General features: G+C 34.2%; 1 long non-coding RNA gene across 2 annotated transcripts; it reads left to right on the top strand.

The window, feature by feature from the left end:
* Positions 1–29,315: 29,315 nt before the first annotated feature.
* LOC144313055 (uncharacterized) lies at positions 29,316–65,918 on the top strand. Of its 2 annotated transcripts, none has more exons than XR_013378754.1 (3): positions 29,316–29,403; positions 54,116–54,411; positions 64,519–65,918. It is a non-coding gene; the product is annotated as an uncharacterized LOC144313055 (long non-coding RNA). The 2 variants fall into 2 exon arrangements; XR_013378753.1 differs by having other exon boundaries at positions 29,339–29,408.
* Positions 65,919–72,089: the final 6,171 nt, after the last annotated feature.

The following is a 72,089-nucleotide window of genomic DNA, read 5'->3' as shown; positions in this document are numbered from 1 at the left end:
ATAGTGTTATTCAAATCCTCTTTTTCTTTTTAATCTGTCTGGATATTCTCTCCATTATTAAAAGTGGGATATTGAAGTCACACTATTATTGCATTACTATTTTTTCCATCAGTTTGGTTAATGTTTGCTTTGTATATTTAGAAGGACTGGTGTTTTATGCATATATATTTGTAACAATATGAATTTTAAATTCATAAATATTATAATAAAATCAAGTATAACTTTAAAGAGAAACATAAGTACTTTATTATTATTGTTTAATTCTCTTGATTCTTAATTTATTTGAAAACCTTTAAAATACATATATATATATTTGCATTGCAAAATTATAGCTAAGACTTGTGAATTTTTTTAAATTTTATTTATTTATTTATTTATTCATCAGGGACACACACACACACAGAGAGAGAGAGAGAGAGGCACAGACACAGGCAGAGGGAGAAGCATGAAGGGAGCCCGACGTGGGACTCCATCCCGGGTCTCCAGGATCATGCCCTGGGCTGAAGGCGGTGCTAAACTGCTGGAGCCACCTGGGCTGCCCAAGACTTGTGAATTTTGATAGAACTGATTAACCTGTTGTATAATGGAATATAGTGTTTCACCTAATTATTTGATTTTCTTGATTCTTACGAGGTAAAAAAAAAAGTTAATCATTTATAAGCTTACCATTTTTCTGTATATGTTTTATAAAAAATAAAAAGTAATATTCAGTCATAGCTTAAATGATTACAGTTAGAAAGAAAAATATTTCAAGACCTTTATTATGTTGTTCATTTTAGCCATTTAAAAAACAATCTATTTTTTCAAAGTTATCCTTATAGGAAATTATAATGGTTATTGACAAATTAAAACAAATGATCAGTGATTACTCTTGATTGTACGTATTATTGAGAGAAAAGAATTATAGAAAATTAATAAAAGATAAAAGAAAAATTATGTCTTTTAATTTGTAATACATTTATTTGTAAAGGGGTATAGTATGATGCTGCCTAGCTGTGAAAATAAACATCACAGGTCAATTTTAAGCTTACAAAGTGAACAAGAAAAATACCTGGATAATTATTTCAGACAATATAATTGTGGATTTCATGACATAGGATTGAAAGTACCAGCCACTCTCCATTGGAGAGAAAAAATTTTGGGTGACTTATAGTCTATTGCTAGATGAACTAGGGGGAATTTAAATAGAGTAACTCGATGATTTATTCCACAGACCACATTTTTAAATATTGATGATGCCTTTAGTAAAGCCAGAAAGATTTTGGTTCTTTAAATATTAGAAATGAGCATTATTTTACTTTGCATGCTAAAATCATTTAAATCTTACTTTTAATTGTATATTCCCAATGGAAGGTAATTCTTTTTTATTGTAGTTACTTTAATGAAATCATATTTTATGAAGAACAAAATTTTCCAAACTAAAAAGTATAATTAATTAAATTAAAGGCACATTTGAGTTGTGAGTGTGGCTATTTAGACTATGAAGTTATAATAAGGGCACAATAATCCACTTGGTGGAAATTTAGTCTAATTGAGGCCAATTATTTTATTTACTTGTAATTCACATAATGTATGTGTGTGAATAGAAGCAGGTGCTAACCAAGTAACTAGGAAGAAACAAAGAGCCTTGGGTAAGTGATATTTCAAATTCAGCAGTAAAATCCCAGGAAAATAACATGTTTTTATACATAAAAGATGCTGGAAAAAATGTTTATATGCATGATTCTGGTTTGGTAAATTGCATTCTAAACTTTTTTTTATAATAATTCAGCAATAAGCATCCTTATGCCACAGACAGCTATCATTTTTAAGTAAACAAACTATTCTTTTAAAATATTTGTTTTTATTAATTGATATATGCACAGTAAGGAAATCACATTAAAGGATGCCATAATGAAAATTAACAGTCCCATACCATTCCTTCACTTCTAAGTCTCCTTTTCAGGTTATTTATTTAAAATTGTTTATATTTTGGTTATTTCCTTTACAAAATAATATTTTATTTTCTGAATGTATTAATTTCATAAAACTTATTTTGCCCTTAATATGAAATATAAACGTTTAACTTGCTCAAGTCATCTCCTTCATCTCTGTTTATGAAGACAGTTTTATTGTTTCAGATTTTCTAACAATTATTCTTCAGATCAATAATATACTTAAACTTTCTTTTCTACCAATTTTCTTCACAATCTACTTTGCATTAGTTTCACTTTTTTCTTCACAGTTCTTGGTGTTTCATTTTATCCTTTAAACCTAACATCTTCTCTTGGCCTAAAAATGGATTTTTAGGGCAGCCTCAGTGGCTCAATGGTTTAGCGCCGCCTTCAGCCCAGGGCGTGATCCTGGAGACCCAGGATCGAGTCTCTCGTCGGGCTCCTTGTATGGAGCCTGCTTCTCCCTCTGCCTGTGACTCTGCCTCTCTTTCTCTGTCTCTCATGAATAAATAAAATCTTAAAGAAAATTAAAGTCAATAAACAATATTTATATTATTATGGTTGCAAGCATATTGAGTAATGAAGTACCAATTAGCTACCCATCCCTAAGAATTCAGTCATAATCCAAATACTGCTTGAGGGACAAAGTTAAGCTAAAAGGATTTTCTCATTGGTAAAAAGTCAGTTTAAATAATGTTCAGAAAATAATGTTTTTCTTCAATTTCTGTTATTTTGGGGATTTCTACTGACCATTTAAAAAATTGCATGTTTTATTCTCATTATTTTTCAGTTTCAGTTATGGTTATCATTGTGTTCTACTACCACTTTCTCCTCAAAAGTCCCTGTAGTGGTATGCATTAGAATTGCATTACCTGCTCTGTGGGGTTTTCTATCTCTTTTTCTTATCTTTTTTATTGTAAGATTCTTTTAATGTATATGTTAGATATTTTTTTCTTCCCTTAAACTCACAATGAAAGATTTTCCTAAGCTGTGAATTTAACATGTAACATTTCTGCAGCCTACACTATGTGTAATACCTGTATAGTTTTATACACACACACGTATTAGATAGTATGCGTTCCCCTAGTGATTGGCACATAGGCTTCTACAGATGTTGATTCTGCTGGATGAGAGGATGCATGGAATAATTTTCTTTTGAACTGGTCTTAGCAGTTGGCCTAACTTTTGACAACACAAACATCAAACTGACAAAGCCTTTATTTTATGATATCAACATTTAGGCTACTAATCTCATCTAGAATTTTTAAATGTTATTATTTCCTTAATGACTCATATTATTGAACATCTTTTCATGTGTTTGCCACCTGTACAATCATTTTGGTGAAAGTCTCTTCATATCTTTTGTTTAATTTCTAATTGTGCTGCTTGTTATTTATTTGTCTGTCTTTAAATATTTGGCAGAAGTCTCTAATGAAACCACATACAACTGAAGATTTGCTTTTTAGGAGTTTGCTAATTATGAATTCAATTCCTTTATTGGTGATCAATTTCATAGTGGATATTACATGGTGGTTTTTAAGGAATTGAACAATTTAATGTAATACATCATATTTATGTGTGTAGAGTTGTTCATAGTTTACATGTATTAACCTTGAGGTCTTCAAAATTTATAGTGATATCCCTTTCTCCAACTCTGATATTCATATAATGTCTTTTTACTTTGTCAGTCTTGTTAGAGGTTTGGCAATTTTATGAATCTTTTCAAAGAATCAGCTCTTTGTTTCATATTTTTTCTATCATTTTTCTGTTTTTAATTTGATTGGTTACTATTTTTATCTTTATGATTTCTTTTATTCTGCTTGCTTCAGATTTACTTTGCTCTTCAATTTCCTCTTTTCTGAACTATGCCATTATTGCTATTAATTTTTCTTTTGACATTCTTCTAACAGTATTCCACAAGATTTGATATGTTGTATTTCATTTTTATGCAGTTAAATTCACTTCTTAATGTTTTTCTTATGACTTCCATTTTGAGGAGCACCTGGGTGGCTGAGCGTCTGTCTTCGGCTCGGGGTGTCATCCAGTGGTCTTGGGTTCGAGTCCCACATTGGGCTCCTGGCATGGAGCCTCCTTCTCCCTCTACCTGTATCTCAGCCTCTCTCTCTGTGTGTCTCTCATGAATAAATAAATAAAATCTTTAAAAAATAGATAATCATTTTAATGTTTTGCTTTGGGGAAAATGCCAGATGCTTCCATCAGTAGGTTGGTGGGAAGTATACTAATTAGATGAGTAGTACAGTTAGTTGTCACATTAAAAAATATATTTAATAAGTTCTTCTGTCTTATCCATACTTCTTCATTTGTCCCTAATCCACTTGATTATGAGCACAAAGCCTTTCCTGAGATAACACAGGTAAATGGGATCCTGCTTATTTTACCCTTGAGGATCAGGCTGTCATACTTCTTTGTCTATTAATCACTATTACATAACTTCCAATTCTTGAAACCTTATTCTTTTTTTAAAATAATTCTATGCTTTTATCTATAAGTGCTTCTTAGGAAAAAAAAAAAACTAGTTCTAGTATGACTCCTTTCTTTTATTTTTTTTTATTTTTATTCATTTTTTTTTTTGGTATGACTCCTTTAAAGACAAACACCAATATTTTACTTCTAGAAGGTAGGCAACGAAATCACTTTTTTTAGGACTCCCCAATATAAATATATATTGTTCATACAATTCTGCTTATTTTTAAAAAGATTTTATTTATTTATTCATGAGAGACAGTGAGAGAGGGAGAGAGAGAGAGAGGCAGAGACACAGGCAGAAAGAGAAGCAGGCTCCATGCAGGGAGCACAACGTGGGACTTGATCCCAGGACTCCAGGATCATTCCCTGGGCCAAAGGCAGACACTCAACCACTGAGCCACTCAGACATCCCAATTCTGCTTATCTTTTATTAAAAATTATATTCCATTTAAAAGGCACAGAAAGATCCCTAAATAGGAATTCATTATTGAATAAATGCTGCATACATAATTTCTATACATTCTTATTTTTGTTGTAACATATACTACTTTAACAGAACTACAATGAGATGGATGATTTCAAGAAATCTACTTAGAAAAATATATAATTTTAATAATCTGATATTTTGGGTTTTTGAAATAATTTTCTGCCTTAGATTAATAACTCCATTTATGGGAACAAAAATAGGATTAAAAAGTGAAAACTATATAGCATTAGAATGAAAAATCAGATTTTAATGAAACTAAATTATTAAAATATCCTTTATCAATTGAAATGTGGAGAAAACTTGTTTATCATTACAATAATTTCCATGTATATAATATATGAAGTGCCGTATTTAGGTGTATGAATAAAAATTTGAATAAAAATTATAGTTACTAATAAGTTCATGAATTTATTTTCCAGTTTCCTGCACATTGTTCTTGATTTTCATGTTCTTCATACCTGTCCTTCTTATTTATTTTATGTAGGTTTGTACATATAGGTTTATTTTATGATATTTAATGAAATTCTCAAATGTTACCTCTTTTGTACTACTTTCAAGGTAATACATTTTTTTTTTAATTTTTACTTATTAATGATAGTCACAGAGAGAGAGAGAGAGGCGCAGAGACACTGGCAGAGGGAGAAGCAGGCTCCATGCACCGGGAGCCGACGTGGGATTCGATCCCGGGTCTCCAGGATCGCACCCTGGACCAAAGGCAGGCGCCAAACCGCTGCGCCACCCAGGGATCCCGGTAATACATTTTTTAAAAAAGAAAACCATAGCTGGGGGCATCACAATGCCAGATTTCAGGTTGTACTACAAAGCTGTGGTCATCAAGACAGTGTGGTACTGGCACAAATCCATTGGCAGGAAAGAAAAAAGCTATAAAGAACAATAACTTTATGGAGAAATCAAATGAAGTAGTCTGAGTAACATTTTGCAAGAAAATAGATTTGCTTAGTGTGGAATTTCCATCTTTATATCTGTCTCTGTCTTTGTCTTGGTAGCGAAGGAGTAGAGGGAAAGGAAGAGGATGTGGACTGGGAATAAATAGGATTTCTGTTTCCAATAACATGTCTCTAGAAAAGAATGTGGACTAGAATTTGGTTGGTTTGACTGGAAAACCACAATCCAAGTTGTATAAAGTTCTTTTTGAATTATATTGGATGATTTGAGTCTGAAAAAGCTGTAAACATGGCAAGAATCGAGCTTTTCATATTTTGTCAACTCCTTAAATGGGTAACAATCTAGGGACTCTGGAAAAAAAAGAAGCTGGCTAAGTACTCTTACTATTTTTATTGTGATCATTGTGGCCACCTCACTTACATTGCTTTGGTTCTCATTAAGTAAAAATTAATCTTAGTGTATTTTGGCAAGAATGGAGGTGGGTGAAAATAAGTGTCTACTTCTGTGTATCCAAAAAACATCACTTAGTTCTCTTTATCTAGTCAATTGATTTCAGCTCCATTCTCCCCTTTCTTTTATTTTATTATCATCTTGCTTTCTCCTCCAAGAGTTTCAGACCTTGTTACTAATAACTGGCATAACTTTGTGCATACTTTATATTCAAAAGTTATTTTTTATAACCAAAAGATAGTTTGACTGATTTTAAAATTATTGCATCACATTTTCTTCCTCTCAGCATATTTTAGATGCTGATCAAACTGTCTTCTTGCATTGAATACTACTGTGAGGAAGTCGAATCCAACTTGCTATTTCCTAGTAGGAAACATGATTTTTTACCCTTGCCGACTCCTAGGATTCTTTCTTTGTATTTGAATTCTAACATCTTTAACAGAAAATGCTTTGATTTAAAATGTTAGGTATGAATGTTAGGTATCATTATTTCTCAGAAATCTATGAGCCCCTTCAGTCTGCACATTCAATTTGTCTTTTTTTTTTTCAGAAAAGTTTCTTAAACTTGTACTTTTGACTCTACATTTTTAATGTTTTATTTGCTTAATTCTTCCTAAAATACTAATAATTCTTGTTAGATAACCTCATTTTAAGTCTACCATTCCTTCTATCATATTTACATTCTTCTGTTTCTGATCATCATTCTTATAACTACTTATGACTATCTAGCTTTTTCCACTTATAATGGGCATTCATTCTCTTCAGTGAATTTTTATTTTTATTTTTGACCTGTTATAACATTTTCACCTCACTTCCATATTCTTTGAGCATCATATGAAATCTTCTCAGCATTTTTTATTCTCACTGTTTAAATTTCATGTTTTATTTATAAAGATATCCACCTATTCTATGAGAATATAGGAATCATTTCCATTTTCTGTTGTTTTTCTGTGGCCGTGCTTCATTAGAAATCTCCACTTACTAATTTAAAGGGAAAAAAGGGTTTTATGCAAAGAAGCCATGTCACTTTCCTTATGATGATGACACATTTTTTAATTATTTTGTGGATTGTCAGAGATTTTGGCAATTGTAACTAGAACTGTGGATTTTATTCAGAAATGTTTCTAAACTCTTCTTCATCAAATTATTTGCCTGGCAGAAAACCTTCTTTAGTAGTCAGCATGCATTTAGTCAATGTGATTCATCACACAACAAAACCCCTTACTTGACTCAGTCCATTCCAATAAAGGGAAACCATTCAGTATTTAAGAACAGAGAAATTCATAGCTGACTATTGGTTACAAGAGTGCTGAATGGCTAAAGGTGTTGAGGGAAGAAGAGAGTTGTTTCCTTTTTTTTTTTTTAAAGATTTCATTTATTTATTCGTGAGAGACACAGAGAGAGAGAGAGAGAGAGGCAGATACACAGGCAGAGGGAGAAGCAGGCTTCCTAGAAGGAACCCCACGTGGGACTCCATCCGGATCCTGGGATCATGCCCTGAGCTGAAGGCAGAAGCCCAACCACTGAGCTATAGAGGCGACCCGGAGAGTTGTTTCTTTATAGATCAAGAAATTGTCACTGCCTTTTGGCTGTAAGTCATGTGACCACTTTGGCCCTAGAGCTGCTGACAGTGAGGTGCAAGCACTCTCTCTGCTTCTGCTACTGTTAGAAACATGTTTTGCTGTTAAGCAAAACCTGGGAGCCCATTTTCCCATTACTGCTAAACTATTCTCAGTTACTGACATCCATTGTTGTCTGAAATCACCTTTTAAAAAAATCAGCTTTATGAAATATAGGTTACATATTATAAAATTCACCCATTTCAAGCATATACTCAGAGAATTTCAGTATAGTTGCAGAACTCGCCTAACTTTCTCTGCCCCCACTGTGCTCAGCATAGCCCTCTCTTAGGAGAGGAATTCCATACCAAAAACACCATGGGTAGAACACCTTCTTATGGCCTTAGAGTATTGCTATTATCACAGCCTGAGGTGCTTGCAGAAGCCAAAAGAGGCAGCAAAATAATATCCTTTTCCTTCTTACTTCCTTCCAAATTCTATCCGGTACTTCTCATTGACAGAAAGTAAGAGAAATCCAGCTAGCAATATTGTCTAAAAAATAGAATTTGCTGGCTTTTGGCCCAGAGGTACAAAAGAATGCACACAGAGGAAAGGGTAGTTTTGAGAACCCATAGACAATAGTCTGCACACCCCTCAACTGCTGAAGTCATGGGTCTCTTAGCAACTGAAGTTTATAATACGTATTGTTGACTGTAATCACAATGTCGTGCACTAGATCTTCAAGACTTATTTATCTATTAGTTGTAAATTTGTGCTCTCAAATAACAGCTCCCTAATCCCCCAGCCCCTAGTCTCTGGTAACTAGCATGCTACTCTGTTTTTACAAGTTGTTTTTTTTTTTAATCCTATATATAAGTGATATCATATATTATTTAGTCTTTGTCTGATTTATTTCACTTAGCATAATACTCTCAAGGTCCTTTTACATTGTCATGAATAGCAGAATTTCCTTTTTATGGCTGAGTAATATTCCATCCTATACATATGCTACATCTTCTTTAGCCATTCATCCATTGACAGACACCTCAAGGTTTCCACAATTTGCATAGTATAAATAATGTCACGATAAACATGAGAGTACAGATATCTCTTTGATATTGTTTTAAAGATTTTATTTGTTTGTTTGTTTGTTGGAAAGAGAGAGAGAGCACAAGGGAGAGTCAGAGGGAGAAGAAGCAGCAGAGTCCCGATTGAGCATGGAGCTCAATGTTGGATTCAATTTCAGGACCCTGAGATTATGACCCAAATCAGACAACCAACTGAGCCATCCAGGCAGTCTGCTTTTGATATTCTATTTTCAATAGGGAAAGATTAATCTCTTCAATAAATTCTGTTGAGAAAACTGGATAACTGGATAGAAAAAAATCAAATTGGGCTCTTAACCTCCAACACTCAAAAATTCACTTGAAATTGATTACTTATTTAACATATGACCTGATATTATAAAACCCCTAGAGAAAAACATAAGGAAGAAGCTCCTTGACGTTTGGTCTTGGCAATTATTTCTTGGATTTAACTCCAAAGGCACAAGCAACAGAGCAAAAATCAACTGGAATCACATCAAACTAAAAAGCTTTTACATAGCCAAAAAATCCACAAAATAAAAGGCAACCTATGGAATAGGAGAAAATATTTCCAAACTATTTATGGGATAAGTGGCTAATATCCAAAGTATAGAAAGAACTTATACAACTCAATTCAAAACTACAAAGAATCTAATCTTAAAAATGGACAAAGGAGCTAAACAGAAATTCTCCAGAGAAGATATTCAAATAACCAACCAACTCATGAAAAGTTGCTCAAGATTTGATTTGAAACAAATCTTCAATGTATCCTCCTTGGTTAATTCTATTCTTTTTGATGTAATTGTAAATGGGATCTTTCTCTAATTTCTCTTTTTTTTATAGTTTTTGTTAGTGTGTGGAAGCATGGCTTATCTTTGAATATTCATTTTGTATCCTGCAACTTTACTGAGGATAAAAAAACTTTATTTACTTCTAACAGTTTTTGGTAAAGTTTTACAGATTTTATATGTACAATATCATGTCATCTGCAAACAAAGACATTTTTACTTCTTCCTTTCTGATTTGGATGCCTTTTATTTATTGTTCTAGCCTAATTTCTTTGGCTAGGACTTCCAGTAGTATGTTAAATGAAATTGGCAAGAGTGGGCATCCTTGTCTTGTTCCTGATCACAGAGGTATACCTTTCAGCTTCTCACCATTGAGAGTGATGTGGGCTGTGAGCTTGTAATATATGACCTTTACTATGTTGAGGTATTATCCTTCCATACCCATTTTGTTGAGAGTTTTTATCATAAATGGATGTTGAAGTTTGTCAAATGCTTTTCAGCTACATCTACTGAGATGATATGATTTCATCCTTCTTTTGTTAATGTGGTGTAACAAATTCATTGATTTACAGATGTCAATCTATCCTTGTGTCCACTTGCATAAATTCCACTTGTTCATGATATATGATCCTCTTAATGTAATGTTGAATATGGTTTGATAATATTTTATGGAGGATTTTGGTGCATGTTCATTAGGGATATAGACCTATAATATTATTTTCTTATAGTGTCCTTCTCTTGCTTTGGTATCAGATAATTCTGGCCTTGGTAAATGAGTGTGGAAGCTTTTGCTTCAAATCTATGTTTTGGAAGTGTTTGAGAAGGATTGGTATTCTTCTTATAATGTTTGATTGAATTCACCAATGAAGTCATCTGGTCCTATGAACAAGGTAGGGAATCTGAAAGAAATTAAAAACTCATTATTTCCTAATTAGAGAGTCTAACTGAAAGAGGCTCCTGGGTGGGTCAGTGGTTGAGCATCTGCCTTTGGCTCAGGTTGTGATCCTGGGGTCCTGGGACTGAGTCTTGTGTTGAGATCCTCTCAGGGAGCCTGCTTCTCATTCTACCTGTGTCACTGCCTCTCTCTCTCTCTGGTCTCTCATGAATAAATTAATAGAATCTAAAAAAAAGAAAAGAGAAAAGAAAAGTCTAACTCAAGAATCTGATGGTTGGAAGAAGAGGTCTTGATTTCTGTGGTAGTAAATTATTCTAGTTTGAATGGCAGCTCCTCACATGCCACTAGATTCAAATTAAGCATGCCTTTAGGACATCAGGTGACCACAGCTGCCCATCATCAATTTGACATTATCAGGTCACTGAGCCATAAAGTCAAGTAGTAGCAGCATAAGTTGACTGTATAATAAAAATGGTGCATTCAGAATTAGATCATACAACGATGAAAGGTATGTGCCCATTACATGTAAAATCATGCAGATTTCCCAGTCACCTACAAGTATGAACTGTTGCTTTTTCACCAACTGCTTTGTCTTGAGTCATTCAAGAATTGTGGCTGCCTGGCTGGCTCAGTTGGAAGATTATGAGACTCTTGATCTTAGAGTCATGAGTTTGAACCCCATATTGGGTATAGAGATCACTTAAAAAAAATAAAACTTAAAAAAAAATGTGGTTGGATACTATCTTTAGGGCATATTTTTGGCAGACAGTACTCATACCTCCAAGAAGTAATGGCAATTTTTTTCTCCCAGTATTGTGGGACACATTTGTAACATGAGAGCTAGAATTACTGAAAGAATAAGATGTCTTAGTGTTACAAATGTGGTCTGTTTCTATATACCACTGCAGGAGCTCTCTGTTTTCCTTTCTCTTATTTCAGTCACTGAAGGGACTTGCTGAACATAAAGAATCTTGCCTCAGTCCACATAATATAACTTTTGCCTTCACCATGTGGCTTCTCTGTAGACACTAAGGCATGAGGTAAGATATGACTAAGATAACCCGACCAACCAATTCTAGTATTTATTAGTATTTCCTGTTTTTAGCACCAAAAGTCCCTCAGGAACCCCTCAGTCCCAGGAAAACCAGTACAGATAATCACTCTAAGTACAATCTGGCTGCCTTACATTTACAAAGTGGAGAAGAATTAATGGAGATGCATTATGGAGTAAATCTTTAAAAAAAAAATATGGAATGGTTGCTGATGGATCAGTGCATTCTTTTTCAGCTCCCTGGTCTTGAGACAGACTCTAATCCACTTCTCAGTTATCTGGGAACATACCATTAAAAGTCCATAGGGTATAAATAATAATATCTCTTGTTTTGGCCTTCCCTTCAGTTCTATTTTTCTCCTACGTGAATCACCATTGTTTCCTGAAATCACCTGCCCAATGATGTATTCACATGCATCCTTAAGTTGTGCTTTCTTAGGGAGTAATTATAAGATACATGTTATATTAATAAAACATATTTTTACTGGGATTTGAAGTATAAAAGAGTCTGAAGTAATACTGAAAGGCATAGTGAATGTCAGACACAAATTTATATTATTCATATACAAATTTTTTTTCTTAAACTTTCCTCTAAAGTTAAAAGAAAGTAGATTGATGAAGAAAAAAAAAAACCTAAGAGTTTGGGACATTATCTTTTTTTAATATAAAAAGCTACGTAATTTGAATTAAGATTGAATCCTTCTTTGAGAGATCAGAGAATTAGCTCACCTAAATTTCCTCCCACATTTCCATCCATTATCTTATAATTTTCATCATTTCTTTTAAATTTTTCTGCTACAACTTTAATTTTCACAGTTGTTCAATTTAAATTATATTTAAAAATAGATTTAAAAGTCCTTTCACCATATAAAGCCAAATAGAGATTGCTTCAGGATCTACATTACTTTATCCACACCTATTTGAAAATTATTCCCATACTTATAAGAAATTGCCAGAATACTTCTGATTTTTTCCATTACTTCATTGATACCAAATTTAATGTCAAAGTCTTCACGTTTCTTAGTTTTCCTTGGTAGAGCATGTTTGACCTCTCACGATAATTCAACACATCCATCAGTCTCTGATAAAGCTGCTCTAGTCACAGGTTATTTTGTCACATTCATCTCCTTAGTTCATTGGATTTAATTGTCTAATTTGTTTCTTGTTTTGCTTTGTTTTTAATATCTGTGAGTGCAAGGGCACCTGGGTGGCTCAGTCCCTTAGGTGCCCAACTCTTGATTTCAACTCAGATCATGATTTCAGGGTGGTAAGATGGAGACCCGCCATGGGCTCTGTGCTCAGTGAGGAGTCAGCTTGGGATTTTCTCTCTCCCTCTCCCTTGGCCCAACCTCTCTCTTTCTTTCTAAAGTAAATATATCTTTAAAAAATATTTGTGAAAGCAGTTTGCAGGTGTTTCTGCATGAGTTTCTGCATGTTTGTGAATGTTTGAGTGTTGCCTTTACTCAGTTAAAAAAAAAAGTAGAAAATTTATATTTCACACTTTGTCTCAGAACTTTTCAGAGATGATCCATTTGTCTTCTATGAAGAAATCTCATTTAGTCCTTTGTTTCCTTCTCTGAAAGTATTTTGTTTGGCTGGATTTTGTCTTCAAGAAAAACCAATGAGTGTTAGATTTTGTTTTTTGACTTTTCAGGTTTGACAATGTATGTATTCTGTTTTTATAGTTGACAACATCTTGGTTAAAATGGGGTCATATTTTATTTATCTGAGAAATGTGCTGGTGGCTCATTTATCTTCTGGAACTGATTGGCACTCACAAGAGATCTGGGCCCAGCTTGAATTTTACCAACAAAAGTGTTTTTTTTTTTTTTTTCCCTAACTGGTTGCCTACATTCTTTTTTTATCCTGATGTTCTGCAACTTAAAATGGATATGTTTCAGTGTCAATTATCTGTATCACTTCCCAGTGTGCCCTTGTAGGCTTTAAATTTAAATTCCTTCTTTTATGAATTTCCCTTCAGTAAAACGTTATCTTAAAATCGTTTCCTTCTCACGGTTAAGGTATCTAGAAATACCAATTATCTTTAAATGGGATGATTTTTTTCTCCTGTTCTCATTATCTGTTATCCTAGTCCTAATTTCTTTAAACTACTCCATTTTAGAAATTTCTATTTTCTTTTTTGTCAGTGAGTCTATTTTCAGCTACATCAATTCATTTCCTTGTATGTCTAATCATTTTTCAGTTCTGTGTAAGTTCTGCTTTGTGCTCTACCGGCTTTAATAATTTTTCTTTTCAACTTTGAGTTCCTGTTTATTGAGTGCATTTTATCAACAAATCTCTATGAGGAAATTTTTTCTGTATGCTGAATAAGATTTTCTTTAAAATTTGGTTCTTTTCTGTCTTTTTCATGCTAGTTTTTAAAAGAAAAATGAAGAACTATTTTTCTATTGTTATGTGGCAATTTCTATTCTCCTTGGACATACTTGTTGAGAGATCTGCCCATATGTTCCATTTGCTATCATATTACCACTGATTTTCCTTAACTTCCGTTTCTGCATTAGCTGAGACTTATTTTTGCTCTGCTTCTGATTCATTTTGAGGCTTACTTGGAGAAGCTAGGCATTCCATCATTTATGGTAGTGTGAATTCTAGCATTGTGAGTGAATTCACTTCATGGCTTGCTCAATCTCCTGTATTGTGAATGCATGGAGCCCGCAAGCTCATGCCTCTATAAGATGAATCTTTCTAGTGGCCGAGCCAAACTCTCCTGCTCTCTGATCACCTAGGCCACATCCATTTGCACTCCACCTTACCCACTCAAGTGACCAATGTTAAAGATATCCATGGGTATAGCAAACTTTTAAATCAACTACAGAAGAAGCAGGGAATTTTGGCACTCTCTTCATGCCTCTATTCCTATACAATGTCCTTTCTGCTCAAAGGAGCTGTTTAGATTAGAAATTATCTCACTGTCCCCCTTCCCTTACTCTCAGCTCAGAAAAAAATCATGATAGTGTACCGTGGTAATTCTATGCTGAAGGTTAAATTTGTTAGTATTCTCTAATCGCCTGTACTTCCCTAGACCTGAGAAATAATGTATGTTAAGCTTAGCTTCTTAAGTTTTATCTTGAATATTTGAGTAACTGAACATTAACTGACTAAAAAATGATAAATTAGAAATATTTTAATGTAGCAAGTTTATAAATGTTGAAATAAAGTTCACTAGACCCAAATACTCTGAGTTGAAAACTCATAAAAGAATATCTAATTTAGGGATCCCTGGGTGGCACAGCGGTTTAGCGCCTGCCTTTGGCCCAGGGCACGATCCTGGAGATCCAGATCGAATCCCACGTCGGGCTCCCGGTACATGGAGCCTGCTTCTCCCTCCGCCTATGTCTCTGCCTCTCTCTCTCTCTGTGTGACTATCATAAATAAATTAAAAAAAAAAGAATATCTAATTTATTATGTATGATATAGAGAGAAACATTGATAATAATATGAGGTACAAAGAGTCACTTGAGTACCAGTCAAAGGGCACTTTTTGTACTAGAACTCACTATAAAATTGAGGGATTGGTCCCACATTCACCTTGAATTTCAGATATTCTTGAGGCCATAATGAAATATGCCATTGTTTTCCAAAAATAACTATGCATCAGGTAGGGTATATCTGAAATCTATATTCATCTTAAAATATACTGGAAAAAGTGTGATAAATTATTATGTATGTTGATCTTACAAGAATGCTTTGAATTTGACTTCCTATATTTTGATTGCCTCTTTTTTCTTTACTATCACAACGTATGACAATTTTCTTTCTCATGAGTACTTTTATTTTATTCATTTATTTTTATTTTTATTTTTATTTTTTTATTGGAGTTCCATTTTTCAACATATAGCATAACACCCAGTGCTCATCCTGCCAAGTGCCCCCGTCAGTGCCCATCACCCAGTCACACCAACCTTAAACTGTTTCTTTGTAAATCTATCAGGGTAGTTTCAAAGGTAGTTTTGGGGATGGAAATAATTTATTATTACAATTTTAAAATTGTACCATTTACTATTACTATACTTACTATTACTATTTCCATCCCCCAAATAAAGGTATATAGGGCACTCCCGGGATTTTTGGAGAGTCATGATCTCCTGATCTGAAAGGAAAAAGGAGAAGCACTGAAAAACGACAGAACTCTCAATGTCTTTTATGTTATCTGGGAAATGCACAGTTATCATAAAAATCCAATGCAGAGGGCAGCCCGGGTGGCTCAGCGGTTTAGCGCTTCCCTTTGGGCCAGGGTGTTATCCTGGAGGCAAGGGATTGAGTCCCACATCGAGCTCCCTGCATGGAGCCCACTTCTCCCTCTGCCTGTGTCTCTGCCTCTGTCTCTGTGTGTGTCTCTCATAAATAAATAAATAAATAAATAAATAAATAAATAAATAAATTCAATGCAGAGTCATTTTAAAGGATTAAAATTTATAAGCAGCCCAATCTTTTAACATGCTACCTGAGGAAAAAAACTTAATTTTATTACAATATCTAGTATAACACATTTAAATTAACATTCATATCAAACTCTCGATAATTTGGCATTATAATTCTCTCAGAAGCAAAATTCTCATAAACTTCTTAAAGCAAGTCTTTCACAGCTTAAACACAAATAAACAAAAAAATGAAATCTTAGGTTAAGATTCAATATGGCTTTTCTAAGTTTTGAAAACTTATCAGTTGAATAAGAGTAATGAGGAAAACCTAGAGGAGTCACTGCTAAAGGGTGTGAAATTTCTTTTTAGGGTGATGAAAATATTCCAAAATTAGGTAGTGATGTTTGCAGAACTCTATGAATATACTAAACATTGAATGCTTTACTACTACTATTGACATTGTATACTTTGAAGTGGTGAAATTCACAGTATGTAAATCATATCTCAATAAAGCTATTATTTAAAAGAAAAACAAAAAAATGAACAACTTTACAGCAGGCAGCCTTTTCCTGGGTGCTGGCATTATTCATAAACTTAGAGTATCTACTTCCTGAAATATGACCTCTCTAATCAAACATAAGAGTATATTTCTCTTTTTGAGTATAATTATAATAAAAATTGGGGCACCTGAGTGGCTCAGTGGTTGAGCATCTGCCTTTGGCTCAGATTATGATCCTGGGGTCCTGGAATCAAGTCCTGCATCAGGTTCCCTGCAGGGAGCCTGCTTCTCCCTCTGCCTATGTCTCCATCTCTCTGTTTCTCTCATGAATAAATAAATAAAATATTTTTTTAAAATTATAATAAAAATTCATAAGTTATTCAAAGCAATTTAATTTATAGCAACACATTAATTTTACTGATCTATAACTAATCTTAAAATTAAGTCTATAACATTGATTTTTCATATAGATTTATTAATTCTGTTTCTTCATCCATGAAATGGGGACATGTATCTTAGGATGATCAAATATATACAAAGCAATTAGAATTTTCCTAGTGCTTAGAAGGTGCTTTGTGAATACTTATTATTATTACTGGACAGTGTATATTCATTTTTTAAGATGTTTTTATTCTTTGCCAAATAAATCTCATATTTTCCAATAAGCATCTTTTCATTTTTTTTTATTCACAAACTATCAACTCTTCTAAGAACATAAAACCTTTAAACAGCAATTTTCAACTCAATTAGTTTATGTTTAATTACAAAACTTCAAAATGTATATATTTTTTTCAGAAATCATAGGTCTTTTCAGGAAATAGAAGGATCAAGTTTGAAAGGAAACAAAATAATTTACAGTTAAAAGAGTACAATTCAGGGATGTCTGGGTAGCTCAGTTGTTTGAACAGACAATTCTTGATTTCAGCCCAGGTCATGATCTTGAGATCCTGAGATCGAGCTCCATGTGAGGGTCCACACTGAACATGGAACCTGCTTAGGAATCTCTTTTCTTTCTCTCTCTGCTCCTTGCCCCTTACCCTACCCCAGCCACATGCCCACTCCATACTTTCTCTAAAAAGAAGAGGAAAAAAACTGGAAAAAAAGAAGAAAGGATATAATTCAATTGGCATAGACTTTTCTTAAAGGTAGATCCCCCCCCAAAAAAAAAGGTAGATTTCCTCATTTTTATAATTTATTGAATTCTAATCTCCAGTTAACCATTGCCCCATCTACAATCTCAATATTAATCCATTTCCCTATGTTCAACTCAGTAATTTATTATACATTTTCAAGATAAAATTTGGTGCTTACCCAATTGTAACTGGGAGTGAATGAATATGGCAACCCCAGCCAAAGAAAGGAGTGATTACCAAGGCCTCAATCCCTTTAGAAATTTAGTTTTGGGCCACAAGAGGGCCAGCTTCATGAAGCATCCTGTACTTGGAAGGACTTCATGCTTGATTTAGTTCCCTGCTGTGAAGGTCTTGAAATTCTTAGTAAATTTTGAGCAAGGAATAGTACACTGTGTTGTGTACTGTTATGTCTAGGTTCTATGTCATGAAGACAAATATGCCGTGGTAATAGTTAAGATGGGGAGGAAATTAGTATTGATAGTTGAGGAAGGAGATGATTAATATAAAAAGTACTCTAAAGCCATTTGCAGCAATGGTGGATGTACTTCTCCCCACTAAATCTAAGTTTGCCCTCAAAAACACAGACCCACAAGAACTATGGAGGAGATGCTTTCCAAACACAGTTGGAGAACAGGATTGATGTGAAGCAAGGGATGGCTGTGAAGGGTCCTGCTTATATTTCCATTTAAGGTAAACTTCTGTGGGAAAGATTGCTGATTGACAGCCTCTAGCTGCTCCAAGTTGGCCAATATCTTCATGACAGATATGCTTCCCCAATGACTAACCACTTTGATATTCTAGAATCAAGATATTCCTTCTCCCTGGTAGATCCCCATAGTCCCTATAATGGTAGACGTTGCTCGGGAAGCCTTTGCTGGTCAGCCAGCCTGCTCACACACATATACATTCTCTAAAATATATATATAAAATTGCTATTAGGATCACAAGTGATTTCGGTTTCTTTCACCCTGCTTTGCTTTTGTGTATATTATTTTTCTACAAATATGTTATTTTGATGACTTAAAATATTATTGGAAATCATGAAGATAGCACGTTTTGTGACCTTCTTACTAGGAATAAGTGATTTGTACCACCCATATTTACTGACTACTCTGAAAATGCACAGCCTTTAGACTTTCTTGAATAGTATCATCAGGAAAATGATTCCAGCTTTGGTACAAATCATATACTTCCAGCATTCTTTCTACAGGATTGTAGAAAAGTAATCTCCAATGTGTTCCATACCAGCTTTTTGCATGAACTACCACTGCTACAAATCAGTAGGCAATGTATGTGAAAAAAACTATTATTTTTTTCATTTTCAAAATCTCGCTGGATTGTACAAACTGTATATTTACATCTCATAGTGGCACTCAGAATTAACTATATCTTTTTATTTATTATCCAATATCACAAACTGTTTTTGAATTATTCAAACATGAGAAAGGCTTATTGAAGGAAATATGCTACAATTAATATTCTCATGGTACTTACACCATGATTACATGAAAAGCAAAGTTACTGCTTTTGAGTGCTAGAAAGGAAAATAGAAGTAAGCACAATTTATAGGCAAACCTCATTAAGAAATGTTTAGGTTAATTCTGAAAAGTATATATAAGATTTTTTTCATCTCAATTAGTAGTTATTACAAGTATAGATGATGACTTAAGTTTCGGTAGCCAGAGAACTAGCGTGGTTCTTAAATTTTTCTTTGCTGTTCCTCACCTTCATTTCAAATCAATCAGAAAGTCTTGCCAACTTTATGTCTTAAATCTTTTTTGAAGCTCTCTCCTCCACCCAATGTCCACTGGCATTGGGCTAAGGCTAGTGCTCATTATCTCTTTTCATTTGTGTACTCAAATTCTGGCCTCCCTTTGTGACCATCTTCTATGTTGCTGCCAGTGTGATTATTCTTAAATGGAAATATGGTCAGTCCTCTGCAATTTACATGTCATTGGCTTCTCACAGTCTAGTTTTAAATAAAATACTTTTTGGCAACATGTTTGAGACTGTGATCTTGATCCTGCTTGCTTCTCAGACTCATCCCTTGTCACTATTCTCTACAAAAAACTCTCTGCTCTGGCTCTTCTGAACTACTTGTCTTTGTTCAAAGGTTCCATGAATTAACCCTGCAAGTTGCACCTTCAGTTGCTCCTGCCTAAAATATATTTCCTCTGTTCAATAACAAAAATTACAACTCACTTCTCTTGTATCACTTACTTTTTTTTATAGTTCATAATTAACATGGGTACATTGTCATTAGAAAGAAAAGTGGAAAGGAGATGGGTTAAAAGGGTGATGGGTATTAAGAAAGGTACTTGTTATGAGCACTAGGTGTTATATGTGAGTGATGAATCACTAAACTCTACTCTTTTTTTTTAAACCAATTATTACAGTATATGTTAACTAACTAGAATTTAAATAAAAACGTGAAACAAACAAAAATTCAATAAATGCTTTCAAAAAATAAAATTTAAATTTCACCTCAAAAATATTTTAAAAAATAAAACTAAAAAAAGCCTTAATGCAAAAACATTTAATTTGCTCATCATAAAATAATTTAATGTATCCATATTAAATATTTCATTTCCCATTTCAGAATAATTAAACAATAATACCACATGACATTTCCTTTAGGCCAATTTCACTGATTTTCCTCCAGCAAGCAAGCAGGCAAATAACGAATTAATTACCTTGAATTAAGAACTTCCTCTTGTGCCCTTTGCTGGATGCTGAATAAATTTCTAATAGGCATCTTCAGCTACCCTACCTGCAAAATGTTCTAGCGTGTCTAGGACATTCTTAAAGACTCTGTCAGTTCATTTCCATATCCTAAAAGTCTTGAACAATACTTGCTGCATGGTAAATACTCATATAATATTTGTGTAGAGAATGAAAGATGTCAAGTTATTAGGAATTAAATGTAATTTTGACTTTTCAGTGTTATTTTGAAAATTTGATCAAAACAGCAAAGCATAACTCCTCAGATATACAAATATCCTTGGCCATGTTCTTGTTTAAATTTTATAAATATTAAGATAGGGATCATTCCAACCACATTTTTATTTGCCTATGTATTAGGTACTTTGTTAGTTGCTTGAGGAGCTCAGATCACTAAAACACTGACTCCTTATTCAATATGTGTTCAGACTATGAGTGGGTGATGAAATGATGGCTGATACTACTAACTATATTCTGTATTACTATTATTTAATCACCTACTAAGATATTTAGGGGTGAAATTTAATAATCATATTGTAGTCTTAATTTGTGTAGATGTGTAAAACAATTTCACACATTCAAATTATGAATTGTGTTTTGGCCATATAGGTACATTTATGCATAAAAATAATAGGATATAATGGTTATTTTGTTAATACTTTTAGATTGAACATATTACTACTATACATGAACAATTCATAAACTATAATCCTTTCATTTCAACTGCACTCTACACTTTTTTAAAAAAGAGAACAGCACTTCAACACAATAATAAAAAGAGTGAACAGATGGGATTATACAGTCTTGATCAATCTACTCATTTTTTTAAATAAGCTCCATGTTCAATGTAGGACTTGAACTCATAACCCTAATATCAAGAGTCACTTGGTCTACCGAATGAGTCAGTCAGGTGTTCCCCCCCCCGCCACAATCTACTTAAAAATATGTAATTATAAATTCCCTGTATGTCCCAGTAAATGTTACAATTCAAATAAGAGTTACAACAATGTAAAATGTTAGTAAAATCAGTTTTGTCAAAATTATGTTAATTTATATAAGATTTCATAAGAAATTGGGGCACCTGGGTGGCTCATTCAGTTAAACATACACCTTTGGCTCAGGTCATGATTCCAGGGTCCTGGGATTGAGCCCTGCATCCAGTTACATGCTCAGTGGGAAGTCTACTTCTCCCTCTCCTTCTGCCCCTTCCCCTGCTTGTGCTTTCTCTCTAATAAATAAAATCTTTTAAAAAGTTTCTTAAGAAATTGACAAATGTGAAAAATATAAAGTAGTGTAGGTTCATGGTATTTATTTTTCATACTTCAGGTGGGGAAGCCCATTCAATGAGAACCATCCATAGTGCCACACGTTGTCCACTCTGATTGCATCTCATGACCTTTGTTTTCCTTTCCTCAATTAAAACACTTAGTTCCTAGTAGTAATTTTTGAGAGTTCTGATCTCTGACCTCTGCATTATAACTTGATGAAAATAATTTTTGAAAGGATAATATTTCAGAGAAATATCCTTTTGAAAGGATAATATTTCAGGATAATTTTAGGGAATTTTTGCAAATTCCCTAAACAGGCTCTTTTATATTACCATGACTATTAGTTTCATAATGTTGTCATAAATAACCACAAATTTAAAAGATTAAAACAACCCAGGCATGATCTCACAGTTAGGTAGATCTGAAGTCTAGCTGTCTTGGGTCTCAGAAGCCAAAATCAAGGTTCCAAGGTCTGTGTTCCTCTCTGCAGGCTCAAGGGGAAAATACACTGTTAGGTTTATGCAAATTGTTTCTAGGATTCACTTCCTATGGTTGCAGGGCTAAGAATCTCTGTTTTCTTATTGGCTGTTGGCCAGATATCAGGGATTCTTCTCAGCCTCCAAAGGCTTCCTTGGCAATTGGTCTCATTCCTTCATCTTCAAATCAGCAAAAGTGGGTCAGATTCCTTTCATTCATCAAATCTCTCTAGCCTCATGTCTTTGACTGACTAGTCTGTCTTCTTTCTCGACTTTTAAGGATTTGTGTGATTATATCAGGCCCACTCGCATAATCCAGGATCATCTTCCTAATATCAATTAATGGTTTAGTAACTTTAATTCCATGTGCAAATGATCTTTTCAGTGTTACCTATAATAGTGCCTTGCTGAATAATCAGAGAACAGAAAATCTTGGGGAGATATTTTTACAATTCTATCGTTGATGATTTTTCTCCTTATGGAAAGCATATTGAATACATTAGCTATAAATATTGAGTATTTTTGGAGCATATTATTCTATGATGGTGCTCTGTCTTAAAGAAAGACTGCAAAGAAAGAAGGGAAACATTAAAGAAATTCTTCATTATGAGTCTCTTTCATACTCCACCTCTCTCTTAGCTGTTTTGTTGGTAGTGGTATTGTTGTTGTAAATTCCTATTAAGAATACAACTCCTGATCAATACCATTAAAGGCCCTAGTGTAGTCTGTCTTCCTGCTCTGCCATCTTTATTTAACATGTGGATTTTACTCTCCTATTCATAGAATGGCTGATGAGCTTTGGGTAACCTGCCATTATTCTAAGCATAAAGAAAGGAAAAGATTAGAAAAAAAAAAAAAAAGATAAAGTGCCTAGTGCAAAAGCCTAAGTGTATGCCAGTGGGATCTGGCCACCTTTTTTTTTTTTTTTTTTTTAAGATTTTATTTATTTATTCATGAGAGACACAGAAAGAAGCAGAGACATAGGCAGAGGAAGAAGCAGATTTCCTTTGGGGAACCTGGTTCCAGACTCAATCCCAGGACCCGGGATTAAGACCTGAGCCAAAGGCAGGTGCCCAACCACTGAGCCACTCAGTTGCCTAAGACTCTGGCCATTCTTTAAAATATTCCTAACAGCTCCACTCAGTGACTTGTTTTCATCTCATTATTGGAATCATGCTACTTTACTTTCCCTGGATGAAAAATTACCAAGAAAATAGTGGCTGAATGAATTGGGTTGGTGAACTCCACTGTGTCTGACATATTATCATCACACAGAATAACACATAGTTTTTATCTGAATATATTTGTCTCCCATGTAGTAGAGAAAATAAGGGAAATTGAACTTACTTGACTAATTTGTGTCTTAGTGTTCTGAAATGTTCATTTTGTTTGGATCAAAAGAATCAATAATCACTCAGCTTCAGGTAGGGAATTCAGCTTTAATTTGTAAATTCCAGATCACATATTAATAGTTTATGTTGTTTTAAATTGTTAAACATTCTGAAAAATTATTACAATTTTTAGTGCTAACTTTATGTGATTAAGTCAAATATCTCAAAAGTGTTCACAATTCTAGGCCCTACATATTATGAAATGTAGGATGGGGCTATCCCTGGGGGGCTCAGAGGTTTAGCACCTGCCTTCGGCCCAGGGCATGATCCTGGAGTCCTGGGATAGAGTCCCACGTTGGGCTCCCAGCATGGAGCCTGCTTCTCCCTCCTCCTGTGTCTCTGCCTCTCTCTCTATGTCTATCATAAAAATAAATAAATAAATAAATAAATAAATAAATAAATAAATAAATCTTAAAAAAAAAGAAATGTAGGATGGTATGAATGCACAGTCTTTTGCTCTATCTCAAATCATACTTTTGCATATCTTAAATCAGCTTTTAACCTCACTTTCTGTTTCTGTTATGTTCAGTATCTTTCTTAAAATTAGGATTAGGTTAAATTTGAACTAATGTATCATAATCTATATAAGGTTTACACATCTGACTTCTGTGGCATTTTGTGACTATCATTGAAACAACAATTCTACAGCAGAGGCCATCTAAAATCGGTAACAGCAGTTAAAAGCACACCATTTCCTACTTTCAATGATCTTAGTCCTTGAACTTAAAAAAAAACAAGCCCATATCAATGAATGTTAATAAGAAGATTTTGTAATGTAACCAGAAAATCAACAATGTGTTTTTACTTCACTGTTCTCTTGTCTGGATGGCGTAGTGTAGATGATGGGTAATAAAAAAAATGAGATTCAAAGCAATTATTTCACAAACTGTTTGGTACTGGAATTATTGTAGTCATTTGAAAATATTTCTATCTGAACCAAATGAACTTACTATTAGATAAAATATGAAAGTCAAAATATATAACAGTAACACTTGAATCTCAAGGGTAAATCACTTAGCCATAGTAATTTAAAGTCCTTGGGTATTTATTATAAAGTATACTGCACAATATGAATATACAACTGGCTATATTTCCCCCAATAACACATTGATATTCAGCTATTTCAGTAATGAAATAGATCTCAGCACTTGACTGTTCTATGATAGAAGCAATCATTCTTAGTGAGGTATGTATTTAAGTTGGCATACCAACTTGTGAGAAACTTACTAAGTACTTTGGTTTAAAAACTTCCCTGTTTAATATGTTAAAACGTAGTTTACAGTATTCCAAGGGCATTTTACTCGAAAAGCTTTCATCATAAAATATTTTCAGAGTAACATATGCTATCATGTGAGAGTTCTAGCAGTTAACACACTTAAATATTTAAAATTTGTCAGAGTCAGATGTGAAATTGTCTTTTAGAAAGTGACAACTAAGAGACAGACTAATGTTCCAAATAATGCAATAGTACTTTTATATACAGATAAAACACAGGTTTTAAAAGAACACAAAACAAAACACAATTGGTAGACACAGCAGTTCAACTGGTAGGAAGAATTTAGCTGGTATAGCTGACAAATTGGAGAAGGGTGATTAGAGGCTGGCAGTACCATGTGAAACATCTGCACACTGAAGAAATTAGTCAGTAGGATGTGCCTGTTGTAATGCAGACTAGGGAAGAAAACAATAGTCATGTGGGAGGGGCAAGGATTTCCACCCAGATTGGCAGTTAGTAAACTCCTGGGGTGCTTCTGGGCTGGAATCTGAAATGGGGCTCCTTAAAGGAGAGAGCAGAGAAAGATGAAGAAAGGCAGACCGATCCAGGTTGGTGGGTGGAAGGTTTAATAAGCAAAGGGAACTTACATAGGAAGCTTGTCCTGGGTGGAAAGTTTAACAGATCCAACACCTCCTCCTTCCCACCAAATCTTAAAAGTTTATATTGAGGTCATAACTGGGTTTGGTAACATATAGTTCTCAGGTGTTCTCAACACTGCATCACCATCTCAAGGATATATTCTTGGAGCAGACTCTGGGAGGAGAAAAGGCAAGCAAAATCCACATTCCAAGGACAGGTGAGGGGGAAGGAGCCTCAAATTGTCCCACGTCTAGCTCATAGGTCAAAGGGCAGCCAGGTCTTCTTAATGATGTCCCTCCACTCAGATCCTCCACCACAAAACAGAAGCCTAAATCTGAATGAAGAGTAACACTGCTGGATGTAAGACATGTTAAGGCCAGTTATAAGTCCTCATATAATAGGTGAAGCAGTATGTTATTTAAAGGTAAAAACTGATTGGTTAAAAATATCAGGCTATATATTTTAAATCCTAAGGAAATCACTAAAAATACATGGAAGCATATAAGTAATAAGCCAATGGAGGAGGTAAATTGATACAATAATGTTCATTTAACACAAAAAAGACAGAACAAGAGTATGCGAGGATTAGTTGAAATGAGTAGAGGCACTCATGGGTGGCTCAGCGGTTGAGCATCTGTCTTTGGTTTAGGGTATGATCCCAGAATTCCGTGATCAAGTCACACATCAGGCTCCCTGCAAGGTGCCTGCTTCTCCCTCTGCCTATGTCTCTGTCTTCTCTCTGTGTCTCTCATGAATAAATAAATAAAATCTTAAAAGAAAAAGGAAATGAGTAGAAAGCCACAAGTAATTTGGTATATTTTAATCCAACTACATCCAATATCACAGTAACTATGAATAGCTTAAATACAACTTTTTCAGGACTACAACTGTCAGATTGGATCAAATAGCAAAATCCAATTCCATATTGTCTACAAAAAGCACAATTTATATATGATAAAGATAGGTTAAAAGTAAAGAAGATGGAGAAAAATATACTGTGCCAACACTATCCAAGAAAAAGTTAGAATAGCCATTTTAATATATGTAAAAAAGCAAGCTTCACACCAAGTACATAATGAGGAGTAAAAGATGCAACATTGCATCATAATTGTCAGTTATCCAAGAAGACATTATGACCCTAAACATCTACATTCTTAATAACAGAGCATCAAAATAAAGAAGCAAGAATAGATGCTAGGAAAATGAACAGGGAAATATAAGTTTAAAAATGGAGACTCCAACAACCCTTTCTTAGTAACTAATAGAACAAGTAGAAAGTCAGTAAGAGTTTAGAAGACTCGAATATTACCAACCAAATAGTCCTAGTTGACATTTATAGAACAATCTAACTGACAACAGCAGAACACACATTCTTTCAAAGATACATTGAACTTCCATCAAGATATACCATATAATAGGCCATTAAAACAAAAAAACACGCAATTTAAAAGGATAGAAATCATACCAACTCTATTCTAATATAATAATGGAATATAATTATAAATCAATAACCAAAATGTATCTGAAAAAAATCTTCAAATATTTGAAAATTAAATATCCCGATTTTATAAATTTTGAATTTATTTATTTATTTATTTATTTATTTATTTATTTTTTAATTTTTTAAAAGATTTTATTTATTTATTAATGAGAGACACGAGAGAGAAAGAGAGAGAGGCAGAGACACAGACAGAGGGAGAAGCAGGCTCCATGCAGGGAGCCTGCTGTGGGACTCGATCCCAGGTGTCCAGGATCACTCCCTGGGCTGAAGGTGGCACTAAACCACTGAGCCACCTGGGCCACACCCAAATTTTGAATTTAATACCAATAAAAATACAACATAAAACAATATGTTGGTGCACATACAGTAGTGCTTTCAGGATAATTTGTAGTATCGAATACTTATATCAGAAAATAAAAAGGGGAACCTAGGTGGCTCTGTTAAGCATTTAACTCGATTTTAGCTCAGGTCATGATCTAGGGTGTGAGATCAAGCCCTATGTCACTCTGTGCTGGGCATGGAGTCTGCCTTAAAAAGGAAAAGAAAATACAAAAAAGAAAAAGAAAAAAAGAAAAGGAAAAGGAAAAGGCAAAAGGAAAAGGAAAAGGAAAGGAAGAAAGAAAGTCTCAGATTAATAGTCTAATATTCTATCTTAAGAAATTTAGAGAAAAGTAAGCAAAGTAAACCCAAACCAAGTAGAAATAAGGGGGACGGAGAGGCTAGAGAAGAAATTAAAGAAATGGAAAACAGAAAAAAATATAGACAAAAATCAATGCTAGTGAAAGGTTACTTCTTGAAAAGTTCAATAAAATTGATAAACCTACAATTATAGTGACAACAACAAAAGAGTTTCCCATAGAAAGAATGAAATATTACCATAATCAAGAATGGGAAATAGGGATCCCTGGGTGGCACAGAGGTTTGGCGCCTGCCTTTGCCCAGGGCACGATCCTGGAGACCCGGGATCGAATCCCACGTTGGGCTCCCTTCATAGAGCCTGCTTCTCCCTCTGCCTGTGTCTCTGCCTCTCTGTCTCTCTCTGTGTGACTATCATGAATAAATAAATAAAATCTTAAAAAAAAAAAAGAATGGGAAATAAAAGGAGGGCAGCACTGACAACATCAGCTCTAAACTGAATCCATCATCTTCCAGGAATCTGCCCGAGGGACAGCCTGTAACCTCAGTGTCATCACAGAGATGGATTTCAGAGTGATGGATTTGAAGCCTTCAGTCAAGTCCATTACTGGGACTTGGAGGTTCCTGAAGAAAACTCATCATGGCCATGACATCCGAAGTCTCTATGTCATACAAGCAAAAGGAGGATGGGACTGTTTAGTGTAGAGGAGACGAAAGAGGTAACTAACAAATCCAATCTGTGGTGATTTATGAGATCTTGGATCAAAAATAAGCAAGTGCAAATATTTATGAAAGAAACCCAGTTGGATAGTTGCAGCAAATCGATATACTGACTACATGGCATACATAACAAAGAACATCTTTGTCTCTTAGTGTTAAACTTCCTGAATGTAATCATTTCACTGCAGTTAGACAGAATGTCTTTTATAAAAAGGAAATGAATGCTAAAATATTTAAGTGTGAAGTATCAGAAACTTAGTTTCAAATAGTGTGTAATCCAAAATGTGTCTTCTATGTGGATATGTTTAGGTCGAGAGTGAGAAAGAAGGGATCTCTATAGCAAATAATGAAATCTGGACACTCTAGGTGAAGGACAGGTAAATGTAAACTTTTAATTTCTGAAAGTCGTATATTTTTAAAGAATATTTTATTATTTGAGAGAGAAAGAGAGAGAATGTACAAGAGTGGAGAGGGAAAGGGAGAAGCAGACTCGTCACTGAACAGGGAGCCTGAGGTGGGGCTCGGTCCCACGACCCTGAGATCATGACCTGAGCCAAACCGGACACTTAACTGGCTGACCCACCCAGGTGCCCCTGAAAGTCATATATTTTACACTAAAATTTGACTCAAAAATAATAGCTGTACACTCCACATTCTAGTAGGCAGCTGTTTATAAAAAAGCCAACTTACTTCACAATCCTCATAATTATTTTTGGTTGTCATAGTGCTTGAGTGCCTTAGCCACTGTATATCTCAACTCTTCACCTTCTATCTGTATCTAATCCATATTAAAGGTAAAAGTCTTAGTTAATAATGCCACTCCATGATGTCCTTATTGCTTTTAGCTGGGGGTAAAAGCCAGTTCCAAAATTCCACCCTGAATATTAGCACTCTATCAACTGGTAACACTGTCCTTCCAGAAAGCTGAGCCAGAGTCACAGAAGTAATGTTGAATTCTAAGGAGAAGTGAGGGGCAAAAAGGGGTAAGGCAGGGAAGAAGGGGGAGCCAATACAAATGTGGATTATTGAAAAATTCCGGGATACCATTATTATTCTCAAGAATTTATAGTGACTTCCTCCTTCTATTAGAAGGGAGGAATAAGAATGTATTCATCACAACTTACTGAATCCTACCGCTAAAGTGTACCTCACAGAGCCTTAACAACCACACGCTTTCAGGTTGTGTAAGTGAATTGGTCAAATGAGGCCTTACACCAGCTTTGTTTTAAAGATCTCATTTATTTATTGATGAGAGAGAGGCAGAGACACAGGCAGAGGGAGAAGCAGGCTCCCTACAGGGAGCCCGATGCGGGACTTGATCCCAGGACCCCAATATAACGACCTGAGTCAAAGGTGGACACAGCCACTGAGCCATCCAGGTGCCCCTGTATACCAGCTTTAACAGAGCAGTCCTCAGGAGGTAGGAGGAGCCCAACGTGGTCATTTTGCAAAGCACCACAGAATGAAGATTCTTGTCAAGTGAAATTTAAGGTCACACTGGAAACAGAACCAAGAGAGCAAGGTGGAGAAAATCTGGATGACAGAGTGTGCACACAAGGACGGAGGAAGCTGTGGGTGGTGGGTGGTGGAGATGGGACTTACAGAGCCCTATCTAACTTTCAGAATAGAACAGAAGGGGTGCAGTTATTTCCAAGATCAGGCTGTAAAAAGACTGGCCTCCAGATTGGATGCTCTGTCACACGCTCTTGTATTTGCTCACCATGTTCCGCTGCCTCACAGAGCAGCCCTGTAGGAGACTCCCGTGGGAAGGGACGGAGTCCTGCCAACAGCCCTGTGAGTGGGCTTGTGCGTGGATTCACCTCAGCCTCTACACTTGACTTGGAGTGTGGACCACAGCCCCCCTGGTCGGACTTCAGACTGTAGCATTCAGCTAAGTCACACTTTGATTTCTGACTCCTAAAAACCTAGAAAATACATAGTCCTCATTTGAAGCCGTTAGATTTAGGATAACTTCCTACAGAGCAATAGATGATACACTCTCCAATCTCCTCCTCCTTTGTGGGCTGTGCCATGCTTTCCTCGGTGTCTGGAGCTTGCAAACAGTGTCGCCTGCATACGATGCTCTGTTCTGATGCTTCCTCTAGGAACTGCGGCTCCTCCCTAAAATCTAAACTGTTAGTCATATCGCCCTTGCAATACCTTGTCAAACTTCCTATGTATTTTCTTATCACAGTTTGGAATTACATATTTATTAAATATTTTATTTATTTATTCATGAGAGACACAGAGAGAGAGGCAGAGACACAGGCAGAGGGAGAAGCAGGCTCCCTGCGGGGAGCCCAGTGTGGGATTCGATCCCAGGACCCCATGATCACTACCTGACCCGAGGGCAACACTTAACCACTGAGCAACCCAGGTGCCCATGGAATCATATTTCTGTATGATTATTTAACAAAGACCTGAAAGTTCCATTAAAGTGTAAGCTTCATGAGGCAAGGTTTTGTTTTGTTTTGTTCTATTTTTCACTCCAGCCATGGTCATAGTGTCAGACAGTTTTTTATTAGCATGCATTCAAATAACATATGATTATAGGAGAGGCATGACTACTAGACAAGTGATGCAATTTTTTTTCAAAGTTTATAGGTGCTTCCCCTGGAAAAGTCTAGTAATAGACAACGAAAATAAGAAATTTGTTAAATCATCTGGAGACTTAATTTCACACCCAAAATACTTCTCCTAATTAGAATTAACAGTAAGATAAACATAATAATAACAAAAGAATCTACTAATCTTTTAGTAGAACAGAAAGAAAATATTTAGAAATCTTCAGAAATTTTTAGGTATTCAACAGATGAAGCATTATTGAAAGTCTTAAAAGGAAACTAAAATAAATGAGAGTTAGTACCTTGTTCTTTTATAGGAAAAATCAATATTATAAAGGTGCCTCTCTATTGACTAATGTCAATACAATAACATGATGCACGGTAATTATATGAAATATATATTTGAAAAATTTTCACTATTAAAATTAATTATGATTTTAGATAGAATGGTCTGGTAGGAAGGACTGTGAGAGAAATCTCTGGTGTCAGAGAGAACTACCATTTACCTACAAGACATCAAACAAACAGCTTCCTCTTTCTTAGACCAAAGTCTATCAGAAATATGAATTTGTTTACTAGAAACTTTGATTTTTTAAAAATAGAGATTAGGTGAAATCATTAAGGAAGTCATTAAGCAGATCACCTGATAACTATAAAGCAATTAATTTGTGTTTTCTCTTGTTATTGTTATTACTATTACTGTCATTATTACACTCAGTAATGCTGCAGCATTATCAAATATTTCTGTTGAGCCTTTGAGTGGCAAAATGAGTACATACTCTCTTTGATTCGAGTCTCTCCTCAGAATCCACCTGGGGATTCTTGTTAGAAACTTAGTTTCTTGGGCATCACATTAGCATACGGGGGGACTGGGACCTGGAATGTACATTTTAAAAAGAAACCCAAGTGATTTTTCATTCACTCTCAAGTTATAAATTGTAAAAATTGCCATGTTAGCTTGTGAATTAAAGTTACATTCTCTATGGAATTTCTATTCTACATTCAATTTAAATTCTAGGAAATATCTAGTTGCAATTTATTGGAAGCCAATTGACTTTATTTACTAATAAAATCCACATTTACTTTATTAGTGTATTTTTCTTGCTTAATTTTTTAAAAGCACTTTTAATGTGGATACATTAATCATATCCTTGATTTTGGTTACTGGAAAGCTGGGTTGCAGAAAACTGGTATGTAATTTTATCAAAATTAATCCTAATAAAGTTTAAAATAATTACATTTAAGAATGTGCAACTCTTTCTAATAGAGATTAAATTTCAACTGCTATCTACATAAATGCAAATATAATTCATAGAATTGTAGTCATATCCTAAACCCTGACTGCTGCTGTTTCTTTGTTCCCTCACTGTGATATTACATAAAAGGGATATCCAATTTGGGGGGTTTAAAGTGGATAAAGACATGTGTTCATTTCTTCTTCCTTCTAAAATCCCATTGGTATTGCAGAATGACCACAAAATAAAGTGAATAAACCAATTAAAGACTGTGAGCTCATGAAAAACCAAGAAGATTCCTTTGGAAAAATAAACTATTGAGATATTTCTGGAGTTTATAAACCAATAAGATCAGCTTGCCTTGGGATCCCTGGGTGGCGCAGCGGTTTGGTGCCTGCCTTTGGCCCAGGGCGCGATGCTGGAGACCCGGGATCGAATCCCACGTCGGGCTCCCGGTGCATGGAGCCTGCTTCTCCCTCTGCCTGTGTCTCTGCCTGTGTCTCTGCCTCTCTCTCTCTCACTGTGAGCCTATCATAAAAAAAAAAAAAAAAAAAAAAAAAAAGATCAGCTTGCCTTTACAGGACAAACCTAATCTGAAACTTCCACAACCCAAAGTAGACAAAATGAAGAAACTTCAAAATAGATTTCAAATCTTCCCAAATGCATAGATCAAGAAACATGTTCTGGGAAACTAGAGGAGAGTGTTTTGTACTCAAATATGAATTTCATGAATGTTATCATTTGCTGTAACTAATGTGTTTATCCCAGAATAAATTAGCGAGGAAACCTTTCCAAAGAGATGGAGGAAAGTAGGTTCTCAGAGAGGGTTTTGCATCTGGAGAGAGAAGCATTCTGACCATTACTGTAGGAAGATCTCTTCCTTTCTATTCAGGAAACTATTTGCACCTGAATCAAATGCATAATTATAACCATAGCTAGAAATCAGTAAACTAAAAGTGCATTCATTGTCTGAAAAAGAAAAACCTTTAATGTTGCGGTGAGGGATTTTTTTTTTTAAAAAGCCAGTTAAACTATTAATATTGATCTGTGTTAACTACTATTAAGAATTTATACAGGAAATCTATAATCACCAAATATTTGAGGGGGACATAGAAGAACACCAGCTGGAACAAATGAAAGAACTATCCATCAGGAAATAAAATTAATGCAAATACAAATACAATTAGCTTAATAAATTTCTTCATTAAAGCTGGAGAAGATAGCATTTCCACAAAATATTAATATGAAACTTAGTTATTAGAGAGCCTGGGGATTTAAAATAAATGCAAACAAAGACTTAACAACATAGGCCTTTGAGAGGAATATAGAGAAAAAACTAAAGAAAAAATATTCAAATAAATAAATAGAACATTTTACTTAAATTAGATTTGTAATTGTAAAAAAAGACAGACATTATTAAGAACTATGGAAGACAGGAACCATAAATATAAAATACATATATTTCTAGAAAAGTTTTAAGGATAGAATAAAGGAAAATGCAGGGAGGGAGATAAAACACAAGAATTTAAATGAAAATCAGATATAAGACTAATTATATTATGAATTATAACAATTGTGAGTTTATTGATATATGTATTAAATGACAAATTTTCTTTGACAATTTATAAGGATAGTATTATATTTACAATACACACATCAAAAACATTTTAATAATAATAATAAAAGAAAAAAGCATTTTAATAAACATTTAAAAATAATATGATCTTCAGAAACAGACCCAGAATCTTTAAGTGAGATTAAAGCAGTATTTTCAATATGAATTTTGGTCAAAATATCATTTATGGTAAAAATAAAACCTCAAGGGTGTGGTGTCTCTCCCAATCAGAAGGGACCCCCAAATGTGGGGTGATGATTGGGTAGAAACTGGTGGTGCAGGAGGTAAAAGAATTCATCTGAGGCAGAACAAAGGAGTTAGAAGTTTATTGAATCCACTGCTACAGAGCAGTGGGCAGGACAGCGGAGGAAAGGCTGTTTGCAGTGGGTGGGGGCTGTTTTGTTTTGTGTTTTTGTTTTTTTCTCTTTTTTTTTTTCAAGGATTTTATTTATTTATTTGAGAGAGAGAGAACACGAGAGGGGAGGGTTAGAGGGAGGGGGAGAAGCCGACTCACTGCTGAGTGGGGAGCTGGACTGGGGACTTGATCCCAGAACTCCCAAATCATGTACCGAGCCAAAGTCAGACACTCAACTGATTTAGCCACCCAGGTGCCCCATGGTGGAGGTTGTTTTTAGAGGGAGTAGATGAAGAGGTGTGGTGATAACTGTGCCTGGTTCTAAGTAGTCCATTGGTAAGTTAGGGCCTATGGATATTTTGAGGTCGGTGGCCTCATGAGCCTGTCTATATTCAGCCAGGAGATTTGAGTCACTTTGGGCCCTTCTGGCTTAATCAAGTTTCCACTGGTCAAGCCTGTAGTCTAAAAGCTGTCTCTACAAGGGGTTTGTTTAATATCAATAAAAATTATGATAAAAAAGTTTAGAAGAACATCAGAAATGTGTAAGCCTAAAATAATATAACATACAACTGCATAAGGAAAGTATTCCAACACGTGGAAGAAGAACTAGAAAATAATGGCAAATTTGGAAACAATTTTGTCTGAACACAGCAAAATAAATAAACAACTAATAGGACAAAATAAGGAATCATTGTGTCATAATATAACTTGATTTTACTTGATGTTAAAAATTACCAAGGTGCCTGGGTGGCTGAGTCAGTGAAGTGTCACTCTTGATTTCAGCTTAGTCATGGTCTTAGGGTCATGGGATCAAGTCCTATGTCTGGCTCTGGGCTGAGCAAGGAGCCTGCTTGGGATTCTCTTACTCCTTCCTCTGCCACTGCCCCCATCTTTCTTTTTCTCTCTTTCTCAAAAAAAGAAAAAAAAAAAAAAGAGTTGCCAATATCTCTTATGTATTTTAATCTATAATATATGTGTCCAATATATGGATGACAATCTATTCAAACATCTATGATGTTTCATACACATAGACTAAGAGCACTAAGAAAAATCTCACTAAATTTGGATAAATGGAAATCCTACAGAATGTGATCCAGTGGATATATAATATGATAAAAACGGTTCCCAGAGCATCCATGTCTAAAGAAGTAACTAAAAACTAAGAAATAAATGAGCCATACATTCAAATAATAAGACAACATAAGAATAATTATTTCCCCAGTTTTGGAAGGTAATCATTCATTCTTTGTTATTGTTATCACACGTTGTCTACCAAAATTTAAATGCACATACTTTTTCTCAAATACAAATCTGTGCAGAACTACACCAAAATAATATGCATAAGTAAGTTTACTACAACATTATTTATGACAAGAAAAAATCTTATTAGGGCATTAACATCTAAAATCGGAACTGTGTAACTAAATTATTTCAAAAACAAATAAGTCATAACATAAAAAGTATATGCAAATATATTTTGTAAAAGAATATTTTATTATAAATATTATGAAATAATATGGAGTAAAATATATTTTTTCAAAGCAAATAAAAATGATATAATGTGTTCATTGGTAGGTAAGATAGATACCAAAGAATTTTCTAAATATAAGTTTTGAATTCGGAGATTTATACATGGTGGTTCTTGGTTATCATTTCATCTCTCCTTGTGTTATTTATTGTTTGACTTAAACGCATGTATTCTGTGTTAAAACAGTTCATATAAGGATAATAAAAAGAAAGGAATTAAAACAAAATGAGTTAGGGGTCATAAAAGGAAGAATTAAACAGTTAAATGGCATATGTATAAAAAATTATATAAATCACTGGAAAATTCTATTAACTGAAAAGAAGATATAACATAAATACATAATATTATTTTAAAAAGAGGATAAAATGCCAATCCAGAAAAAATTAGAACATATGGGAAAATTATTAAAATTTATGCCAATTAATTTAGAAAATTAAAAGGTGGGGTTATTTTAAATAGAAATATAAATTCTTGAACTTTATTCTAGAAAAAAACTTAAATATATTAATATTCACTAAAATATGAATATATAATCAATAATATACATTCATAAAGAGCAAGTACACATGGTTCTTCCTACTTGTTAATTATAATAAATCTTCAAAAATTGTAGGTATCAAGCTTTCAGAACCTAAAAATAAAACAGACAGTTGCTTTGTTCTTTGACTTACTATAGAGCATAGAAGTAGCTAAAAATGGCAATATTCATTCTTGGATTCTATAATAAGCTTTAGAACAAAACCAAAAACCGATTACAGAAAAAATGAATATTATAGATAAAATTCCCTTATACACTAGTAGTAAGTTGAAGACAGAAGTGTATTTCAAAAGAACATCACTACTGCATATGTTTCAAATAAGAATACTTCAATGGGAAAAACAAAAAAAAGTATTGTTACAGGCTAAATTTGTTCTCCTCAAATTTGCTTGTTGAAGTACTCACCCCAGTATCTTAGAATATGACTTTATTTGACAATATGGCCTTTAAAGAGGTAATTAAGTTAAAATGAAGTCCTGAGATTGGGTCCTATCTAACCAGTATCCTTATAAGAAGATATTAGAAGATCGAGAAAAAAAACACTTGGGATATGCACACGGTGAAAATGTCACATCAAGTAGGTGGCTGTTTGCAAGGCACTGAACAAAGCCACAGGAGAAACCAGAGGTGGGCCACCTTGATCTTGGGCTTTCACCTCCATAAGTAGAAGGAAACAGCTTCTATTGTTTAATCCATCCGATCTGTAGTATTTTGTTACAGCAATCCTAGCAAATTAATATGCATCTATTTTTTAACTCGTGGTAGTTTTATATCTTAACTTGGTGACACTATACTCCTCGGTTGTTCAAACACTAGTCAGTGAGGTATTTTGTGGATGTGATTCTTTTTTTTTTTAAGTTTATTTATTATTTTAGTAATCTCTGCACTCAACATGGGGCTCAAACTCCCAATTCCCAGGTCAAGAGTCTCATGCTTGACTGAGCCAGCCAGGCACCCCAATGGCTCTTAATTAAGAATGATGCTCTTTAATCAGTTCACTTTGAGGGTATTATCCTAGACATCATGGGGGTCAGATTCAATTTGCAGGAAAGCCTTAGGGGTGTTGAGGTTTCTTGGAAGGAAGAAGACATGCTGCCTGTGGACTGTGGCTATAGCTTATGTCCCAGAGTTCCAGCCGGCCCTTCTTGACAGCCTGTCCTAGGGGTTTTAGGGACTCAAAATAAACACATCTTTCTATATTTTCCCATTTCTCTCCTCTCTATCTGTATATCTACTCATGTCTTCCTTTTTCTATCTCCATCTTCATCTTTATAATATATACTTAAGAGTGAAACTGTTGAATCTTTGGATAAGTATATAGATAGTGTATAGTAGTAGATCAGGCCAGTTTTCCAAAGCGTGGAAATTTCCAAAGCGTGGTTATGCCAGTGCGTGTGTGCATGTGTGTGTGTGTGTGTGTGTGTGTGTGTAGTATACATGTATATATATATCTCCTCTGATTCTGTTTCTTTGATGGAAGAATTGGATTTTTTTTTTTTTGGAAAAATTGGATTTTAAATAAACATGAGTTCCCTTAGTCTCCTGGGGCTGCTGCAAGAATTTATCATAAACTTGGCTTAAAACAACCAAAATGTACTCCATATATTCTCTCACAGTTCTGAGGCCAGTTTCAAATCAGCATCTCACTTAACCAGAATCACAGTGGGAGAAGGGCCACATTCCCTCTGTAGGTTCTGTAGGAGAATCTTTCCTTGAATTCTCCCATTTTTGAGGCTATAGGCATATCCCTTAGCATCTGGTGCCATCACTCCAATCTTCAAGAGCAGCATCCTTAAGTCTCTCTGCCCTGTTTTCACATGGCTTTCTCCATGAGGTGTGTAAAATCTGCGCCTCCATGCCCTTCTTGTAGCCATAATGTGATGGCATTTAGAGCACTCCATGATAATCCAGGACAATCTCCCCTCTTGAGATATGTAATTACACCTGAAACAAAAACTTGTTTTTGTGTTTGGTTATCTTTGAGGAAGATATTTTCCATCTTACCATAGAGCAATTACAGTTTTAATAGATACACAGAGAAATGATGCTTTTATTTTAATTGGTATCGGAAAGTAATTGATGTAAATAATACTTACATTCTAAACATGTCTAATCAAGATATGAAAGGATTAGAGAGAAGTTTCCTTCAATTGAGAATGTGTATTTGTAGAAACTATAGCCATCATTCTTCATGAATACGTTGTGAAAAGTAGATAATGCAAATGAATGAAATCTTTATAAACCAATGTATAAATAATAAATGTTGCTAAAAATCTACTGATTTTGTAGAGCTTCAAGAATGTCAACCGTATCGTTAGTATGAAATTATCATAACAAATTGACAGAATAGGAGGGCCATTAGTGAGTCATAGCCGTAAACAAAGAATGATAATCTTTTGTTTTCAAAATTAGCCATGAAAATGAACAGAAGCCTGTGTTATCAGTGGTGAATATTAAGAAAACTAAGAAAAATATTACTTTACTGGTCATATATTAAAGCCTATAAGTTACTCTCAATCAGGTCTGGGGAATTGGAGTTCACTAGTTATGGAGTAGAATCCCACAAGAGAGTGGTAAGTAAATAGATGGACATATAGATAGATTATTATCATTTTTTCAAATAGCAAACTAAGCTTTCACGCTATTCATTAATCTTATTGAACTAGCACCTGATCCTCAGAGAAATGGTCTCAATCTCATTAAGTTGAGGCAGCTACCATTCCAGAGAAAATAAGCAGAGAGGAAAAAAATATTCTATTTATAGGAGTTTTTTAAAAGAATGTCCATCAGAAACTCTGTGGCTTGAACATGTACAAAAATACATCTATTACATTTAACTGCAATGGGGCAGAGTGAATCAGTTTCCCTGTTCTGAAATGTTAAAGGGCAGACATTTCATTTTATTTCTTCCTGGCTCCTCTACATTAAAAAATGATTCCATTTTTGACAGACTGCTGCTGTCTATGGCCTTGTTACAGTGCACGCCCATCCTGGTGATGACTCTGATTATTCTAGATCCTGATGCTGTGAAAATCATGTAATAAATATAAGAATAGCTTCTTTCCCAAAAAAAAAGGAAAATGCTAGGAAGCTATGTCTTAAAAGAATAAAAACTCCTTTCTATGGAAGTGAGAAAAAAAATAAAAAAGTCCAAGCATCCTTATTTTATTAGTAAAGGTTTTAACAAGGAACCAATAATTGTGTTTTGGGGATTCAAAAGCTAATCTCTGTCTCTCTATCTCTCTTTTTTGCATAAATTCACCTGAAATTGTATGTGAAGTACATTATTTATTTTTAATTCTCTGGAATTTGCAAGAAGTTGACTTAGAAGCTTTGAAGTAGGAAACCTAAAATCAATAAATATGTGGTGTTGACTCTTCTAAATGGACAGGTAGGTAGGGGCAACTGTCTTTAAACTCCAAGCAGTATTAGACTGTGTTAAGGAAATAGGTGAACCAAACAACTTTTGGGGGTTACCAACTAGTAAAAAGCTAGATAATATTAGTGGATTAATCTAATGGGATATGGATTAATTTCTTTACCTCTTATAAAGATGCCAAACTAGAATTTAGGCCAACTCACCTAAAGAGAATATGATATATATGTAGTTATATATATAGTTTTATATATATAGTTATATATAGTTTTATATAGTTATATATAGTTATATATATAGTTTTATATAATTATATTCGGATACTATACACTTTAATATTATGGTTGAACACTGAGAAAATTGAATTTTGAAATATTGTAGAGCCATGTGTAAATGCAGAGGAAAAGTACTATTTTTTTCTTAAATTAAAATCAGAAAAGAGCAAAGACCTATATCTGTTTAAATATCTGCAAATAAAAAAAATTAGAAAATTCCTGAATTTGAATGTCTAAAATATATAATTTTATCTGCCTATGTAAGATATTATTAAGATATGTTGAATATGCTAAAACCATTCGTTTATCATTTAAAAACTATCTGTAAAGCAATATGAAAAAGCTCCTTCCATACATGCAATGAAGAATGAGTCAACTCGAAGCCCAAGAGTACAAGGATGAGCTAATTAAGGTCTCCCCGAGGGTGAACATAGGCAAACAGAAAGCAATCTTGGCTACTGTGGAAAAGATAATGCTTATGCGACTTAAGATAGAGAAATATTGATTAGTATCAGGGGATTTAATAAGGCTTTTGAGTGAAGAAGGAAGCATCTGACATGGAATCTGAGGGGAAACGTCAGCAGAGAGGTACTTGGGTAAAGTAGGACAATCGGTTGTAGAATACAGATTAGACAAAGGAAGAAATACATACAGGCAGAAAGCACTTTGGGCAAGTTAAAATACCTATGAGAACTTCTATTTGTTGTTGTTGTTGTTTTCTTGTGGATTCTAGTGGTTATAAAATCCCCCTAGGAATGTGAAATTAGAATTTGTATCACTGAGTAGGAACACAGACTGATTATATTCACCAACATCCCCTGCTTTAATAAGGGTCAGACCACATTCTAAGTGTTTCTTATGCCTTAATTTATTTAATCCTGACAGCAGAAACAGAGGTAGTATCTTCATTGCATAGATGAAGAACAAAGACTTACAAGGGTTCAATAACTTCTTAAGGAAACACAGCCAGTAATAGGCAGACCTATTAATTTAACCCAAGTAGCCTGGTCCCCAGTTTGGGTTCTTAACAATTACACTACATGCTGCTTCTCCAGATTTAAGTGTGATGTCCTAGAACAAATACAGCAACACTCCAAATTCTCATCATTTTTCACAGAAGAGTAAGATTCAATCTAGGTCATTCAAGTATAAAAAATGATTTTCCAAGAATATCAAGGTTACTAGAAATATTATAAATATGCTTAAATACTTATTCTTAATACTTTTTCTCCATTATGCTCTTAAATCTGAATATGTAATGTAAGTGAAAAACAGCAAACTCCTTTTTTGAAAAGTAGGGAACATGTATTCAAGTATGCATGTTTTAAAAAAATGCATCATTCCTTCTCCAATTAAATGAAGGTGTTCATTAATAAAGAGCAGAAAGAGTGATTGCTGCTGGAATTCTATGAAATAAAACAAAACAAAATCTATGAATAAGAATAAGCAGTCTGAATATATGTATTTATATATATTTATAAATAAAATGCATGCCATATACTAAAGAATATATGGATTTGATTCAAATTGCAATATTCTTTTTTGATCTTGGATTGGAATATTTTTGTTCATTTATATTTAAATCTACTTTAGAAAAATATATTGTTCCATGGAAAAGTATTTGAATTACTCAGCAGTCAAATTCAGAAAAGTAAGCAAAATCTGCAGTTATTAAAAAAAAAATTTACCTGAGAGTTCTTTGAAGAGAGTCACAACAAATATTTGGGTTCTGAGTACATCTTTGGTAATTGTTTACTCTGGTCATTCTGAAATCACCAATTTTAACTATCTTCTGAAATTCGGCGATTATTTGTCAGCTGGCCAATTTGTTCTGAAAATGTTAGCTCTCAGGGGAACTCTTCGTCTTTCAGACCTCTCCCTTTCTCACGTTGGACTCCAGCTGTCAATGCCACAGTATGCATATTCCTGAGAGATGACACAAAAATTCTAAGACATCTCCTAATTAGATAGAAAGAAATATCAGAGGGAAAGAAAGAAAGAGTATTTTATGACAGTGAAGAGGGCTTTTCCTCTTAACCTGTACAAAATTGTTCAATGTTTTAGCTAATTTCTGTGTTTTAGACAACTGATGTTAATTTTTCAAGTATGGTTTGATTTCTATTTTTTATTTGTTTATTTTTTATTATTATTCCCTTGGAAAAATCTGTTGATTTTATTTATTATTTATTGATATTATTCCTTTGGAAAATGTAAGTTAATATTTATTTGTTTGCTGCATTTGCCCTGGTGTTCATACTCTGTTTGACCCAATTTACTTTGTCTTCTATGTAAACATATCAAAATGTATATTCATTATCTCCTGTGATTTTTATTTTAATTATTGCAGCATGTAAATAATCTAAGTGATAATGTTTAACAAATTAAAGCAAGAATTTCTTTGACAAAGGTCCATTTTTTTTTTGTTCTGATAATGTAAGTACATAATTTATTGTGAAGATTCCCAATGGTCTGTTATTTTCCACGAACCAGATGAAGTTAATTTTCAACATAATGCTCCTCCACAGTGACAGAGGAAGCAGCAGACCCTCAAATAAACCAGTCTCTGGAATGCAGAAGTCATGTCTGTCAAGAAGAACATTAGTAACTTAGAATTGTTATTGGATGGGAAAATAAAGCAGTAATAGAGTAATATGGCATAACCATTGATTAATTAACTCACTCCTGTCATATCCAAGACAATTTGAGGTTGTAATCAATCTTTCCCTTCACATCTGTACTAGAAATCCATCCATATGATTTACATGACTTTGTTTTTCATTTGTGTTTGTAAATAGAAAAAAATGTAATCCTTCACATGCTGTTTTTTCTTTTATTTAACTATTGGAATCATGAAAGAGAAATTTGGAGGGCTTTTTCCCCCAAAGTGTTATATTAAATAAGTAATAATAATATGAGCACCACAATAAATTAGCAACTTGAAAGATCTTGTTTTTGTAACTTTTGTTTATCAAATCAACATCTCAGAAATCTATATAATTAAGACATCTCGGTAAAGTCAATATGGATGCCCCAAAAATAGAGACTCCACATGTTTATTCTACATTGCCCAATGCATATACAATATCATTTAGACATTTGACTTCTACATCTTCACTCCCTTCAGAAGCCTGGTAGAGACACTCTAGTGGTTAAAGTCCAAGATTTTGGTGCAACTGCTGAATGCCACTTCCTAGTATCATGGTCACAAACGATTTACTTGAACTCTCTGGGCCTTGATTTTTCATCTGTGAAATAGGAATATACTAATTCATGTCAAACACTTAGTGTCTCAGTGTCAGATACTGTAAAGTAAAAGAAGCAGCTTCACCTTGCTAGTATTTTTTCTAGTATTTTTGCTTATTTGCTACTGCCTATCATCTTACATTTATCTATTATTGATAAATAGAGAGCATGAGTCAGAAAATACTCATTCTCATTAAAGTTAGAGTTAACATACATAGATACAGTTCCAAGTTTTGTTCTAGGGGTAAGCTTGAAACTTTGCTTCTGTTGTTTTACTTTTGTTTCCTAATTGTAATTGCACTTAACACCTTAAGGAAGTGTTTTCAACTTGATGGCAGCTGCAGTTTTCATTTTTCTTTGTAGTTATTTGATACATTTTTTTCCCCTCAGAAAACACAGTAAGGGTTTACATTTAAATCACCAAATACACCATTCATCTTGTTAGGCATGTTTGGGAATTAAAGATGATTGTGCCTATTGGTTCCTCTTTTCTGTTAGCAGCTGGTGTAAGACTTCTGTTCAGCTTGAAGCTGCAGCTTGAAGCTGGGAACTGTGCATGACCAAAAGAGGCAGCAAAGAGTGTTGTCTTTAGTGTCATATCCTGTTCAGATGAGAATTGGTCTAAATTACAGTTTGTCATCTTTATAAGGAGTAGAGAAGCTAATATCACATTAGATTAGTCCACTAATATTATTTGACTCCTTACTAGTTGGTAATCCCCAAAAGTTGCTTGGTTCACCTATTTCCTTACCTCATTCTAATAGTGCCTGGAGTTTGGAGTTATCTGTCCATACAGAAAAGAACACCACATATCTTATTGACTTTAGGTCTCCTACTTCCAAGTTTCTTTCTTTCTTTCTTTCTCTTTCTTTCTTTCTTTCTTTCTTTCTTTCTTTCTTTCTTTCTTTCTTTTCTTTCTTTCTTTCTTTCTTTCTTTCTTTCTTTTTCTCTTTCTTTCTTTCTTTCTTTTTCTTTCTTTCTTCTTTCTTTCTCTCTTCTTTCTTTCTTTCTTTCTTTCTTTCTTTCTTTCTTTCTTTCTTTCTTCTTTCTTTCTTTCTTTCTTCTTTTTTTTTCTTTTTTAAGATTTCAGTCATTTATTTGACAGAGAGAGAGAGAAAGAGAGCACAAGCAGGGGGAGCAGTGGGCAGAGGGAAAAGGAGAAGCAGGCTCCCCGCTGGGCAAAGAGCCAGATGCCAACTCTGGGATCATGACCCCAGCTGAGGCAAATGCTTAACTGACTGAGCCACCTAAGAGATCTACTTCCAAGTTTCTAAATCAGCTTCATAAAACTTCTCTGACTCATCAATTAAAAGATCTATGAATACAGTCCTATAGGCCACAGGATGTGCTCATGGGTTAGAACATAGTTTTCATTTGAAGTTTGACTCTAAGGGACTCAGAGTAAGAGGATTTAAGTACCTGGCACATCACCACACAATTCCTGTACCTTCCAGAAGTAACTGCCTACTTGATGAAGAACTCAGAATCCTGGATTTGGAGTCATATAAGAGAGGTAAAGTAGCTCAAATAGGTGGCTTTGGAGCCTCTACTCTGGTCAAAGAAGTTGAGGGAAACAGGTCTGGACACTCACCTACAAACGCTGGTATCCATTTGGGGTATTATACATAATATAGACATTCTTTTAAAGGAGGAATCACCGTGGTGATCCTCCTTCTCTAACATACACCTCTTCTTTAATTTAGCATAAAAGGGCCTCTGTTTTGCCCCTTTCCCATTTGTCTTGATACATAAACTGCAATATAATATAAGGTTGTCTTTAAATATCAACTTTTCACATATTCATATATTTCTCATTATAATACTGTCCTCTTTAAAATCATTCTAACTTTAGAATAATATTAGTTCAATGTTGCTGAATATGGTGTAAAAAAAACTAGTTTTGCAGCTTAGAACAGTAAGATTCTCACACACATGTTTCTTTTCTGGATGTGAAAAATAATTGTCCCTTAAACTCTTATACTCCCTGAATGTGATTTGCCCTAAACAACCCTGTATTTTTCCACTTCTTATTTTATCCAATCTTGTTGGGGGGGACTTTTGAAATACAATTTATGTGCAGCCACACTTTAATGCATTTTCACCATTATGAGATTAAAAGGCCAATATCATTTTAAAGGTCGTAACTGACAGGTTGTTTGCAATATTTTTATAGCTCTGCTAGGAAAAAAATTAATTTGTTGCATCTGTTCACACTAGAAAAATTGTCTTTGGAAAACACACTTGTAAAAGTCTTTCCTGTAGTAAGGACTCATAGCTCTGTTTTTTGTTTTGCTTCTGTTCTTGTTCTTTTTGCGGTATTGCTTATAGTCTCAATAATACTGTGAGGGTTAAAACATAAGTGTAATTAACTAAAGACATAAATTCTATGCCTCACATAATCTTAGGGTTGTGAAATGTTTAAGCTGTCTTCTACTCTACTCTCAACTTATCTTAAGTACCTGTCCCAGAAACATGTTTTAGCCTTAGCTTCCTAAAAAAGCAGAGCATGACTTCCATGCTCAGAGTTAAATGTAAGCTAATGTGTGAAAAGTGGAATAGGAGATAAAATTACATTTTATCAAACTGAATATAATTTCAAAGAGAACAAAGATGATCGCTCAGTTATGGGACATCTCCATGAGATTACTCAGAACTATTGCTCTCAGATCGATTCCTTGATGGAAGAAATGAAAGACATTTTTATGCTAGTTGTTCCCCATCTCCTGTCTCTTATCAATGAAAATATTTGTAAGACATTAGTTCACCTGAACTGTGCCATGAGGAAGGCAGAAATTTCCAGTTGGAACCAAGTCCAGTTCAGTTGAACTGGATGCTAAAGTTGCTGCAGCTCATGCCCTGGAGGGCACAATAGTACCCATACCTAATAAGCATCCCTGGTCCCATGGCTACCCGGGGAATACTTGTGCTGTTCAGACACGAGGAACTGTCACTGCTGCCAGGGATTTACAATCATTCCCTCCACTCTGGAATCAAGGGAAATGAATGAGATCCTAGTAGCTATGAATGGTAGATTATCTCAATTTGTAACAGTTTACTATTTATGCCAATTAAATAGTCCATATACAAATCTGCTATGACAAAAAGAGGTCCTTCCTTCTTTCTCAGGAAAGGAACAAGTACAATCTTTCAAAGTAGAGGTCAATCTGAATATCTTCAGATACATTCCTTGATGCTACAGGCAATCTCAAAATCAAAATCAATATTTATCTTCTTTTTCCTTCACCATTCATCTTAGATTTCACTCATCTTTGGCCAGCACTTTGGTTCTCATTTGTCTGTCTGATGGAGTGATAATGCCATCCTCTCGAGAAGCACCACTGTTTTGTGTTGTTTTTTTGAGGAGTGCCTCTATTGGGAAGGGCTTCCCCTACTCAGTTCTCAAATCTTTAACTGTCTTGTCACAGGAGTATGTTAACTCTTGATCTCTGTTATAGTATGCTCAAAAGGACCTTGACTATCTTGATATTCCACCAAACAACATATTGATCCACCAATATTAATAATGTCATGCTAATTAGAATCGGAAGTAGTAAATGTGATGTACTCTTCTCTAGTAAGACATAGCAAACCAGAAAGTGAGAGATAGAACTTTCTAAAATTCACTCATCTGCCATATCTGTGATGTTTGTGCGAGTCTAGTGGTCTGTGACATTCCAGAAATTCTCCTAACTTACAGAATATTTTGTTGTACTTTGAGGTCTCAGCCACTATAAATTCAAAGTGAGTTGTAAAGGTTCCCTGCAACTAGAGGTCGTGTAGAGAGAGATGAGAAAGACTCGTGCCTCGTTAAAAGTTTGGTATGGTCTGTTGTCACTATGGAAAATGGACTGCTATCTTATGACAGCACCCACTTCTCCCCCTGGGCTGACCTTGAAGGTACTGGTGATGGGAAATACTATCATTAGAAAGGAGACAAGAAAGACCCTTGTCATTCAATGTGTATGAAAAGAAAAGTGGCCTAAGGTGTGGAAATACCCTTATCTTCTGTGCTGTGGTGGAAGACTTGACCAAAAGGTTAGAGCCTGAACAGAATAATGCTAGAAGTTTGAGGGTAAAGAGTTCTAGGAAAACTACATATAGCTTATTTAGAACTTTTTAGTAAGGATTACAGACCATGGGAGGAGGAAGGCTTGTTTTGTCTACTTACAATGAGAGAAAAGGAGCCCTGGGGATAGGTGGCTATTCATACTAGTTCAAGCACCCAGTAATCAATAGAGAAAGAATCTCCCATTCTAAGCAAGTCTGAATATCAAATTTACTCAGGATATAGATTTGGGCTATCGTGTTCTCAACTCACACTTTTTTCCCCAAAGCTGAGTAAACTCCATCCACAATCTGAATATCATTTCTATCTTGAAGACACCCAAATTGAGGATTTAGAATCATGGGAGAGGCTAGAGGTAGAGCAGCCACAGATGCAGGACTTTGAGACAACAGTACAGACGTGAAGGCAGTCAAGAGATGTGGCTGTTTTGAAAAGGAAGAGGAGCTCATTCAGTTGTTTTATCTGTTGTTAGATCAACTAAAAGCAGATACCAGATTTTCACAAAGCAATGCCACCAGAGTGTTAAGAGCAAAATACAGATGGATACTGGTTGGAGAATGAGTAAATGTGAGGGTGAGACACCCTGAATTTACTAAGAATCTTCAGGAACAACTTTCCACTTCCTAGTAAGTATTGAGTACCTTTCACACCAAGACATCAGGTATAATTTTGCCATATCTTAAATGATGAATGCTAATCAATTTAATTTTAGTTTCACTAAAACCACTTATTATTCTAACTCTTCTACCTCACTTCACGTACTTTTGGTCTAAAAAAATAAAAATAAAAACGAATATGTCATGTGTCTTGACCCCTTATTCTTCTCTTGCTCCATCAACCTTTTCCACTTTCTTATCCTATCATTATAGATCCACTAATTCATCCAAAAAAAAAAAAAAAAAGAGTAGCTAATATTTATTGAGATGTGTGTCTATTATTTTACCTATCATATTTCATTGTATCTTTATAGCAATCTTACAGGCATATAAATTATTTTTACTCTTATTTTTCAAGTGAATAACCTGAAACTCAAAGTCACAAAATATGTAAGTGGTTGAAGTGTGTTTCAAACCCATTCATTCCAATTCCATACTTGTTTTTTAATCACAGATCTCTATTAAATTCTCATCAATCATCTCAACAACCTGCCATTCAAATTCCTCACACTTTAAAGCTTTTCATGAATTAGCTATTGCAAAATGTCACAAATGTGAAGTAACCTCCATGTCACTGCTTTCCTCCTTTCTCAGCTGTTACCCTTGCCTCATGCTTCATTAGGACTATCAAGGTCAGGGGCACCTGGGTGGCTCAGTCGGTTGGGCATCTACCTTTAGCTCAGGTCATGATCCCAGAGTCCTGGGATCAAGCCCCACATCAGGCTCCTTGCTCAGCAGGGAGCCTGCTTCTCCCTCTCCCTCTACAGCTTTCTCACACTTGCTCTCTCTCTCTCTTTCTCAAATAAATAAAAAGAATTTATCTCAAAAAAATAATTATCAAGTCAGGAGGCACAAAATTCACAGACATTCTCTTTGTCAACCATACTGTGTTATTTATTTAAAAACTCAACTATATGCCTTCTTTTTCCTTGGTTCCAAAGGATGAGTGTTCATTTCTTGTGTAAACTTATATCCACTGTCTCTGCATTGGGTTGTATCCCCTCTTGCATGTTTCAATATTGACATGATGCCTTATGTTTAAGACTTTCCCCCGTCTTCGATTTTAGTTCTCTTAATAGTCATTCTTTTCTCTATACATATAAAAATATACATTTCCCACAGTAAGTAAAAAGTAAGTTAGCAACAACAAAGCTATTTTAAAAATCTATGTGTTCCTATGACAATTGCATGATATGTTTTATTAATAATTTTTGTCATAAAACAACAGTCTGGGGGCATCTGGGTGGCTCAGTGGGTTAAGCATCTGCCTTCGGTTCAGGTCATCACCCCAGAGTCCTGGAATTGAGCTCTGTGTCAGGCTCCCTGCTCAGTGAGGAGTCTACTTCTTCCTCACCCTCTGGTCCTCCCCCTGCCCATGCTTTCACTTTCTCTCTCAAATAAATAAAATCTTAAAAAAACAAAACAAAACAAAACATTTTATATATTCTTCTTCATTTTATTCAAACATCATTAACTCAGACTTTCCCATCCTGTGCATCTTTCTTTAATGGGCAGCTTTAAACAATGTTGCCAATAATTGCCAAATGTAATGGAAACGTCACAATTTCTGTTTTATCTGATGTTCATTTTACCTGATATTATTAACAAATTTCACATTCTCCATACTCTTTTGTCTACTGAGTTTTTGCCATGGTTCACCATGTGTCACCAAGACATGTCCCTTCCTATTATCTTTATGCATTCAAAAGTTCTGTTAAACCTTAAAAGTATTGAAGTCCTCCTCCTCCACTGCTAATTTGATCAATTCTAGGCTATTTACACAATGAAATACTATATACAATGTGAATGAATTAATAATTATATATATTATGGATAAATTTCTCAAACGGTGTTGACTGAATGAACAGAGACTCCAAAGAATATGTAATGCGTGATTTTCTTTCTTGATCTCTGTGTTAAGCGTACGGGTATGTTTATTTGTGAATGAGCTCCGTGTGCATATCTAGCTAGCTATATGTATACATACGTATATTGCACTTTCTTTTTTTTTTTTTTTTTTTTTTATATCGCACTTCCAGCAATCTCTTACACAGCTTGGTGTTTGTTATTAAGTTGAGATTTCTCTCCAGATTCCCATACCTGTTATGGTACTAATGCCCATATCCATATGCTTTACTCACTACCAGCTTCATGCTGCCACCAATAAGTATATCATATGATGTTTTCAAACAAATCATTTGCAAAATTAAACAGGCTAGTTTCCCTCCAAACTAGATTTACTCCCAATTTTTTACTGACAAGTCAAATAAGTCTTCATTACTTCCACATTTCAAAAATTAATAAAACTTCCCATTAACTATCACAAGTATTAGTGCTTTAATTCAGAACCTCAGCTCTCACAGTGAATGGAGCTCATAGGTAATATATTTGTTTCTTTTTTGTCCCCATTCAATTTTCGATCTTGATTTCAAATATGTCTAAAACTAAATCTCACCCCATTATCAAAACATTTTCAAGTATCTTTAGCGTAAAGGCTAAAGTCCTTATCAAACCAAAAATAACTCTCTAAGTTGGTTTCCTTTCACAATACAACCTTCACCCACATCATCTTTTTGCTCTGACCTCTCCCAGTCCTTGTCTCCATATGCTAGTCTATAATATGGCATTGTTTTACAAATATAAACCTGTTCATCATTCAAGATCACATATGTTGTCTCAGACATAACGTTTTCTACTTAAATGCTTCAGGGATAGATACTTTCTTCTGTATCCATACTATCTATGAATATTCAGAAGAAACGATCAAATACACATTGAATTAGGTAGAAAACTCTCAGGACACCTGGGTGGCTCAGCAGTTGAGCATCTGCCTTTGTCTCAGGGTGTGATCTTGGAGTCCCAGGATCGAGCTCCACACTGGGCTCCCTGCATGGAGGAAGCTTCTCCCCTTGCATCTTTTATGAATAAATAAATAAAATATAAATAAATAAATAAATAAATAAAGAAAGAAAGAAAGAAATAGAAAATGCTAAGCAGTTAGGAATTAAATTTGTGAATATTTACATAGTAGGTGTTTCTGGGTCATCATTATATTCTTATTTTATCCTATTGTGTTTATGTTCATTCTTAATTACAGACGCTCCATCATATGACCTCTCATTTACTTTTTGTGGGTTGCTTCTCACTCTCTATATACCAGAATATATGAGGCTTGGAACATTTTATGTTTTGTTCCTTGTGATGTACCTAGCTCTTAGCCTGACATGCAGCCGATTTTCAAAATATATGTTAAAGAATGAATAATTAATAAAAGTGAACTACATTAACCCTGTGACTTTGGTTGCCATCAAAAAACTAATATCCTCCACAGTAATCTCCAGGTCATTTTCTTCATTCCAGAACCTTTTTTTTTTTTATTTATGAATGGTATTGGGTCTTGACATATTCATATATACATTTGTTACTCATTTTACACATTTCCATTTATATCTCACAAGTGGCAACATATCAAACTGAACATTCTCCCTCCTCCAAAAAAAATCCTTTATTTTGAATCAAGACAGATCTTCTTAAAGTGCAAATCTTATGTTATTCTCATACATCAAGCTTTTTGAAAATGCCTTCTTGTCTGAAATAACATTCACTGGATTAGCGAAGATAAGGTGTTTTTATTTGTCTCAACTCACTTAATTATATCATTAATCATAAATGCTCTCCCAATACATAAACAATTGAAAATTTTTTAAAAAGCATTACCAATAAGCTAACAAGGAAACAAAAAATGAAAATGAAAACAAAGCATTCTAAAATGTATGACTTTAGTGAAAAGCATAGAAAGGAAAAAGAATGGGGAGCAGAGATATACTTCCAGTGCTGAAATGGTAGGAAAGCACTGTGCGAGAACATCCCTTAAATCCAAAAGGTCTATTTCCCAACCTGACTTCTTTAAAGTTTTTATTTAAATGCCAGTTAGTTAACGTACAGTGTAATATTAGTTTCAAGTGTACCATATAGTGATTGAACACTTACATGTAACACCCGGTGGTCATCACAAGTGCACTCCTTAATGCTCATCGCCTATTTCAGCCATCCCTCACCCATGTCCCCTCTGGTAACCATCAGTTTGTTCTCTATAGCTAAGAGTCTGTGTCTTGCCAACCTGACTTTTTTCCCATATAACAATAGCTATTCTAGGAAAAAGATCATTCTCACAACTTAGAAGGCATATTCATAGGTATTAGTAAAATATAATTTTAAAAAATCCCAAATAATAAAAAGAATAGATCATCCCCCCAAAATACAGAAACAAACTCACACAAGCAGTATTGAATCAGAAATTAGAACAATCTAATACCATTTGTTCAATGCTATAAAAGAGATTAAAGAAAATGGTTTTCTTTGAAAGATGTAATCTAATAAGAGATATGAAGCATTTAAGAAGTGATGAGATAACGGAAGCCTATAAACATGTCCTGACTATACTCAGGAATTAAACAAAAAGGAAAGGGAAAAAAATAAAGTAAATAAATTGTAATTTGGAAGCTACAAGAAAAAATGGACTGAAGACACAGAAATCACTTGAGGAAATAAACACTAATAAAGCTGGGGAAAATAAAGATTTATGTATTATTAGGAAGTAAATGATAGCTATGGCACAGAAAGATCTAGCGTGCACAACATTTGTTGCTGAAGAAAAAAGAATAACAAATTAAATAGAAACTCTTCAAAGGAAAATGTAAGAACTATTGAAATAATTAAATATCTGAAGCTGCAGTGTCTGTCATCATAATCAATGCCAACATATATCCAAAATGAAACTACAGGACTTTTGAATAAAGAATCTTGGAGCCTTGGGATGCCTCGATGGCACAGCAGTTGAACATCTATCTGCCTTTGGCTCAGGGTCTGATCCCTGAGTCCTGGAATCGAGTCCTGCATCAGGCTCCTGCATCAGGCTCTCTGTATAGAGCCTGCTTCTCCTTCTGCCTATGTCTCTACCTCTCCTCCCACCCCCCATGTCTCTCATTAATAAATAAATAAAATCTTAAAAAAAGGAATCTTGGAACCTCAAGGCAAAATAATAATAATAAAGATAAATTTACCAGAAAGAAGAGAAAAATCATCTTTAGACTCTGAACTATTGTGTGTAAACCTAATTTATTCCCTATCATTCCATTGTGTGGCTCCAACTCAATCAGTATCTCTTCTATTGTTGATGGACATTTGGGTTGTTTCTTGTTTTTTTCTTCACTATTATATGCATTGTTGACACCAGTACTTTTGTGCATGATTTCAGGTAGCTAAATAAAGGTATTTCTATTTATAGGCTACTTATCCAAGAGTGGAATTGGGTCAGTTAACCACTAGATGTTCAGTTGCTCCATATAATTGCCAAGACTTGCTACTGTTTGTCTTCTCATTTTAACAATTCTAGTGAGTGTGAAAAATTTCTTAAACTCAGAAACCATTAACCATGCAGGAAAAAAAAATACAAGTGTACATAAAAGAAAGACTGTCTACTTATCAAAAGACACCACTGAGAATCTTAAAAGGCAAGATTCGGCATGGCAAAATATATTCGAAATACATATATTTATAAGATACATATAAAATGCATTAAGAAATCCAAGAAATTTGTCAGTAAAAGGCATCTTGGAGAAAAGGAACAGAAGTCTCAAATAAGCCTTTTTTTTTTTTTTTTTTTAATTCATGAGAAACACGGGGGCGGGGGGGCAGTGGGGCAGGCAGAGACACAGGCAGAGGGAGAAGCAGGTGCAGGACTCGATCCGGGTCTCCAGGATCATGCCCTGAGCTGAAGGCTGTGCTAAACCACTGAGCCACTGGGACTGCCCTCAAATAAGCCTTCTACAAACAAAGATATCTACATTAAAAAAATATATGTATGAAAAAGTTCTCAACTTCATTAGATGTCATGACAAAGGCAAATTCATACGATTTCCTACCTATCAGAAAGACTAACTTTAGAGATAATTTGTTTTGTTTCTGCAGAGATTATGAAGAAATAACAATTAGTTATATTTAATCTTTGGACTTTTCATTTATTTAACTCTATGGATAGTTAAGGAATAGAGTTAAAGGATTAGAGTTAAAACTCTGTTCCTACAGATAGCAGAATTGTGGTTATGATTTCACATGAGTCTTCCCTGTCTTCTCCATCTAGCACTTTGGGCATTTCAGAAGATTTTTTTTTTTTTTATGGTAACAGCCTGCATTTTTCCCCCTAATTTCTCCATGAGAGTGTAGTACTTTCAGAGTCCCAGAGTCATCCAATTCATTAATTCCATTTTGTAGAGTCTGACCATTTTGTGTCAATCCAACACATTCCCATTCTCTCCTACTTCCATCAGGACTATTCCAACCATGGGATCTGGGATAAACTCACCACCACATGGTCTCAGGGCAGCCATGGTTTCAACAGCAGTTTTCTCATCTGACTTTCTCTCCATTTTCATTTCCAGCTCCCAAGCCTCTGGTCTGGGATTAAAAACATTGGCATTTGGATTTGAGTCTGAGGTGGAAGCATCTGCCTATCATCCAAAATTAAAACATGTATTTGGATCCAATTGCTGCCTAAGAATATGGAGAATGAGGAGAGACTAGAAGCTAGGAAAAAGAAACACACAGGAATGCCCATGAAAGGAAAGGGAAGGAAAAAGGCTCCCAAAAATGAAAAAGAAAGAGTAGTGATTAACAGCAGGAAGTTGTCTCAAGATGTTTGCTGATGAAGAAAAAGAAAGCAGTACCACGATGAGAGGTTTGTGGTTAATTTGATGGAGGCTGAACAAGTGCTGAAGGAGTCTCTTTTGAAGGGGAGATAATCTCTGAAATACTGTAAAACTCATGTTAAAATGCTGTAGGAGTCTATATTTTATGAGAATTTTTATCCGTAGATAGAGGACGAAATGCTACAAGAATATAAGCCATTGTAAAGTGTCTTTGTTTTAGGGATTGACCCTGGATCGATATGGCTGATATTGTGCAACACCCCATGGATAATACAGCAGGGACCATGATTATCCAATCAGGTTGTGACAGCTTTTAACACAAACTTTTCTTCTTCCTAACACTTCAGAGATCATGTTACTGATGATCACTACTCCATTGAAACAAATTTTTGTCAACACCTGCGTCTCTAGAAGATTATGTGACCATACACTTCTCTTCTAGAACACAGGTCAATTCCCTTAAATATATACAATAGCTTGCACTCCTCCAAAAAATTTTGCAGGATTAATTCCATCAAACATGTCACAAGTTATCCTCAATCATTTGAGGATATTCTTAGCTTCTCCTTTTCTTCTCCTTTTGTTGTCTTCAACCTCCAAAGCCATGACATCTGTTATGGATAAATGTTTTGGTGATACTAGTTACTGCTCCTTAGGTATAGTGAACTTCCAAAGAATTCATGCCTAAGCCATGGCAATTCCATCTTTATATTTTATTTCATTTTCTTTGCCATTATATTTGCTATGCTCTTATTGTTAGTACAGTGGACAATTATTCAGTTCTCATCTTCTCCGGACTTGGAGTTGTTTGTTTGTTTTTTCCCAAAGTTACACCCTCCATGCTTGGAGGACTCCCCTTCTTAATATCTATGGCATAACATTTTCACAGTTACACTTTTACTGCCACAGATGCTCATATTCCTTTTTCATGTCCTGGATTCTCCCTCTCTACCTGGCTTCTTGATACTAGGGTTGCTTATTTAATCTTGAGGCATTCACTTTTTTTGTGAAGACATTATATGCATCATCAGGGTTTTAAATGGTGATGATAGTGGTCACAATAATAGCTAAAATTTGTGAATATGCATGAAACTGTCAACTTATGCTAAGTGACTTACATATAACATCTCATTGACTTTCTACAATAATCTTCTGTGCCAAGAAGTGCCATTATAATCCCTCTTTTATAGGTAAAGAAACAAATAAAAACATTTATTTAGGAAAGCTGATTTTAGGGATCCCTGAGTGGCGCAGCGGTTTGGCACCTGCCTTTGGCCCAGGGCGTGATCCTGGAGACCCGGGATCGAATCCCACGTCGGGCTCCCGGTGCATGGAGCCTGCTTCTCCCTCTGCCTATGTCTCTGCCTCTCTCTCTCTCTCTGTGTGACTATCATAAATAAATAAAAATTATTAAAAAAAAGGAAAGCTGATTTTAAATGGTCAAGGAAATGTTTACACCTCATGTATTTGATACCTAATTTCTTTCTCCCTCTAATAAAATAATATCCAATAATACGAATATTTTTAGTGTTTTCTTGAAATGATTAACTTTCTATGCTTTAAGCTCAGACCATAGGAATCTCTTCCTCTTCCATTGTATTTTGTTCATGTTGAACTTTAATTTTTAGGGACCCTCGAAATTCCTCAAGCTTAACTACCTTTGGAATGTGTTTTGTATATTAGGAAAGTCTTCCTTCCTTTCCTCCAAATGTACCTCACCCTACACTGTCTTATACTTCCCTGTGGTTTAGTCATGGCACATTTGGCTCTGCTTAGAACAGAGTAGGGAACCTGTCATGTGTTTAAGACATAAACTTGTTTCAGTCAGATTCTGGAAAACGTGGGAAATATTAATATGTTCACATGCAAATGGAAAGTATGGGGGGGGGGGAACACATAGCTATGCCTAAGGTAAATTTGACCAAATAAGGAAGCAGATTGCCAGAAAGGAGGTCAGACACTGATCATTTGCTTTTGCTGATGTTAATTAATGCATTTTCCTTTGTACATGTCCTCTTCCTCCACCTCCTCTCTCTTTCTCCTTCATTTCTTCTTATTTGTCATTTGAGTTAATTTCTTTAAAATACTCATGACATAGGTCTTTAGCATACATAGAAGAAATTTGAAATTCACTGATGAAGGATTTAAGGACATTGAAAGAGCTATACCACTCACTTGGGAGGTCTAAAAACAAAGAACTTTTCTGATATCAATAGGTTTTTAACGTTTTGTATGGAAATTAAAGAAAATTATCTCCATGTTCTTTCTTTACTCAGCCTTTATTTCTATGAATGAATACATCTGCAAAAATTTCTTTAGCCACTTGCGTTAGTTTCCAGTTCATTCAGCATGTTTTGTTATGCTTAACACTCTGTAAATTATTAATTAATTAATTAAATGTTATTTGGGCAGCCTGGGTGGCTCTGCAGTTTACCGCCACCTTCAGCCCAGGGCATGATCCTGGAGCCCCAGGATCGAGTCCCATGTTGGGCTCCCTGCATGGAGCCTGCTTCTCTCTCTGCCTGTGTCTCTGCCTCTCTGTCTCTCTGGGTCTCTCATGAATAAATAAAATCTTAAAAAAAAAATGTTATTTCATGTAAAATAATACCTTTTTATTTCTTTTGCATCCCTTTAACTTTCCCATCTCCCTTCCTGGTCCACTGTATGATACTCTCCCACTCTACCCATTATGCTGAAAATATATTCTTCAAAATCTTAAAGGAGAATTCATTGTTAAAATGATACTGCATCACTGTTATGCTGAAAATGTTGCACCTCACAGAACAAGCTATTGTACTCCTGATGCTGAATTAAGCTGCATTTTGACCAGGAAAAAAAAAAAAAAAGTGAATTTCCTTAAGCTAGTGAAAGATGCTGTCATTCCCGTCAAACCTGCTCTACAGCAATCAGTGGGGAAGCATTCTACAACCACTCTTCAATGAGGTCTTTGACATTCTTTCTACACCATCTTTTCAGTCAAGAGTGTATTAGAGATTGAGTAAGTAAGTTTACTGAAGGGTTATATGCAAATCTATCTCTTGTTCACCACCTCCAGCCCCAACTACATTAAAGAAAATGTCAGTAAAAGAAGCTTTTTGGCAAAGAGTAAGCAAAAACCTCTTCTTTTAGCATTAAATTTGATATATTGATCGATATTTAAAAAGATAGTTTGAGTGATTCAAAATTTGCATACTTTTATACATGATACCTACCCTCACCCCACCTTTGGCATTCAAAGTGACAGTTAAGAATAGTAGCAGGGAATAAGTGCTTGGAATGCAGTTAAATGCAGCATAAATGGATCCTTTTAAAGAATAACAGTTTTAATGGTTACTTAACCTACATATGACTCCATTTCTTCCTACGGAAAAATAGGGATAATATTTATCACTCATAAAACTTTTTAATATGTCACCTCATTAATCTCCTACCCCTTTGTGTGACCCTGAGAGAGAAAAGCTCTAGATAAAACACAAGAGCTATAAGGCTGGCACTCAATTTTAGATACAGAAACTGATAGACCCAAAGGCTTGAGCTATTGCTATTTCAAGCTGTTACAAGAGTTGCAATCTTTCACAACAAGCTGGAACTAAATAACCTAGACTTTTGCTTCATTAAATTACTTAAAAATATAATAAGTTAGTATATAAGGACACACCAAAGCAATCAATATTTTGTGAAGTTGCCAGACTGTAATATGTTTTTTAAATGGCATTAGTGTTAAATGCATTAACTTTAATGAAAAACTTAGAAATGGTCTCTTAATAACCTTATTGGGATATGACTACTTTTAAATGGCTTTTACTTTGTCCTTGGAATTCATATGATGCATGTGACAGAGGCTTGTTCAGTGTTAACAGAGGATTAGATGAAGGAAATTAATTAAAGCTTCCTTGCAACGTTTTCCCCTTGAGCTATTCAATATGCTGAAGTGGTATGACAGGGTACCATCCTTTCTCTAAATCTACTCATTAAATAACTCAATTGGGTTTAAACACACATCCTTTTTTTTTTTTTTTTTTAATTAGACCATAATTTTTCTCCTTGTCTTTCTAACCTGACCCCTTCGAGTCACTGCCACCTCTGTGATTTGTAATTACCTTTTTAGTTTCCAAGAATAGGAAAGTCACAACATGTGTCCATGTGTTTCAGGGTCCACCAATTCACTTTCTTGAGACCTGTCTTCAATTGAGATGACAAATTTAAATTGGTTAGGGACATTTGTTTAACTAATCCCCTGGACAAATAAGTATCTAAAATGATTTCCTAGGGCTGAAACCATAGCTATCAGTTATATTCTGTGATACTAGATGGAACACAAGTCTATGACTCTTTTTCAAATACTGTTCATACCACACTTTAATAAATACAAGAACTATTACTTTTAAATTTTATAATTTTCAATTTTATAATTTTATAAATGAATAGAACCATGTCTTTAAGTTCTCACAAATTGTAATCTTCTCTGTTTTTAAAACATTATTGTTATAAATGTATTAATTCTTTGATATTAAAAACAATTATAAAAGCATATAAGATAAAAATAATATTCACAACAGAAAGGCTTACTTTCCTTTCTTAAAAGAGAGAGAGAGAGAAAGCATGTGACTGTGGCAGTGAGATGTGAAATGTAACTTAGGATATAATATATAAACTTTTTTCTTGAAAAATTATATCAAGTTTGATGTTTTCAGGCAAGTGAAGATAAAGTTCTTGGTTCTATACTTACTAACCTCAATCATATAAAAAGCCCAAGCTTTAAAATGTCTGCCCTTTTGTTGTCAAGGATGAAGATGTAAAGACATTCCTCTAAATTAAGATTCAGGTTTTCTCTTTTTCTTCATAAAGGTACTTTTTTTACACAATATTGATGAGGAAAACAAGCCTGGAGAAATAACATGACTTCTGTTTAAAACAATTATTTTGGAAATCAGATATAGATGATCAGTGGCATAGTAGAATTAATGCTCTCTGATCAAAAAATAAATCAAAACTGGCTCACACAAAATCAGCCATATTTAAAACACTGATATTATAATCAAAGCTGTATGTGTATGTGCATACATATATATACATGCACACACACCACAAAGCATTGCTCATTCAAATTGTTAATATACTTTGTTGATTGCATTATAGTAATAATTCTATGAAAAAGCCAGTGTTATTATTCTTCATTACATTGGACTACATTTTCTGAAATTAAAAAATCTGAAATTGATCACACTGACAAATTTTACCTAATTTATAATACTAATGTACCAATAAAGAAATCCACAGTTCACATGGTTAATATATTTTTATTCATTATTTTAATCACTATAAGACTGACAGCTTCATTCTTCTGCAAATCAGACATGTTCAAATGTTGATCAACCTTGATATCTGAGATTAAACACTTAAAATACATCAAAATGCAAATTCGACCAGCTTAAATGTATTCAGTGTTTTTCCAGATCATGACAATTAAGATAGATGGTTCCAAAATAATATCCTGCAAATATTTAATGAGATTCAGAAATATTATAACACATTCATGGAAAATTTCACTCAGATCATTAGTGAAAAGCAGAGTAATTCAACTGTCCTAAAACATGTACATAACATTGCAAAAAGGATCAGAAACATTTAAATTTTCAAATAAATTAAAAGCCCTATCTTGTTATGCATAATGATGAAAGTTATATCTTACCTGCTAAAAATGTGAATTCCAGAATTTCAAGATTTCCTGTAAGGAAGCAATCTCAGTCTCTTTGCGGAGTTTCTGATACATAGGTAAAGAGCATAATTGCAGTTGCAAATTTTATCTTTTTAGCTTGAATATTAAGAAAAAAGTTCAGGTAAGTCACAAAAACCCCCACAAATTTTGTTTTAATCAATTCACCTACCAGTTCTTTCCTAGAGCTCTTTTTTAATAGATTGAATCTCAAAATAATTCCAATTAATAAAGATAGTGCCCTATGACATTCAAGTACGTCACTTATAGTAAATTCAGATAAGTTGGCAGCTGATAGGACCCCCCAAATACAGAGAAAATTCCATCATGTTTTCTTAGATTTAGGGAGGTATTTTAGTATGATGCAGTTCCCAGTATTTACAGTGATTTTATAAGTTGTCTACAGCATGATTTCTCTATATGCAATCCTTACAACACTTTAATCAGCATTGGCAGGAACGCTTCTTTCAAATGTGAATTCCTAAGTCCCACCAGGTCCCACCAAATGAATCAGAATTTATGTGTTTATGTGGTGGGTCATGAATTTGGATTTTGATTTGTCCAAGTGGCCGTTATGCACATTAAGTTTGAGAATACATGTGTATTCTTAAATCCAAGTAAAGACTATAAGGAATATATATATAAGCTATTTGGTATATATATACCAAATAGCTCACAGAGCTGTCAGTCACAGATAGACCAGGTGATCAAGGGCTGATAAAATGGTTCAAAAATGTAACAGTGGTAACCTGCTTCACAAACTGAGTACAAATGAGGAAGATTTTAAGACTGAGAATACGTCAAGGTCATGGTCCTTCTCTAGCCTTGGTGATTTTCAAGTTTGCCTGATAAGTCTCACGGGGTGCTCAGTAAACTATAGATAATTATGTCTCAACATAACTTACTGAATGAGGACTTCTTGGAGCAGATGCCTGGTAATCAATATATTTAACTATTTATCTGGTGACATTTATCCTCAAGGAAGTGGGGATACACTTCCTAGTGTATTCCCAGGCTGGCACTGCAAAATAATCATAATAACTTTGACCTTAATTGTTAAAATTTCTGAATTGCTAGTGTGGCATTATATTAGCACACTCACTTTAATATATTAAACTATACCCTTGATATCTCTTAGGTATACCCTATATGCTCTTAACTTTTTCTCACAAAAGATTGACTTAAAACTGACTTCCTATTACTATTATATTTGCATAGGATTGTTTTTAATGAGTAATTATTAATGTCCTCAATATCTGTACAATCTAATCTGTGAGCTATCTGATATGATTTTTTTTCTACATAAATTTTCAGGAGTGTCTTCACATATTCAAATGTGTTACTAGCAGTTAATGGAGATAGATATATTTTCCATAAATTCAGTACTCAAAACATCTGTATACATTATGGCATATGATTGACCTAGAAATGATTACTCTTATTAACATATACACATAAGTATGATTGATTTCAGGCTTATAATTTATAAAACATTCTTAGTAAAACGAATGAAAACAGAAAAACTAAAATTAGGCATCTTTCAGTTGAGGAAACCATTATGCAACTGTAAAACCATTATGTAACTGTAAAATCCAGTTGTCTACATTCAGAGTTCATTACAATCCATTTAAAACCAAAGCAAGCAGTTCTTTAAAAGATTCTCCTTCAAGAATAAATGGTAGTTCAGAATAGATTAAAAGGACATCTATCTTCCCAGATTTCAGGATATACTATAAAGCTGTAGTAATCAAAACAGTATGGTACTGGCACAAAAATGAACACATAGATCAATAGAACAGGATAGATAGTCCAGAAATAAAACCATACCTATATGGTCAATCTATGACAAAGGAGGTAAGGATATACAACTGGGAAGAGACCGTCTTTTCAATATATGGTGTTGAAACAACTGGACAGCTACATGCAAAAGAATGAAACTGGGCCACTTTCTTTTACACCATACACAAAAGTAACCCAAAATGGATTAAATATCTAAGTGCAGGACCTAAAACCATAAAACTCCTAAAGGAAAGCATAGGCAGTAATCTCTTGTACTTGGACCTTAGCAACATATTTATGGATATGTCTCCTCTGGAAAAGGAAACAAAAGCAAATATAAACTATTGGGATTACATCAAAATAGAAAGCTTCTCACGGCAAAGGAAACCATCAACAAAACAAAAATGATATATCTGATAAGGGGTTAATATACAAAATACACAAAAAACTTATACAACTCAACACCAAAAAACAAGTAATCCAATTGCAAGTGGGCAGAGAACCTGAATAGATTTTTTTTTTCCAGAGACGGCATACAGATGGCCGACAGACACATGAAAAGATGCTTAATCTCTCATCATCAGAGAAATGCAAATCAGAACCACAATGAGATATCACCTCACACCTGTTAGAATGGCTAGTATTACAGAGACAAGAAATAATAAATGTTGGCGAGCATGTGGAGAAAAAGGAACTCCTGTGCACTGTTGATAAAAGTGTAAATTTGTGCCACAACTGTGGAAAACAGTAGGGAAGTCCCTCAAAAAATTAAAAATTAAAATACTATTTTACCGTACTTACTTACTTACCTAAAATTTGAAAAGAATATATCCACTATGTTTATCATAACATTATTTACAATAGGCAACATATGGAACCGACCAAGTGTCCATCCGTAGGTGAATGGATAAAGATGTGAGATACACACATGCACACATACACACACACAGACACACAACACTACACACTGGAATGTTACTTGGCCATTTTTTAAAAAATGAGATTTTGCCATTTGCAGCAACATGGATAAATCTAGAAGGTATTATGCTAAGTGAAATAAATCAGACAGAAAAATAAAAATACCATATGACTTTACTTATCTGTGGAATCTAAAAAACAAAACTAACAAATAAGCAAACAAAAACCAGATTTTTAAATGCAGAGAACAAATAGGTGGGAGGATGGGCAAAAGAGTTGAAGAGGATTAAGAAGTACGTACTTCCCAGTTATAAAATAAGTCATGGAGATAAAAAGTACAGCATAGGGAATATAGTCAGTAATACTGTAATAATGTTGTATGGTGACTGCCCTCATTGTGGTGTGCACTGAGTAGTGCATAGAGCAGAGAATTGCTGAATCACTGTGCTGTACAATTGAAACTAATATAATATTGTATATCACTTATACTTCAATAATAAATTAAAAAAGTAAAACAATCAGAAGTATAACCACCTTGCTTGTTCTTTGCCAATATTTTCTATGCTGAGAAGCAGAGCACACAGCACAACACCACATTCTGGTCTTGGGGGAGAGATAGAATGTGAAGCTTTGAGAGATACACGCCGGATTAATCATATCATAAAGACCAACTATGTCACTATGTACACATTACGTTTTAAAAGTATATTAATGGGGATACATTCACTTGGAGAATTTGGAAAGGTACTAATTTTTCCCCAATTACTATTAGTTTACGTCAGTAGAATCCATTTAATGCCTTTAATAATTCTATCATTTCTAAGACCTCCAGCAAAAGGGCATTATAGTTCTTTGGTTTATTGCAAATATTTTTTTAAAAAGTGTAGCAGCTATAATAGTGAAGCTATAATACAAAATTTTAATTGTTAGCACTATATTATAAAAAACAACAAAGAACATCTTTAAAGGAAAATAGGGTAGAGGCACCCAAGAGTCTCAGTTGGTTAAGGGTCTGACTCTTGATTTTGGCATGAAATTGAGCCCTGTGTCGAGGGTCTACCTTGGATGTGGAATAAGATTCTCTGTCTCCCTCTGCCCCTACCCAAGGGCATGGTCTCACTCTGTCTCTCCCTCTTTAAAAAACAAACAAACAAACAAACAAACAACAACAACAACAACAAAAAAAAAAAAAACCTAAAAAGAGAGTAGTATTTCATTGGAGAATCAATCCAATAGATTTTTTATCTTTCCATTTCTTCGTCGAATGACAGTGTTTTATAGGCTAATTTCTAAACAGATGCAATTTTTTAAAAAAATGATGAAAGCCATGTTTCGCTCAGGAATACTATTGTGCACATATGTAGGTTGTCTGACAGCAGATACTAGTTTGCAAAGCTTCAAAGGGCAAAACACTGAGTTTTGAGTTGATTTTGTCCAGCTTGTTTCTCCTCCCCCTGGATAATCTGGTGGCTTGTATTGTTGAGACATCCCCTGGTCACCATTTTTTCTCTTCGCACAAATGAATCCACTATGACAAAACATCCATGTCCTTGCAATGCAAATCTAGCAAATAGCCTCCCGCAATTCCACTGGATTTCACAATGTTCTGTTTGATAAGATCCATTGTTTCTTTGATTTTATTGTTGATTCAGATGCTTCTTTATTTGTTCATTTTCTTAATCATGTCTTCTTGCTTCATTTATGTTTTTCAACTCCAACCCAGTTGATCTGCACACCACCACTGTGACTGGAGAATATGAAGAAGCAAGCCATGGCCTACTGCACTTACTCTTAAGTTTTACAGCTTTCTAGAACCAAAATCCTGTACACCAGCCAGTCACTCCACTTACTACAATCTGCATGGCTCCTGGGTATCTTTCTACCACAGATCCTGAACTGTGACCACTCAGTTCTACAAGTGGTGTCTTCTTGTATACTCAATTAAATCCACCACTTTATAATAACCATGATCATTTTCATATCCAATGAGAGAAGCCCCATCCAGACTGGCCTGGCCTTGGAATCTAGATCTAAGTGGAGAGGACTCAGCTGTCAATAAGGCGTAAAATTGGAGGCCAGTGTCACAGACACCGAAGCAAGAGCTTTAACACCTAGGATAGCCACTGAGACTAAACAAATGGCATATCCAGGTAAAGCACTCTTCCAGTACTGCAATAAATTAAAAGAACTTCACATCTCTCTCTCCCCAAGCGTTCTCAACTTCTGTAATTAAGGGTATGTACTGCTTCCTCCAGTTTAAGAAATCAAGTGATTTATAAAATGAATAGCATCTTATTTATCAAAAGAGTCTTGCCTCAGCAGTATAAATACGAGGACAGTTCCAAGAGCTAGCTCCTCAGAGGTGCTTGTTAAGAGGTCTTTAGAATCTATGCTACCTGGAATACCTAATAGTGTTCTTTAATGCAACAGGTTAAATTCAGTGCAAAGGTATGGCAAAAGAAAAGTAATATTGACAGCAACTATGTCAGGGGCAAACACAACCATATTCACACATAAGCATTCACAGACTTTTACTTAGTCTTTGATTTAAAAGACAGATTCTCTGTGTCTGATCAATGTCAGTCTCTTGGGATGCACTAAAATGAAATTTAAAAAAAACTGACTATTTCAAATCATTCTAGAATTATAGACAGCTACACTAAAATATAAAGCCTCCAAAACACTGTGTGTGGGGAGGGAGGAGGAAAGGACATAGATGTACTCACCAGCCTGAGTTGCAGAAATCATGTTTTCTAGGAGTTGAGAGTAAGAGTTGAGAGAATAGAAACTTTGGGGCAGGTGTTTCATGTGATTAGATAATAGATACTATAAATGAGAAAATATGTTAAATATGTTGGTTTTGTATTATAAACAGAATTTCTTTGCCATCTCTGAGAGCCTACTGTCAAGATTTAATTTAATATTTCATTAATTTCCTCTCTGTTGATGCCATTTCATTTTGTATACAGGTCAACAGACAACCATAAATTATTTGTGCTCAGTGATGATGGGTATAAGGGTAATGATAACCAGAGCAATGATAATGCCTGGCCATTTCTAAATACCATGAATTCCATTGGAAATACCTATAAATATTTTATAAGCTGTATTCGCTGGCTTAATAAGATCTGTGTTATTTATTGTAAATAAATAAAAATACACTACTTAATAATAGATATCAGTTACTATATTTCTTTTTTTTCAAATATCTTTGCTAGCTCTAAATGTTTTATTTCTTACAAGTCTGATATTGATTTAAGTATTTTTTTTAAGATTTTATTTATTTATTCATGAGAGACACACAGACAGGCAGAGACACAGGCAGAGGGAGAAGGAGGCTCCCTGCGGGGACCCTGATGTGGGACTCGATCCCAGGACCCTGGGACCACGCCCTGAGCCAAAGTCAGATGCTCAACCACTGAGCCACTCAGGTGTCCTGATCTGAGTATTCTTATATATAGTGGAGTTACCAGCCTGTGACCAATTGATGCTCACTCTAATGTTCAGACATGTTTTGACACATCCAAATTAGGGTGAGGAAAGTTCTTCCAGGACATGGAATTTCTTCTTTAGCAAGAATTGTGGGATGGAGACTTACTTTGAATAAAGAAGTGGAACCTGAAAGGTTAAAAAACATAGCTTAAAAAAAAAACCTGTCATTCCCATTATTCTCGAGCTCAGACTGCAAGAACATGTGAATGCTTGCATTAATAAATGGATTTGAAGAGACACATCTAATTCCTAATCTATAATCTACAAGTGACATTGAAAAATAATATACTGCCATCGGTGATGATGGAAGTGCTGCTTTTTGAGAAGGACTGCTGTATAGATAGATTATGATAGTATCTTTGGTAACAAAAAACATCAGTTTTGTGAGAGTAATTGAGGTTTAAAACTTATTAGATGGGGAATCAAGCTTCTCTGCATATATGAACATGTAAGGAAACTCTATTATTCCTTAAAACACCTGCATTATACTACTTTATAGGTAAAGATGGTTTCCTCCTTTATTAGATCTTCTATTGATAATATATATTTTCATTGTGATATCTTTGAAGTTGTCCTTTTTAAGTGGAAAGATTACAGGCACCAAAGCAGGGAAACTTGAAGTATTGGTCCTATGGGAACTATTTTAGTTAAAGATGGAGCTACTTAGAATCATGCCTTACATGAGATGGAGGAATTGGAACCACATGAAGTCATTGGTTAATTTGTAGAAAGAATAAATGCCACAGGAATAGAAAAAAATAAGATTTGATGAGTAAGAAAAGCGAGTTTCATCAAGTTTTCCTTCTTGGAATATGTATGCCCCAGAGTCTGTACAACATTTTTCATTTTATTTTAATGATAACATAATTTTTCTGTATTTTACAAGGTTGCATAGCTAATGTTAAAAACATGTATTTGAAATATCTTACATAATATTCTTACACATCCTGAAATAGCATAGTTTTTCTTTAGCTTCTGTACTACCTTTCTACTTTTCATCAATAAGACACGCAAAAATCAATCATATCCTATTGCTTTTAAATTTTCAGAAAAAAATCTAAAATTACTATTTAAATAATTATTTAACCTATAAAACTAAATTTATTGTTTTGTGAAACTCATTATAGGAGGTATTAACTATATAAGATATTAACCTTGTAATTTTACATTTTTCTCATTTTTATTCCGTTTTATTTCCTCTTGTCTTTTAACATACCTCCATAATCCTGTCACCCTTTTGCTCACAAGAAAAAAAAAGTGGCATTTTTAAATATCAAGTAATATGTGTTAGAGCTTTGCTAAACATCTCATCACTAGTTTGTTGCAAGAGATTTATAAATCAGATTTTCATTAAAAAAGAGAAAGAATCAACACCATATGTTGTGCTAAATCCTATGCAGCTGCTGCTACAGCAGCTTAATAATGTGTAAACAGGAAGGCATTCAGTACTTTGTATGATATACAAGACTGTAACTTCTTTCAAATATGATTTTTAATATTAAGATTAAAATCTAAGAAAGCATGGTAAAATGAAATAACTTAGAAGTGTTAACATTTATTTTGTAGAAAAGAGAGTTCTCTTTGAATCGGGAGCTAAATGAGTATTCTATAACTGAAATTAAAACACCGAAGTACTCTTGAAATTGAAATAGAAAAGCAGACTCAAAGAAGAATGTTGTGTATTAATACATCTCCTCTAGTAATCTTAACTTTATTGCAATGTACTGTTTGCCTAAATATCAATCTAGTTGGCACTTTTATTACAATCCTGCAAATGGAAAGAGAGCAAATGAACCATTTACTGCCTTTATTTTCTAAGTATAATCATGTTTCTGTTTTCCATTCAATGATAGTCAACTTTTTTTTTTTCCTCCAACATAAAACATTCCTGAGTGTTAATGATCAGTTATGGTAAGAGTTTGATATTGCACCCGATGCTTATTTGTATTACAATGTACAAAGTGCCAGAATCAATTATTTATAAATCTTAGTTGAGAGGCTAGGAAATAATGCCCTAATGTAAAAAACTTGCATAATTTAGATAATGTTTATGGCCAAGCACATATGAGATATAAACACTACCCTACATATACATTTCAAATTTATTGAATCTAAAATAACAACACTAAAGGTGAAAAATCTTTTTTAAAAGCACCATAAAATAAAGACAGTAATTTTCCTTCTAAATGTTCATTTTCATATAGAGATTACATGCTTCTCTTCCACTAAAAAGAATGGACAATGATGATTAATTTTCCTACATTAATATAAATTTATATTATTTCTGCTTATATTATGATCAAAACAGATGAGTTCATGAATTAGTGTGAAAAAAAAGATGTTCTTGTCATAGAAACAAAACAGGTGGCTATTTCTTTCTAGTATGAGGATATTATAAGAATAATTTACAGACCAATATTTCTATTAAATATAGACAAATAATCTTCAAAAATTACTAACAAAATGAATTCAATAATATATGAAAATATTATACATGACCAACTAGGCTTCATCCAAAGAATGGTCAATTTTATCTATGAAAATTATCAATGTAACATAATAGACTAATGAGTTATGTGGCACACAGGGCACAAGATCATCTCAATAGATACAGAAAAAGCATGTGCTAACATTCAATACACTTTTATGATAAAAGTACTCCAAAGGCTAGGAATAAAAGCAAAATTACTCAACTTGTTAAATAAAACCTATGAATAATAAAAAAAAGAAAACCTATGAATAATTCACAGCTTATATCAAAGTTCATGGTGTAAGAATGAATGCCATATGGCCTAGATTAAGAACAAACATATTCACAATAGAATGAAAAAATAATTAAATCATTCAAAACAAATATGAAAAAATGCAAGAAAAAAACTGGAAAATGTTGAAATAAATTTTAAAAGTTGTAAACAAATATTTTAAAATCCCATGTTCATGGGCATCCCATGTTTATTGTTATATGACCGAACTCAAATTAATTTGTAGATTCAGTGCAATCCCTATCAGTATCCAAGCTAGTTTTTTTTTTTTTCAGAAATTGACAAGGTGATTCTAAATTTCTATGAAATGCAAGAGCCACTCAAAAGACAATCTTTAAAAAAAGAATATCAATGCTTAAGGATTCATACTTTCTGATTTCAGAACTTAAACCAAAGCGACAATAATCTAGGTTGTGTGGTTCTGTCATAAAGATATACATATAGATCAGTGGAATAGAATTGACAGTCCAGAAACAAATCTTTACATTCATGGTCAATTCATGTTTGATAAGTCTTCCTAAATAACTCAATAAGGGAAGAATAGTCTTCTCAATAAAAAGTATGAAAACAACAGGATATTCACAAGCAATAGGTGTGGCTGGACCACTTCTTCATACCAGACACTAAAATTAACTCAGAACTGATCACTGACCTAAATGTAAGAGCTAAAATATAAGACTTTGACAAAAAAAGAACATATAAAAATATTCAAATGTATAGAAACGAAATGATTCACATGTAAATAATACTTAGGAAAAAATTCATAAGGAAAATAGAAAATATGTTAACTGGTTAAAAGTAAAAATACATTAGATCAAAATGTTTTTAGTACTGCTAAAGCAAGCTTGTGATGTGTGACTTTGAGTACTTTACTGAGCGAAAAAAAAGAGATCAAGACAATGTCCTAAACTTTTCCCTTTAAATCCAAAGGCAATACAAAGAAGAAGGGCAATAGTTGAAATTAATAAAATTAGATAATTTATATATAATAATAGATAAAAATAGAAAATGCAAAACCTATAATCCATGAACTCGATATAGGTTTCCTTAAACTTCTTTCTATAATAGGACTATTCATGGAATGCATGGAACAACTTTGTGTTCTCTCATCTCTGAGGCTTCTTCACCTTCCTTGAAAGGCTTACTTAACAGTCCCACCAGGATAATCTCCCTTTTGATTAACACAGTGGATTTAATGATAAACTAATCACAGCAGTGATGTCCTGCCCTGTTCACAGACTGCATTCATGCTCCAGGGAAGATGATAGAAGTCCGTTACACCAGGGAGCAGGAATCTTGGGTGGATTATTTTAGGATCTTTTCTACTGCAGGATCCAAATACAGATGTTAAATATCATCATTAGGTTTTGTAGTTATTTTTGTGCTATTTCATAATTTACTGGAATCATTTAAAAATATTTCAAGCTTGCAGCATTAAAAAAAAGATGCAACTGTTTTAGAAGTGTACTGATTTTGTTAAACATCTTAGTCTAGGGGTCTCCTCCATCCTTACTCCCAAAGGGAATTATTATTCTGAGTTCTGACAATGTAGATTATTTTTCTCAGGAAATTTTAAAAATTAGTTCTGGAGTGGGTTTTTCTCAATTTTTGTTTTTCATTTTTTATTTTTTTCATTTCCTTCAAAATTGACACCTCATCCTCCTCCTACAAAGGCTAACAACAGCAAACATATGTATTTCCTTAGAGAAACTGAATGATTCTTAGAAGTAAGAGGAGAACAATTTCATTTACCAGCAGAGTATTGTAACTCTCAGCTCCAGCACCATTTTCTTACCCCAGCATCCATTTCATTGAGTGTTTGGTGCATCAAATAAATTCGCAAATACTGAGAGCTCAGATAGCATGCGTTATGTCATTGTTGTTGCTTGTTCATCTTCCTATATTAGTTGACAATCACTTTCCTCTTGATATAGAAAAACTGATGGTTAAATCTAGTCTCTAATATTGGTTAATTTAATTTATGACTACAGTGACTGATTTTTTTTTTTTATTTCTTAAATATCCTGGTGATACATTGGGTTTATCAGAACCCAACTTTTATTTTACTATTCCTAAACCTAGGTTTCAGAAATTTTAGGTCAATTCTTTTAAAAATGTCTCCATTTATCTTGATAGTTATCTAGAAGACTTACAACCTGAAAGTGTAAGTCGGTATGACTTTTTTTATTATGTGAAGCTTTTTATTAGAGGAAGATACCCAAACCTGCAATGCACAAAGTTAAATCAGGTATTGTCCATTATACTCTACAGAGATTTACCATTTATGCTTTTTAATTTATTTTTCATACTTGTAATTTTTCATTTTTTCTTGTTAATTAGTTTTATAATCATTTACCATTCTTTATCAGTCTTTTTTTTTTTTTCAGCATTATCTATGTCATTACCACAAATTTTCACTTAGGTTTATAGTCTGTTTGGCCAACCAAACTCTAGAGCTTCTCATAGGATTGAATGAATCCTCTCTTTCAACTAACATCAAGCTTCAAACCCTCACTATTTCTGTCACTTAATGACAGTTGTTACTAAGGGAACTATTCAATACATCTCATGCAAATAAATCTCTCTCAGACATCATCTCTAGAGAATTTCAGTCTAACAAAAGTTCTATCCATCAGCCCCTTTCCTGTCTTATTCAACCTGTATTCCACCCGAAAAGCGATGTTCTTGACAGCCAAGCTTGCAGTCTCTACTTCGTTTTTTATACTTGATTATGTCATAGCTTTCAATCATTCAATTGTTAAATATAATGGCATGAAGGCAAAATTGTGCAAGAAATAATGCCTGTACCCTGCCCATGTCTTTAAAAAAATGGTTAATTAAACAAAAACGGGAGTGGGCAGTGCATTCACAAATTTAAAATATCAAAAATTTAAAGAGTTTTACTTTAAACCATGTTTGGATCATTTTTAAGCAGAATAAAACCTACTAAATGTTATATTTAAACTCAGAGAATTTCTACAAAATTTCCTTCATATTTCCTCTCCAGAATTACATTTTCCTTTTCTGAATTTTGCATCTG

The sequence above is a fragment of the Canis aureus genome, chromosome 4, assembly GCF_053574225.1.
Source record: "Canis aureus isolate CA01 chromosome 4, VMU_Caureus_v.1.0, whole genome shotgun sequence".
NCBI lineage: Eukaryota > Metazoa > Chordata > Mammalia > Carnivora > Canidae > Canis > Canis aureus.
This window is presented reverse-complemented; position numbering and strand designations above follow the sequence as displayed.